We start from the raw sequence: 69,384 nt of genomic DNA, 5'->3' as shown, positions 1-69,384 counted from the left end.
GCACTGATTACACTTAGGAATTTCTTTCCATTGTAGATTCTCTGATGTTCAGCAAGACTCACTCTCTGCCTGAAAGCCTTTCTACAGTGACTACATTCACAAGATTTCCCTTCAGTGTGGATTCTTTGATGTAGTAAGACTGCCCCATTTGTATAAGTCTTTCCACATTGATTACATCCTAAGATGTCTCTCTAGTGAGTATTCTTTTAGGTAAAGCAAGATTATCCCTCTTTAGGAAAGATTTTCCACACTGATTTCATTCATAAGGTTGTTGCTGTAGTATGGATTCTCTGATGGTTAGCAAAATTGGAGCTGCTTCTAAAAGGTTTCCAGGCTGATTACATTCACAAGAAATTTTTTTTGTGGATTCTCTGATGGTTAGCAAGAGCTGCCTCTGAAAGACTTTCCATACTGATTACATTCATAAGGTTTCTCTCCAGTGTGGATTCTCTGATGTTTGGCAAAAGTGGAACTACATTTGAAAATCTTTCCACATTGATTATATTCATAATTTATCATTACATTGATAAGTTAACTCTCTAGTGTGGACTTTATAATATAGTCTAAGATGGTCTTCTGTATAAAAGCCTTTCCACATTGATCACATTGTAAATTCTCTGATATACAACAAATTTAGTTGTTCAGAGAAGTTCATCAGCATTGTATGTCAATTTCATAATGGCATGCTTGCCCTGGTTCTAGAAAATAGACAATGCTCTCATGCCTTCCCAGTCACCAATGGAGTGAAACAGGGCTGTGTGCTTGCTCCCATGCTTTTTAGTATGATGTTTTCAGCCATGTTGTCAAATGCTTTCAATGAGGATGAACATGGCATCAAGATCAGCTACTGCACTGATGGTAAATTCTTCAACTCAAAAAAGCTACAAGCCAAAACCAAAGTGGAGGGAGTTTGGGGGTATGATTTTCTGTTTACAGATGACTGTGCCCTCAGTGCATTCTCTGAAGCTGAGATGTAACAAAGTATGGATCAATTCTCTGCTGCACGTGCTAAATTTGGCCTAACAACACCAAAAAGAAAAAAAAGCCACAAGTGCTCCATCAACCACCACCATACTACTCATATCTGGAACTATCAGTTATGGCAAATGGAGAAGTTTTGAATGCTGTGGATAAGTTCACTTACCTTGGTAGTGTACTTTCCAGGGATATACACATTGATAATGAGGTTGTTACATGCATTGTGAGAGCTCACTCAGTGCTTGGGAGGCTCTGAAGGAAAGTATGGGAGAGAAGAGATATTAGACTGACTACCAAATTGAAGGTCTACAGAACTGTGGTGCTAACTTCATTGTTGTATGCCTGTGAAACCTGGACAGTGTACCAGTGCCATGCCAGGAAACTGAATTGTTTCCATTTGAACTGTCTTAGGAAGATTTTGAAGATCACCTAGCAGGATAAGGTACCAGACACTGAGGTCCTAACTTGAACCAAACTGCCAAGCATTCAAAATCTGCTTTAGAGAGTGCAACTTCAGTAGGCTGGCCACGTTGTTCAAGTGCAAAATGCATGCTTGCCAAAAAGACTATTTTATGGAGAATTCACACAGGGCAAGTGATCACGTGGTAGTCAGAAGAAGCTATACAAGGACACTCTCAAGGTCTCTCTCAAGAAGTTTGGAATTGATTGTGTGACATGGGAGACCCTGGCACAGTTCAGCATGGCATGCCCATACCAGAGAACATGCCGTGCTCTATGAGCAAGGCAGAATTGAAACAGCTCGAAGGAAACATGAGATAGGCAAACTTCGAGTATCCACCCCTAATGTTCACATGGACTATTTGTGCCTAACCTGTGGTAGAGCATTCTAAGTCCTTATTGGTCTGATCAGCCACAATAAGACACTTGACTCTAGCATAGTGATGTCATTTTGGTTCTCTTTAAGAATGAAGGACAACAACCAACCAAATTTTTTCATTTTTTTTATATTCTTGACTTTTTGTTTTTTCAGGAGAACTTTGTCAATTTATTTCATCATTCAATCAATTTTTCTTGGTAATTTAATTGGGCTGGGATTGAATATATGAATTAGTTTGGGTAAAGTTGTCATTGCTATTATATTGGCCCTGCCTACACATGAACAATTTGTTTCTTCAGTTATTTAAATCTGATGCTCTTTGTATAAGAAGTTTTTGTTTTTGATAATTTTGTTTGTTTTGGCAAGTATGTTCACAGTATTTTATACTGTTTAGAGTTATGTTAAATGGGGTGCTTTTTTTACCATTTCTGTAGCACAGATTGTTTTTTTATACCTACAGGAATGCTGATGATTTATGTGTGTTTATTTTATATTCTACTATTTGGCTAAATTTATTAATAATTGCAACATACTTTTTATCTGACTCTGGAATTTTCCAAGAATATCATCATCTTGTCTTCAAAAAAGAGATAGCTTTATTACCTCCTTCTCTATCCTGATTCCTTCTATTTCTTTCTCTTTTCAAATGCTATTGCTAGAATTTCCACTACGTTATTGAATAATATTGGTGACAGTTTTCATTCTTGTTTCACAACTGATCTTTCTGGGAAGGTTTCTAATTTCTTCGCATGACAAATAATGCTGACTAATGGCTTTAGATAAACACTTTATCAATTTGAGGAAAAATCCATTTATACCAATATTTCCAAGTGTTTTCAGCAAAAATGAGTGTCGAACTTTATCAAAGCCTTTTACTACATCTCTTGATATAATAATATGAACTTTAAAAAACCTTTCATTATTGATATAATCAATTATCTTAGTATTTTTCTTGCATTCCTGGTATAAATCCCAAGTGAATATAAGGTATAATCTTTGTAATCTTTTAGCTTTTTAGGATTCTTGCTTCCATCGTCACCAATGAAATTGGTCTATAATTTTTCCCGTTTTTGTTCTTCTTGGTTTAGTGGTCAGTATCATATTTATTTGATAGAAATAGCTTGGTAAGAACACTTTCTTTGACAACTATTGCAAATAATTTACTTAATAATGGAATTAGTTGATTTTTAAATGTTTGATAGAAATCACTTGTAAATCCTTTTGGTCCTGATGCTCATTTATGGTCTGTTCAATTTCTTTTTTCTGAAATATGCCTATTTCAATATTCAATTTTCTCTTCTGCTAAACTAAGAAATTTGTATTTTGGTAAACATTCTTCTTTAAGGGAATTGCCAACCCTCAGCTCTCTTGAACGGCGTACACCAATCACAGCTCAGGTAATCTGAGGGGAGATTGGTAAGGCATGAACAAGATGGTGCTGGGAGGAAGGGTCCTGCCCCTGTTCACCACCAGATACTTCCTGAAACGTGGCTGGAAAGCAGTAGCAAAACTTGCTTAAACTAGTTTAATCTTGTTTGTGCTGCTTATGTAACTAAGGTGTACATGATACTATATAAGTGCCTGAGCTAGTTTGAATAAACGGAGTTGCCTTACATCTTTGCCTCCCGCCTCAACCGTTACTCACAGCGAGCTCCTTCAGGATCGACAGGCCCTGCTGGTCAGATAAACCTGTCTGCTCAGGGTGAACAGCCCCCATAAATGCCATTCATTCTTCCATTTATCTTACATTATTGAATTTATTGGCATATAATTGGGAAAAATAATTCCTTATATTTGTTTTAATTTCATCTTTGTTAGTGGCATATTTACCCCTTTCACTTTTTATAGTAGAGACTTGATTTTCTTTTCCCTTTTGTTAATAAAATTAACCAGTTATTCACTTCTTTTTCATAAAGCCAACTGCTAGTTTTATTAACTCAATGTTTTGTTTACTCTCAATTTCATAAATCTTGCCTTTAATTTCATTTCAATTAGCTTTTAATCTGTTTCCTTAGTACCTTATTAAATACAATTTCATTGCATTATGACCTGAAAACAATATTTTTAATATTTCTGATTTTGTGCTTTTAACTGTAAAATGTGTATGTACTAATGTGTGGAAAGTCTTCATAAATGTACCATGAACCACTGAGAAAAAGGCATATTTCTTTCTATATTTGTTCAATTTTCTCTATATATGTATCACATCTAGCTTCTCTTAAATTCTATTCACTTCCTCATTTCTGATTTATTTTTTGGTCATATTTATTTATTTTTGAAAGAAGAAAATTAACATCCCCTACTATCACAGTCCTGCACTAAAGAGTCACCCCAGTTCAAAATACAAAGGAACAGATTAATTATGGCAGGATGAGTAATTGAGGTAAGTGTCCTCCTGGACACAGAAGGTGGAGGAAAGTCAGCAGCTACAGCAGGGGCCCCACTGCCAAGAGCCCTGGACCCTGCACACTGTGGGTACGGCTCACCAAGCCTGGAAGCATGATCCTTTAGTGCATCCTGCTCACTGAGCCTCCTTCCCTAGCAGCTGGGGGGAGAGAGGAAAGTAAGATGGATTAAAGCAGTGTGAGGTAAGAAGCCAGCCAGCCTCTGCACTTGCTAAGCCCACTCTTTTAAAGTTCTGGTTTTAACATGTTAATGATAAGATGCTGATTCTCTGTGTAATTTGGAAACACATTCAACAAAACTGAAGTCACCTGATTGGAAATGAATTTGTTATAAACTGGTAAACTTTTGTTTCAATTATGTCAAGCAACTTTACATAACTTGGATGTCATTGGAGTATGGAATGAGAGAAACTAAAGACAGTGGAAAAAATCTTTCCCTGTTAACCCTCTCTTATAAAGTTTTGTAACTGCCATGAGAAAACTGGGTATTTTTACCTTAGCCAAGATGAAGAGGAAGTTGGAGCTAAAACAGTTTGACTCTCACTTATGAAAATTCCAGAACTGTGAACTAAGATATTTGGGTGATTTTTAATGCTTAAACCTGGGGTGTAGGGTGTGTTCAGGGAGGACCAGTACTTTTGGTGTGATGGCTGCCAAACCCTTTCCAGAGCTCTTTGGTGTCCACCTGTTCCATCTAACTCTCACCTGTGGCTCCAAGAAGTTGCAGCATGAGCAGCGGCCACACCCCGCTAAATCATTTTAGCAGACGGGCCAAACGAGGTTGAGGGTAACCAAGGGTTCTCAAACCCATTGGTGAGTTACAGGGGGTGTCTGCCCCAAGCATGTGAAGACTTCCTCTAGTAGAATGGGCGGATGAGAACAATTTGTCCCAATGGCCATGAAGGCAGATGAAGCAGGCGATGTGGAGTGCTCAGAGCTTGGTTAGACGCTGAAGATGCCAAGGTCATCCACTGCATCCTGAGCCATCGCCAGTCGTCTTGACTCTATCCTGCCACTGGACTATGATGACTCTGGGGTACAGAGTGAGGATGACAACTTCGTGCAACTCTGCATCACTTAAATTCAATTTACACATGAATCAAGACGTCACCCTCACCATTTCATTATTATGCCTCAAAGCGCTGTGGCCACATGCAAGTGATGAAGCAGCAGGTGTGGATACACTGGGAGCTGTAGTCACAACCCTGCATACAGATGGCCCAGGCCATAGGGTCGTTTCTCACTGGAAGCAGCAGTGGGACGCAGTAGGCCCCTCGATGTCTGAGCAGCCTTTTAAGGATAGCATTGCTCACCTCCCGATGTGAGGAAGGGGGCTAGAAAATGTGCACTAAGCATTGTCTGCTTATCCAACCCTGGTCTGATTATTGTGGCAATCCCACTATGTGGTTGAAACACAAAAAAATATACAAAATGTAGAAAAACATCTGCAAAGATGACTCCACTCACCATCAGCAGATGGAACATGACACACTAGTAGACAAAACAAAATTCAGTAGACTTGAAAGAACTGCTCTTGTTGCAGGAGAACTCAACAGGTATCATGTCCAAATAGCAGCCCTGAGTGAAACAAGGTTGGTAAATGAAGGCCAGCTTACTGAAGTTGGAGCTGGATATGTCTTTTTCTGGAGTGGACACAGCGAAGGGGAGTGCTGTGAAGATGGTGTGGGTTTTGCAATCAAAACTAGTCTAATCACCAAGCTGATATGCCTGCCAAAAGGAGTGGATGACAGGCTCATGACAATGTGATTGCCACTGGCAGGAAAACACCATGCCACTATCATCAGTGCTTATGCTCCGACCATGACAAACCCTGATGAAGTCAAAGAAACATTTTATGAAGACCTACAGACCTTATCATCAATGTGCCAAAAAAGGACAAGATTATAATTCTGAGCGACTTTAATGCTAGAGTAGGGTCACACTACCAGACTTGACAGGGAGTCCTAGGGAGGAATGGAGTTGGAAACAGCAACAGCAATGGTGATTTACTGCTGAAGACTTGTGCATCGCATGACCTTCTCATCACCAACACTGTCTTCTGTTTACCTAAACGCAATAAAACTTCATGGATGCACCATTGCAGCAAACATTACCATCTAATAGACCATGTGATTGTAAGGAGAAGAGACAGACAAGATGTGAGAGTGACAAAGGCAATGTGTGGTGCAGAGTGCTGGACTGACCAGAGACTTATCCTTTCCAACCTAACTATTCGCATTCATCAAAAGTGGCACCCCCAAGGTTAAATGACCACCAGAGGAATTAATGTCAATGAATTAGAGCTCTTCTCTGAGCATGAACAGTTTGTTGCTAACTTGGAGGGAACGTTGAACCAACACACAATTGGCAACAGTGGAGCAGAAAAGGAGTAGGCAGCTTTCAGATATTTGGTGTACACTACTGCATCTGCTCATCTGGGTCAGAACACTCGCAAACGCCAAGACTGGTTTGATGGAAATGATGGGGAAATTCAGCAGCTGCTAAATGTACACTTGCCAAAAAGACTGTTTTACAGAGAAGTCGCACAGGGCAGGTGATCACATGCTGGTCAGAAGAAACGATACAAAGACACTCTCAAGGTCTCTCTCAAGAACTTGGGATTTGACTGTGCAACATGGGAGACACTGGCACAGGACTGCTCAGCATGGCGTGCCCACATCAGAAAGGGTACTGTGCTCTTTGAGCAAAGCAGAATTGAGACAGCATAAAGTAAACGCAGGATGCACACACTTGGGTTATCCACCCCAAATATTCACACGGACTATCTGTGCCCAACCTGTGGTAGACCATTCCAAGTTCATATTGGTCTGACCAGCCACAGTCGAACACACAGAAATTTCACTTTATCATGGTGATGTCATTTTGGTCCTCTCTGAAGACGAAGGACAATAACCAATGCTTAAATCTAAAACTGGTCATTGAATAGTGTGTATGTGTTTGTGGAAAGGAGGGGATGAAGCTTTATCTGTACTGGTTCTGCCCATTCACAGCAGAACTTAGGGCTAGTCAAAAGGGACTGCCCCCAGCAGTTCTAAGGAGTGGAGAGGTAGTCCTTTCTCAGGGTTTTTTGTGAATCCCCCTAATTGTGTAAACTGTCAAAAGAACATGTTTGGGTCAGGGAGATCCCACTAACTTGGCTTGCTGAGAATTTACAAGTTTATAGAAATAACATCTAAAGTTTATAAAAATAACATTTTTACCAGGACAAATTTTAAATCTGACATGTAGGTCCTGGTAAAATTTCCCCTAAGCTGTGATTAGTGAAACTTAATGTTTGCAAAGGCTCATAGGACCAGAACTGATTTGGAGTTGTCTAACAGATCATACTAATCCATGAATAAATAAAACAGTAGTCAATAATCCACCATCTGACAGAAATGCCACAAACTACTCAGAGATAATGTGACATAGTTGGAGGTCTGCATCTGGAAAAGCTGAGAGACCAGTTTTAGCCTCATTCTAAGATATGATCCTCCTGGCTCAGTTTCCCCACTATGTTCTTTGGAAAAGGAATGTTACCCACTTGGCTATGAGGTGCAATTGATACTACGTGGTTGGAAAACTGTGAGTTGCCTGAAATCAACAGAGCAAAGGATGTTTTATTCTGTCACACTTGATATAAACAAGTCACTGCTGTATCATTTTATACCAAATTTCTGTAATCAGAGCAAATGGTCAAAGATAGAAGTACAATGCAAGTAGTGAGATATTGCTGTTTTGACCTGAATGTATAGCCAAACAACAAATTTACTCCACCTTGGTAAATTAATACTCAGACCTGTCACTTGCCTGCCAGCAGTCATGTGAATTATTATCTCATAGACTAAAGCTGCAATAGAAAAAGGTGTTTCAGATTTGAGCTATTCGGGCTAAACTTATGTTCCTTTCTATATCCTAAACAACTTAATAATTAGATTATTCTATTAATTACTGAAACTCAGAAACCTCTTTGGTTTGGGGAAGAGAAATTCAGTGCAATCAATTTTGTTAGAGGGAGGTAATCTCATTACATAAGTATTCTCCTAAGTCTTTTGTTCTAGTTGGAATAAAAGTCAGTCTGTGGTAAATTCATTTGTGTAACTATTGAAGCCAGGGGTGGAAAACTTCTACCTGCCATAGTATTATTACTTCCCAATAGCATCTGGTCCTCTTGGAGGAGTTGGGATCAGAGTGGAAATTCTAATGGGGCACTTGCTGCCTTTACATTATTTTCCCTCATTCTGACATCACTTTTAATTCCCCCAGTATTTGAACCCTGCTTTTCAGATTTGTGTCTTCCAGACTACAGGCCATTGACCTATGATTTATAGCAATCAGTAGGTACCAGCACATGTCCCCCCATTGGCTCCTGCATGCAAGCTGTGCTTGGTTCCGGTCAACCTCCTCTCTGGGACCCCCTCAAGCCAAAGACAGCTGTATAGATCTTGCCAGCAGGAAGCAGTTTCAGAAGTTGAGATTTTGCCCCTTTCTCCAGAAGATAATGGATCCCATCTGCTTGAGGGGTGAGTAATGTGGTGTTAATGATGGACTCTAAATGACCATGTCTTTGAAAGCAACCCCTCTCTGCATTTTCTCATAAATTTCAGTGGCCCAGATCACTGGCATCAGGCACAACCCTACTTTAGGATGGAGACTTGAACTGACATTTTCTAATCCAGTGGCTACTTTGGAAGTTTCCAAATTTGTTTGCACATTGAGTGCAGCACTTTATTTTTTGTTGTAAAAAATTTCACTTTTCATTTTTTCCAACTACATGCAAAAACAATGTTTAAAACATTTTGAAAAAAGAATTGAGTCCCAAATTTTTTCTTCCCTCTTCCCTTTATTGAGATTTTGACATGAAAATGTGTATGTGCAACACAAGATGGACCTAGGCCCAATGCCAGCAAAAGGTTCCTTACAATCACCTTCAGACCAGTTGTTTGACCCCGTGACTGTCAAGGAGCTGAGGGCTCTCCAAGGTGCTGCTTTGATGAGGAGTGGCCTTCACTACATGGGTCTCCAGACCCAACCATTGTCACTTGTCCTGTGACCTCCTAAGTTGTCTTGGATTGGAAAATTGTTTTATCCTGAATTTTTGTTGGTACTTCCCCACCAGAATTGGATTCAAAGCATAATTTAAAGTTGTTTGAGGATTTGCGAGAGTTCAGGTTAAGTTTTTGCCCCTACAGGACCATCATGGTTCCACCTTCTTTATTAAAGTCATAAATTTAAACTTTAATGACACTATAAATTTCTGCGGAGTGGAGGAAAAAACAGTTGCCCTCTGGTGTGCCTTTTGTCAACCTAGCTGACTGGACCAGAGTTAGAAAAATAGAGGGAAAGACTCTCTTCTTGAAGGCTTTGCAAATCCTGCAGAAGTGTTCATTTTCACCCCATTTGCTTTGGCTGATCTGACCACAGGAAAGTCTATTTAGAATTATCAAGACACAAACCATCTCCTGTAGAGAAGTCCCAGGAGGTCCCTTGTACTGTTCAGAGCTCCGGATTTTATGTAACCATCACCTCAGATGGCTCTTACATTGTTGGGAGCTCCTTCCTATTCCCGTCAGGCTAGTAGAGCAGGAGCAAGCATGGGATGCTGGTTAGATAGATATGGCAGGGCCTCTTACAAACTATGAGCAACTGTTTTCTCACACGATGGTTCTACTCTGCCTGAAGTCCTTCAGGGGAATTCCTTCCTCATCATCATGGCTGTTGGTTCACAAAAATCAGTGAACGAAGAGTTTCTTGATTGTCATATGCAATTGCCTGAACATAGGCAAATATATATGTTGGGGGTGTAAGCTCAGTTCCATGTGGACAGTCTCGGGCGGGTAAAGGTGAGAACTTCTAAACCTTAGAGTTCTCATGAGGCCCCCCAGGGAACAGCAGGGAATTGAGGTGTGAGACCAAGCTATCTCGTGCATTTCCACCTCTTCCCGTGAGAAAAGTGCTGGGAGAGAGCATCCCCGCCCTCGAGATTGGCCCAGATCTGAGCACACCTATTGTTATCTAACAGGCACGGTATTCAGGTGCAAACTATGCAGCCGGAGAGCTTAAGTAGGGTCAGGAAAGCCTGAAGGCGCTCTTAGCGCTGAGGGACCCTTACAGGACAGAAGGCCCCTCTTCCTTCTCTCTTCGCTCTTCCCTCTCCCCTCTCTCCCCACTTCCACTTTTGCTTTCATTCTCTTACTGTAAGATCTTTGCCTCCTTGGGAGATTTCTCTCTCTCCTAAGGAAGAGCTCCCCCTGCACATGTAACCAAGACCCTGAATAAAGCCTAACCCTTGCTCGACTCTGGAAAGTCTCTTCTCTCATACGTTTATCCGGTTTGGCCAGCCGAAGACCTGCGATAGGTAAGGTAAGACCCGGGTAGCCCTCAGGCCTCTAGGCCTGGCATATATACATATAGTTGACCTGTAGATCGCAAGATTTCCCAAAATTATCCTTTTATATTCCCTTGATCAAAGACCTCTCATTTCTTCTCTTCACCAAACATTTCCCCCCAGTTGACATAATACTGATGTGAGCTCATTTCCTAATTCTGGGGACATTCTGTTTATGAGAACATCCAGATGTTTTCCTCCACTCAGTCCTACAATCTATGAGCCTATTTCCACACTTTTGGTTTACAACCCGGTGGGATGGCATGATTTATTTCCCCTTATTTCACGATTCTGTTATAATCAGACACAAAATTTAGCCTTCATTAGTGACCTGCATGTTCCAGAGAAAAGCATGTCCCTTGGAGCACATTGATCAGTTTCTTCCTAGTAAGTAGAGAAAGGAACTCATAATTTTCATATTAATCGACATGATCTTTGTAATGAATATACTAACAATTAAATTTTTTTTCAAGAGTTGGCTCTCTAGCTTGGGAGTCACAATTATCAAAATTATGACAAGGGTGACAACCATTGGACCTTAAGTGAAGGGAATCTGGAGAACCTGTTCCCCTCACAGAACTCTGGTTCTCTACTTTAGCAGAGGTGGTCACGAGCCCCAAAGATGCGACTCCAGAATTGTTGTTTTTTTGGGACTTGTGGGTTTCTCATGGAAAACCACTAAAAGACTGTTTGTAATCCACCTTCCCCTCTGCTTCTCCAGTGGTGACATAAGTATAAAACATATGCTTTCACTTCAGGTAAGGGAACATTCCTCGATTAATTAAACAACTTAATTACTGGCACCCCTGGTTTCTAGGCCTGCTTTGTGTGGTTCCAAGCATTCTCATGTTATAAACTGGCTCAGTAAAAATCTTGTTCACAGAATCCTCTGATGAAAGGATAAGACATGATTTCTGGCTGAAAGCTTTCTTCACATAGAGGCCATAAATGGCTTGTATGCAGATTTTTCTGCTGTCTACAAAGCTCTATAATTCAGTTACATGCCTCTCCTCCATCATGTCACTGATGAGATTTATAACTTATATGAATTCTCTGATGTGAAAAAAGGACTGACTTTTGCCTGAAGGCTCTACCACATGGCTTGTATTTTCTCCAGTGTGGATTCTCTGATGTTTGACCAGACTCGAGCTGACTCTAAATGCCTTTCCACATTGATTATATTCATAAGGTTTCTCTCCAGTGTGGATTCTCTGATGTTTAACTAGACCTGACTTGTTTCTAAAAGCCTTTCCACATTGGTTACATTCAAAATGTTTCTGTCCAGTGTGGATTTTCTGATGTTCTCTAAGGTTGGCCCTCTTTGCAAAAGTTTTACCACACTGATTACATTCAAAAAGTTTCTCCCCAGTGTGGATTCTCTGATGTTCAGCAAGACTGGAGGTGACTCTGAAAGTCTTTCCACACTGAATACATTCATAAGGTTTCTCTCCAGTATGGACTCTCTGATATTCAGCAAGCCTGGAACTAACTCTGAAAGTCTTTCCACACTGAATACATTCATAAGGTTTCTCTCCAGTATGGACTCTCTGATGTTCAGCAAGCCTGGAACTAACTCTGAAAGTCTTTCCACACTGATTACATCCATAAGGTTTCTCTCCAGTGTGGACTCTCTGATGTTCAGCAAGCCTGGAGCTGCCTCTGAAGGCCTTTCCACACTGATTACATTCATAAGGTTTCTCCCCAGTGTGGATTCTCTGATGTTCAGCAAGACTAGAGCTGACTCTGAAGGCCTTTCCACACTGATTACACTCATAAGGTTTCTCTCCAGTGTGGACTCTCTGATGTTCTGCAAGCCTGGAGCTGCCTCTGAGGACCTTTCCACACTGATTACATTCATAAGGTTTCTGTTCCGTGTGGATTTTCTGATGTCTTCTACGGTTGGCCCACTTTGAAAAAGTTTTACCACACTGATTACATTCAAAAGGTTTTTCCCCAGTGTGGATTCTCTGATGTTCAGCAAGACTGGAGCTGACTCTGAAAGCCTTTCCACACTGATTACATTCATAAGGTTTCTCCCCAGTGTGGATTTTCTGATGTTCTCTATGGTGGTCCCTCCGTGTAAAAGCTTTACCACAATGATTACATTGATAAGGTTTCTCCTCAGTGCGAATTCTCTGCTGTAGAGCAGAGAGTTTTCTCCAAGTGAAGTCACAAGGACCATCACCCATGAATCTTTGCTCCTGAGTTTTTTCCACAGAAAAGCTTAGGTCTGCTCAAGTTTCCTTCATTTCCAGTCTGATCTCTCCTTCTGAAAGAAACAAGCAGGAAAACATATACACACAGACACATTTATTATATCCCCTTCCCTTCATTGGCAGAACATAAACCCCTTTTCTCTTTCCCCAGACAAAGCAAAAGACTTCAAACTTCCAAAGTCTTCAAATGGGCAGAACCAATTATTTCAAATTGTCATTAGCTCACATTCTAAGGATGATTTAGTTTACAAAGAGCTTCACGCACAATTACATTGGGTAACCACAACCAACCTATGACAGAGGTAGAGTGTTATCCCATTTGAAACTCAAGCCTTGAGCTCAGAATGGCTGAGTGATTTGACTCAAAATTCCAATTTTGAGATCTGAACTCAAACCCATGACTTATAATGCTCTGTACACAGTACTAGAAAGGGTGCTTCCACTCTCTTTGCTTTTCACTTTCGTGGTTTTCATTTTCAATCTTTTCTTCACTGATATTATGCCATTTGGCACATGCATAATATTCAAATTATTTCATGATCTCTCATACTTGTAAGTAGAGTGCAATTTCCCTAGTAGCAATTTTAAATCTTATTTCTTTCTGTGGCAGTATTTGAGGTCACTTGAAGCATAGCAGTGCTGGTTTTTGTAGTTACCTAAAACATAAAAGTTTTGTTCTGGCCTATTAATATATTTTGTTTTGGTTTTTGGTGAGGCAATCAGGGTGAAAGGACTTGTCCAGAGTCATGCAGCTAGTAAGAGTGTCATTGGCTATACTTGAACTCAGGTCCTCCTGATTCCAGGGCTGGTACTCTATCAACTGCACCAACTACTTGCCACCTTGGCCAATTAACTTCCAATGTCTGAACATATGCCTCTCATACATGAATTTGGGTGTATCATCCTTTTGTAAGGAAGTTGGAAAGCAGGCTTCACTGTTAGTCTTCTTGAAGCTTTTTCGCATTTCCAGTTTCCCAAACTCTTTAAAGGTTCTAGACACTAGTCCAAATGATTTGAACTAAGAATTTGTCATTGGCACCTTAAGTAGTAAAGAATCACTCAATTCTGTTATTAACATATTTAGACTCTGGAACAGCCTCGTGGATACTTCCACCATAACAGGATTTTTTTCTGCAGCGATTCAAAATCACTAGTCAGGCATAAAATCCTTTTGGAGGGACTATGTGCAACACATTCTTTCCATTTCTCAACTTGACATCAAATTGTTTCCAAACTTGAAGGAAGGTTGGACATTCATGTGCAAATTCTCACAAGCATGCACAGACCTTCACTGGCTCATTGTTACTGCGCCAGAATGTCTTTCATTCCTGGGTTGCCTTGTAATATCTTATCAAAGCTGTAATTACCAGATCAAGATGTTACTGGGTTGGCATTCTTGCAGCAGAGTTAGCAGGCTCTCTGGACTGATGATTGCTATGCATGCACAGCAGAGGCCACAATGAAACCATCCTGAACTCCCCACAACCTTTTTACAAAAACAAACCTTAAAGTGCCCCTCATTACAATGCTAAAGTTGTTTTCCAATCTGAACCTTTATTATTCACCTCCCCTGTCAGCTTCTCAAAGGAACTGTTCAGTAACACAGATTAGTCATTCAATAGAATTTCAATGAAAGTGCAGTAATGTTTCCACTGGTAGAAAAAAGAAAGTTATGTCTGAAGAAATTCTATCCTTACAAAGGTTTTAAACATAAACATTTTTTTTTTAAAAATCTGTGCAATTGACCTTCAAGTACATTTATCATTTAATACACTACTTGTCATGAGTAATTAGAAAGATAAATCTTTAAAAGTGTAATCATGAATTCACTTTATTGACCAGTTAGGGAACTAAAAAAAAATGAATTTCCATCATTTGAGAAGTCTTTCATCAAACAATATTACTGTTGCTATGTACAACGTTCTGGTTCTGTTCACTTCACTATGCATCAGTTCATATAAGTTTTTCAGATATCATCCTGCTTGTCATTCCTTATGGCACAAAAATATTCCATTACAATCATATGCCACAGCTTCTTTAGCCATTCCCCAATTAATGAATATCCCTGCAATTTCTAATTCTATTCTCCACAAAAAGAGGTGCTATAAACATTTTTGCGCAAATAAGCCCTTGTCTCCTTTTTGTGGATGCAGACTTAGCAGTGGTATTGTGGATCAACGAGTATGCAGTGTTGTAGTCCTTTGAGCTTATTCTGTTCTCCAGAATGTTTGCATCCCTTCACAACTCCACCAACAGTGCATTAGTGTGCCAGTTTTCCCACATACCTTCCAATATCCACCATTTTCCTCTTTTGTGATATCAGCTACACTGATCAGTGAGGCGTTACCTCAGTGTTGTTTTTAATTTGCATTTCTCTGATCAATACAGATTTAGAGTAGTATTTCATATTAATACAGATGCTACCTATTACTTTTATCACTGTGATTTTGATTTACACTATTTCCCCCCAATTCTCTTCTCCTCAGACTGTTATTATCCTCACTCCTTATATTCTCTCATTTCCCTGTTGAACTAAATGTATTTCCATTCCAAAACAGTCTCTTTTCAAGTCAATCCACTAAAAGTGAGGTTCATTTCCTGTTCCTTCTCCACTATCTTCATGTTTATGTACTGGATTGGGAGCTCCCTGACATTAGAGACTTCCTGTTGCCTTTCTTTGGACCTGCAGAGCTCAGCATGGTGCCTAAAACACAAGGTGCTTAATCTTTACTGATTGGCTGAATGGGCCCAGGGTTGACAGCAGGCCCCAACCTCTACCTCAACCCCTGCATTCTGTTCTCTCTCCTAGGTGTCAAATGCATGTTCTCACTTCCATCATGGTTCCGTAACTTTCTTGCACCCATTCACCTCTAAGGCTCTAAACCTGGTGAAATCTGACCAGACCCAACAATGAAAATCACAGAGGCTTCTCTGTACAGTCCTGAAGGGTCTCATACCAGGGGACACCTTCAAGGCTCTACCTCCCAGCTCTGCAAACTGAAGTTGTCATCACCTACAGATAGCTGATCAATGATTCTCCAAGAATGGGACAAAGATTGAGCCAAAAAGTTGAGGAAAGGGACTTGGGTGATGATTTATGCAAAGCTTAGCCTTGGATTACTTCCAAGTAAGACAGCAGCCTTCACTGCGACTGATGCTGTGGGATGATGGAGAAAACCATGAAAGCAGGTTGCCTGGGATCACTACAAATTTAGGCTGCACCACTTCAGCTGGACCTTCATTGAGGCAAGGCAATACTCTGACATCTCCCAAACTAAATTCTCATCCACCCACCACAGCAGCTTTTCCAAATCTTCTCATTCATCCTCAACCCTCCCATATCACTTGATGTCTTTCACCCCCCCACCCCCACCCAACCCATCTACACCTTCTTAAGATCTTGGCCTCCTATTTCATTGAAAAAAATGACACCTTTATCAAGAGCCATCTTATTGTACTTATCTCACATTAATCAGAAGTCTTCTTTACCTTTGTGGACTCAGTATCAGATAAAAAGGTCATCCTCTTGCTCACTAAAGCTAATCCCTTTATGTGTGCAAATAATCCCATTCCATCCCTCATCTACCTTGGAATATTCTTGCACTAGTATCTCCATTTTCTCCACTAATTTTTACTCTCTCCCACAGTAATGACTCCTTTCCTATTGTCAAAAATGAAGCCATTTGTCTCAAGATACCCTCAATGAACCATGCATCTCCCTGAGATATTGTCCAATATCTGCTCCATTTCATGGCTAAGCAGCTAAAGATGGCCATTTACAGCAGGGCTTTCCAATTTCTTTCCTCTGCTTTCTTTGAAACTCTCTGCAGCCTGCCTCCCAAATTCATTGTTTTATTGAGATATATTTCTCTAAAATTAGCAATAATCCTGAAATTGCTAAATTCGATGGCCTTTTCCTGATGCTAGCTTTTCGTGGCTTCTCCGCAGGCTTTGCCGCTGTCAAGTCACCCCTTTTTTCTTCATACTCTCCTCTCTAAGTTTTGGTGACACTGTTCTCTCCTGGTCCTCCTTTTACCTTACACAGAATGAAACCCATTCTCTTTCCCCCAATCCTCTCATCTGCTTACATCCCTTGTGTTATTGGAGGCAAGTTCCTATAGTCCAGGTTCAGAAATGAAGTACTCCTCATCAACTCTCACACATTCATACCCCAGAGCCCATATTCACTTTGGGGCAAAGTCTTCGGATTCCACATCTCTCCCATACACCCCCTTCTTTCCCAATAATATAACTGTCTTGGCTCTGCCCCAATCACCTGAAGTATTTCAGAAGCTGCTGGTTGCTCCAGAGCTGCCTCACCTCCCCCCACTCCAGTTAATCTTCCACCCATGTGTCAAGTTCATCTTCCTAAAGATCTCACTTGCCCATGTTACCCCCACTCAACAACCTGCTCTGACTCCCCATTAAAAGGATCCAATATAAAATCCTTCCTTGGACTGTTAATCACTTCATGACCTCCCCCTCCTATTCTTCCAATCTTCTTTCACCTTATTCCCCTCTTTCCCGTCCATACGCAATAATCCAGTGGTGTGGGCCTCCTTTCTGTTCTATGAACAGGATACTCCACCTCCTGACTCCCTGGGATCTTCTCACTATCCCTTGTGCCTAGAATGTCATGGTGGCTTCCCTGAAGCCCCAGCTGAAGCCCACCTTCTGCCATAAGTCTTGCCCAGTCTTCCTTCACTTTAGGACCTTCCCTGTCTTGCCAGCTGGAATTTACCCTCTCCATAGCAGTTTTCTACATAGGGGTTGGAGTGTTGTCAGCTCCACCAGACTGTGAAATGCTGGAAAGCTGGGGACTTCTGTTCATCTCCTTATGGTCCCAGTGCTTACCCCAAGGGGCTGGCACACAGCAGACACTTAACAAATGTTTGTTGACTTGAAGGTCTAAGAAAGAGCCCCTGTTGGATGGCCTAACCCCTTTCGGCACTTTCAGAGATTTCATTCCCCAAATTCCAAGTAGCAACTTCTTATAAAATGACAAATTTAGCTCTGGAAGGAAGCTGAAAGGGCATGAAGTCTTAACACCCTCATTTTACATATGGGGAAACTGAGGCTCCATGGTACAGTGAATGGCCCAAGAAGCCACTGCTAATAACAAATCTGAAAAAGAATTCCAAGGCAGGCTTTCTGTCCCCAAATCTAGCACCAGCTTCACCACACCACATAGCAACCTCTCATACTCACAGCTCTCATATACCTGCTTTCATCTCACTTACCAGGACAGTGACTCCACAGGACTTCTTGTTCCAACATCCATGGTACTTTCCTTTGCACAAAATAAGAGATCACATCTTCTCTGGGAACTGGAAGACCTGAGCATGGGGAATCAGTTAAGGATGAGCGTGGAGAGAGACTTGTAATTCAGTTCTCTTTAGGAAAGGTATATGGATACAGAGCTGCTCCCCTTTGAAGGTAACTCCATTCCAGACATACACAGGTGTCTGTACTGACCGATGCAAATAACTGAAAATGGGGTGTGTTGTACAATCTGTTCTAAGAACCACACAAATTCTCTGTCCTCAATCTCTTATGTTTCATTGTGGCAGAAACTCCTAGATCTAACACAGGGTAAAATGGTAATTGTGTCAGATCAGCCTCAAGTCCAAGCAAAAGGGATCTTTGTGCTCTCCCTCTACCAGGCTCCTTACTCCCTGACCTCTATATAAAGGGGTAATGAGTTGTAATGTTCATTCACTCTCTTGGTGAGAGTCTCCTGCTGGCAAACTGAAACTAGTTATTCCAAACTCTATTTCTCAGTCAGTCTATTATTTCTGGTATCCACAGGGGCATGCAATCCAGGACTCAGGGTGGTTCCCAGGAATCCTGAAGGACAGATTCCATAGCATTCATTTTGGTGAGTTCTGGGGAGAGATGAGGGAGAAAATTATGAAATGAATTTGAAGTCAGAGAATTTGACCTTGTGCACCTTCTTCATAAAAGGATGTATAGTTTTCATTGTCTAGAAATCAGAGGCAGCGGATAGTGCAGTGGAGAGAGCCCTGAGCTTGGAGTCAGGAATACCTGAATTTAAATCCAGCTTCATATACTTGCCAGGTGAGTTCCCCTGGGTAAGTCACTCTACCTCAGTTTCTCAAATGGGCATAATATCACCTAACCTGGAAGGTTAATGTGAGGATGCAGTGACATAATATTGTACAGAAAGCCCTTGGCCCAGCACATGGCAAACAGCAGGTGAACATAAATGCTTATTCCCTTCCCTTCCTTTCCCACCATCTGTGTTGGAAGTTTAGGGTGACAAACCTGCTACACCAGCCACAAGTGAGAGCTGTGAGCTACCAATGTGGGCTTGTTAGCCAGAAGAATATTCCAAATACTAGGGATGTCCCAAAGAGGAAGGGGTTGTCAGGAAAAGCTTTCTGAGCCATTTTCAGAGATTTGGCAGCAAAACTCATGTCCAGGGAGAGGTCAGACTCAATAACCCCTGAGGTTGGTTCCATGTTCAAGATTGTTCCACAATGATTGGAGCTTTGACCTGAAGCTGCCTAGAACTGGTAAGAGACTGCCTCAGGGGCAACAAAGGAAACCCTCAGCTTTCTCTCACACAAGGCAAAGACTCTCTTTGAGAAAACCAGGTGGCCTGAGGAGCTTATCTCTTGGACACAGGAGACATACACTTCTCCCTAATAACTGATAGTGGCTCCAAAGCCTGCATACCAGGGAATGAAGATGTTCCCTCTGACTGCAGACTCAAGAGTGAGCAGGGGAAGTGTCCTTACCCAGGGAGAGCAGGTTCCAGGCATCCTCCAGCATGACCTCCCCGTATAACTCCTTCTGAGGATGGTCCAAGAAGCCCCACTCCTCCTGGGTGAAGTCCACGGCCACATCCTTAAACGTCACTGCCTCCTAAATCATCAAAGGTCACATGACACAGAGTGAAAGATGCTTCAGAGTTAAATATTCCAATCCTCTTCACTTTATAGGAGGAAATGTCAGAAACACCTCTTGATATCACACTCGGTAAGAATCCAATGGAATTTGAGAAAATTCATATTCATACTGAAATTTGAAAAAACATCCTAACATTAATAAAGCTGGAAAATGCCTTATTATGGAATGTGTCTCATTGTGGAATCAGGGAGAAAGTGTGTGTCTCTGTGAGGCAGGTGCATCTATGGAGGAGAAAGAGAGAGGGTCCTGTGAAATTTCTTCCTTGTCAGACCTGATATGATATAGTCTAAAGAAAATGACAAGCTGGCAGGTACTGCTGGGGGAAGAAAATAAACAGTTAATATAATCACTGAAAAGAGAATAAGGGTAAAGGAAGACCTAGTTTGCTCCCAGAATGGCTGGAATAAAGTCTTATCTACACATAGTTCCCAGCTGAGCCTGTGTTCTCCTGGGAATACTGAATGCTGCTTCCCCGAGAATCTGAAGGACAGCTCAGACTGGGACCTGCTGACGTTCAGGGCTCCTCAAGGGGTCTGATCTGTGGCAAAGCTGAAGGGAGCTTCCCTTGCCCACAATGGGATCCTAGTTCTGCAAGTGCTTAATCTGGTTTTCAGCCTTCTTGGCAACAGCAAATCTAGTGAACTTGGCCAGTACCAGCCAGCTGGCAAGCTCTGCAGGTCCCGTCTGTGATTCCTGCCCTGGTGATTCCTGTGCATGCTTCAGGCTGGCCTAGGAGCTGGGACTAAGAACCACATCTTGGGATATGAGCCAGGTCTACAATGAATTCTGAACCTCCTTGTCTCTAGGTATTCTAACTAGAGTCTCCAACTCCTCCTGACCCCCAATGCTGCCTCAAGGCCCAGGTCCTCACCTGTCCAATCCAGGATCTGGTACTGGGCAACGAAGAAATCAGGTAGCACTGGGTCCAAATCACTTGGGTCCACAAGTCAGGTTCCTCTCTCTCTCCCACATCCCATCAGTTGTCCAGCTTTTCTGATTTCACCTCTGTAACATCTCTCAAACGGCATCACTCCTCCCCCACCTAAGGGTGGCCACGTGCAGGCCCAAACCCTCATCATTTCACACCTAGGCTATTACTATAGCCTGCTCAAGCTTCTCCCCACTCCAATCTGTCCTCTATTCAGCCACTGAAGTGAGTTTTCTAAAGGGAGGCTCTGACCATGTCACCATCTTGCCCCTCCATTTGATATCCACCACTGAATAATACAAATGCAGAAGTGATGCAAAGCCCTTTATGACTTAGTCCCTACCTGTATGTGCTCCTCTGTCGAGGGACCCTGGCCTTCTGGCTGTTCCCTAAACAAGACCGTCCATCTCCAGGCTTCACACATTTTCAGTGCCCAGTCTCCTTTCGGTGGACATCCCTTCATACTGTACCTTCCCTAATGATTCCTCGTTGTTCACTCACGCCTACCTCTGCATGATTTGGGGATTTCCTTGGCAAACATGCTAGAGTAGTTAGCCAGTTCTTTCTCCAGTTCATGTTACAGAGGAGGAAACTGAGGCAAATGGAGTCAAGTGATTTGCCCAGGGCCACACAGCTTGTGAGAGTCTGAGGCCAGATCTGAACTCAGCTTTCCTGACTCTAGGCCTGGCAGCCTATCCACTGCACCACCTAGCTGCCCTACTGGCTGCACTAACTTTCTGATGTCCCAACTTCAGTCTCGTCTATGGGAAGCCTGTCACAAATCCTCTTAACTCTAGAGCTTTCTCTCTTTTCATTAGCTTCTACTTTGCACAATTCTGCAGTAGACAGCAAGGTCCAGTGTTGTCTCTTTATGTGTCCCAAACACTTAATGAATATTTGTTGATCAATTATCTCAGTGCCAGATTTCTTCCAGGACCTTTTCTTCTTCACCCTCTGCTGAGAGCACTGGTGAAGGAGTCAGGAAGACTGAACTTGGGGAAGGCCTGGGCTCACATCAAGCCTCAGACACCAAGAGCGATGTGATGGTGGCATATCCCTTAACATCTGGGTCAGTAATCTCAACTTAGGTAAACTGAGGATAGTGGGCCTGGCAGAGTCAAGATGGCAGAGTGAGGAAGCAAAGCAGTGCTAAGAGATCTGGGCAATGTACCAGACCAAATGCTGATGGGGAAAACCACAAACACCTGTGAGGCCTTGGCCCAGGTTGGCACAGAGGGGAAAAAAGGAGGTCCATGGACCTTTGAAATAAGTCTAGAGAGGAAGACACTGCACAAGCAGCATTTCTGCAGTGAGATTCTGTGTAATAGGGAAAGATGATTCAGACCCACCTCAGAGAACTGCAACAGGATGGCTGCCACTGGCAGCTCTCTTACCCTCTACCCAAGCCCAGCTCACATAAGCAGGGTCAAGGAATCTGTGTCAAGCAGTGGAATTCCTGGATAGGGAGACCCTGGAGAATGAAGCAAAGAAGAACAGAAGCCTGTAGAAGCAGGGGTGTGACTCGGGCCTGGGAGGCCAAGCAGGGTCTGCCATCCAATGTCCAGGTCAGCCTGCAGTGGAAAAACAAGGCAGGAATCCCAAAATAAAGAGAAACTTACAATTCTGCCCCCTGAGCCAGTCAGCAGAGCTTAGTAGTTGGCCAATAGGGGTAGAGACTGGGTCCACTGTTGTAGAGACTCAAACCAAGGTCAGAAACTTGGAGATCTCAGAGCAGGAGGACAACAATACTATTTTGTTCTGGAACAGACCACTTTGGGAACACTGAGAGCTCATAGGTCTCTATTCTGCCCCTGACATCCTGAAATTAGATAACACTCAGGACCCCAAAGAAGCACCCACAAGAGCAGCCCTGAACTTCCATCCCTAACCCTAACCCTAACCCTGCAGGGTGCTGCAGAGGAAGGAAGCTGAAAGAATGAGCCAACAGAAAAAGAAGAATCTCACCGTAATGAATGGTCATGGCAACAGAGGAACTGGAGACACAGATATAGAAGAGTGACTCACCTCTACAAGCACAGCCTCCGAGAAACAAGTCTTGGGCACAAACTCAACCAGAATTTCTGGAAGCGTTGAAGGAAGAGTTAAACATGTTGGTAAGTGGAATGAGAATGCTCAGGGAGAAAGAACTGGAAAAGAGATGAGTGGTGAGGAAGAGTCAAGGAGCTAACAGCTTGGCAGAAGAGCCACAAAACCACGGCCAAGCAACCAACTCCCTCAAACTTGGAATGAAACAAACAGAAGCCACAAGGCAATAAGAAATGTTAAAACAAATTCAAAAGGTTGAAAAAAACAGAAGAAAATGTCAGTTATGCCATAGTGAAAAACAACTCAGAAAAGAGAACAAGGGAAAATTTAAATAACTGTGGACCATCTGAACGCCATTAAACAAAGAAGCCTCAATAGATTTCAAGAAATCTTCCAAGTGCCCAGACGTCTTACAACTAGATCAGAAAGCCAACGTAAACAACAGATCACTTCCTGAAAGAAATCTCTAAATGAAAACTCCCAGGAACACCACCGCCAAAAACACAGAGCTAACAGGTGAAGGAAAAAATACAGGAAGCGGTGAGGAAAAACTCAAGTACCAAGGAACCCCAGGATCACACACAATTTGGCAATTTCCTTCATTTACAAAGCCCAGAGCTTGGAAGACGATAGCCTAGAAGGTAAAGGGTATGCTAGTTATTTCCCAACAAAACTGAGTATAATGATACAGGTGAAAATGAGTTCTCATTAAAAGACTTCCAAGCACTCTTGATGCAAGGACCATTACTCCAGAGAACTTTTAAAGTTCAAACACAAGTGAAGAGGAACTCAAGAACCTAAAGAAGGATGAACTGGCCTAGGGGAATAAGAAAACAAAAGGATAAACTGCTTTTATTCAAAGATGGGGAGATGGTATGTATCCTCTCCAATTTCTCAGGCTTCATGGTGGAAATCTAATTAGAAAAGTCCTGGGAGGGGTTCCGTAAAGTCTTGATCTTAAGGAACATATGGAAAGAGAGAAAGACGAATACACTAAGGTGCATGGATGGGAAGGATGGTTAGGAAATATTGTCTCACACAGTGATGGGGCAGAAGTAGAAATCTATACCAAGGAGATGGGAGTGGGTGAAAACAGCTGATGCCTGAGCCCGAGAATCGTCAGAGTCGTCTAGTCAAAGGAAGGAAGAACACAGCACAGAGTTACACGTACAAATACATTGTACTCAGCAGTGAAAAGGACAGAAAGGAGGGAAAGGAGAGGGGGAAGCAGGACGATCGATGAAGGCAGAGAATAGGCCTGAACAAAACAAATTCCATCTTTATAACCTTCTCTGAGGTGGCAAAGAAGAAGAAGAGTCACAGGGTCTGTGGAGAAGCTAGTCCTGGTGCCCAGGCCCAACAGAGGCAAGGGTGAGAATCCCGGGAGCTGTCCATCATTCAGTCACTGAGCCAGGGTAGGTGTTAGAATCACAGAAGCAGCAGGATGGCCCCAGAGCTGTCTGCACAGCACGTTGTGGCCTGGCCTAGGCACTGTCTCTCTAAATGCTCGTTAACCTGACCCCAGAATGCTAAAGGGGAGGGCATCGGAGGGCCCTGGGAAGGCTTGTGGGAGCTGGGGCGGGAGGACATGGGCAGCACCCGGGGCACCAGGTCTGCTCTGGTGACCCCAAGGCAAAGGACAGGAACCGAGGAGGCTCCAGGGCTCTGTCCAGGGCTGCCCAGACAACGCTCAGGGGCAGGGACTCCTGGCCTTCAGGTGGTACAAGGGAAAGCACGGCCACTAGGAGGGTGAGGAGCCGTTTGTAAGGGGAGGGGGTGGATGCAGTGGTCCACCAAAGACTGGCCATATTGTCAACAGGACCTGGGTTCAAATGCAGCCTGGGGCACTTGAGACTTCCAGCTGTGTGACCCTGGGTAAGTCACTTCACCCTGACCGTGTCACCAAAAGGACCTGTGAGGGCAGCTTGGGGGGCGGGCCCGTGAATCGGGTTCAAAGGCAGAGGAGGCAGCGGGGCAGCGCTGCGGCCGCTCCTCCTGTACAGGACCGCTCCCTAAGGCGGGCATCCCCGGCTCCGGGGCCGCGGGCACGGCCGGACGGCACTCACAGGCGCGGGGGCTAGGCCGCTCCCAGGGGCCATTCCCTCGGGGTCCAGGCTCCCTGTGTAGGGACCAAAGTGACTCCTCCGTCTCACCCCAGGCCCTGATCTGCCCTAACCGTCCTGCCCGCGTCCGAGTCCCGATCTCCAGCCTGGGGGCGGGGGGGGCCCGTCCTTCCGCTCTCCTCGCCCTCCAGCCCCGCGGAAGGCGGGCAGGGCACGCCGTGCCGGGGCCGCACGTGCCGGTCACGGTCTCCCTGGGCCAGGGCGAGGGAGGAGGGGGTGTCTCGGGAACAGCCGGCCACAGCGTGCTCTTCCGGGCCTGCGGGGCGAGGCAGCGCGCTCCTGGCTCCAGGGAACCGGCACGCACCTGACTCGCTTGAGGATCCCCTTCGGGAAGGCCACGAGCTCCGGCTCTGGGAGAGCCTGGACTCCTATGGGATGTCCCGCCCCCTGTCCGCCGGGGCCGCCTGCCCATTGGTCCGAGACGAGCACACTTCCAGACTCCAATTCCCAGCAGCGCCTGCACCCACTGGATCCGCCCGTTACTTGGTCCCTAGGCCTCCGCAGCCGGACTCCGTTTCCCAGAATCCCTCATTGGATAGTCCTTCCAGCGCGAGGGGCGGAACTTCCTATCCCCCTCCAGTTCCTGATTCGTGGGTTTCCCGGAACCCGTGGAAAATGGCAGATTCCCCTGGAGGAGTGATTGGCATGTTCATCCTCCAATGACTGATCTCACCCGGGTTAAGGACAAGCAGGGGCAGTTTCTCTGAGAATCCCACGAAGTTTGTGGAGGGCTTCAGTTTGTATTGTCCTGGGGAGACGTGAATGTCCTTCCCTCCCCGTGTTGCGCCAGGGTCCGGGAACTGCCCAGAAGGGTGGGGACGATGTGGCCCGGCCTGAGCCCAGCAGGGACCCCCGGAGGACGCGGACTGGGAGAAGAGGGAGCGCGGCTGGTGGTGCCGAATGAGGGGATGAATGGCGACGGCCTCAGGGACATCCGCCCCTTGTCCAGGCCGAGCCTCCCCGGGACTCACCTGCTGGAGGCGCCTTCGGAGTCTGGAAGGAGGAGACCCGGCTGTGGCGGAGGGAGGAGAGCGCGGGGCCGGGGCCTGAAACAGAGGCCAGGCCCAGCCCAGGCCCGGCTCCTGGCCCGGGAGGGGTCCTTGGGCTGCGTGCCCGCGTCTGCGAACCAATGAGGCATCGGGGGAGGGGTGGCCCCAGGAGTCCGGGGCAAGCAGCCGCTCCGGAATGGGAGGGACGGCCTGGCGGCTGGGCTCCCACCTTCTCCATCTCCATGGCCGGGGGCACAAGGAACTTCTTGAGTTAGTTTTTGCCTCGTGACTTTTGTGACCCAAGAAGCTAAAGAACGAGAACAAATGGCAGACACTCGTTGGATTCAGAAGAAGCGCTCCTTGTACTGGGTCGTCATGGCTCCCCCTCCCTTCTTAAAGTCGTAAATTTAATCTTTACGTAATGACACCATATATTTCTGCACACCGGAAAACACAATGTTGGCCTCTTGCGTACCTTTTATCTGCCTACTCGACTTGACCAGTTAGTCTTTTTGGAGGCTTTGCAAGTTCTGCAAAAGTGTTCATTTTCACCCCATTTGCTCTGGTTGATCTGGCCACAGGAAACAGTCCAGTTAGATTTATGAAGACAGAAATCATTTCCTGTAGAGGAATCCTAGCCTTTGACTCTCCAGAGCCCCAGATCATAGGTGGTCGTCAGCTTGGAAGGCTCCCAGGTGGTTGCTGGCTCCTTTCAATTCCCTGGCTGAACTGGTGAAGCAGGAACAAGTATGGGAGGCTGGACAAAGAGAATGGCAGGCCCTCTTATTGCCTAGGAGCAACTGCTTTTTCACACAATGGTTCTGCTCTGCCTGAAGTCCATCACGGGAATCCCTTCCTCATCCCATGATTGATGGTCACAAAAATCTGTGCATGAGAAGTTTCTTGATTGTCATAAGCAGTCGCCTAAATACAGGCTAATACATACAAATAGGCCAGTTACCCCAGTTTTTATACCCTTGATCAAACACCTCTGATTTCTTCCCTTCACCAAAACTTTCCCCCCAGTTGAAATATTGATATGAGTTCATTTCCTAATTGCGGAGACATTCTGTTTTTGAGAACATTCAGATGTCTTCCTTCACATTTTATGAGCCTATTTCCTCCTTCTTTTGGTTTTACAACCTGGTGGGACAGCATGATTTCCCCTTATTTCACCATTCTGTTATAATCAGGCATTATAGGGGTGGCCAGGTGGTGCAGTGGATATAGCACCAGTCCAGGATTCAGGAGGACTTTTGTTCAAATCTCACCTCAGACACTTGACACTCACCAGCTGTGTGACCTTGGGCAAGTCACTTAACCCCAATTGCCTCATCCTGGGTCATCTCCAGTCATCCTGAGGAATTTCTGGTCACTGGATTCAGACGGTTCTGGAGAAGTGAGGCTGGTGACCTGCACAGCCCTCCCTCACTCAAAACAAAGTCAAGCGCAAGTCATGTCATCATTTCTCTGGTGGCATGGTCTTCGGCAACAAAGGATGAACACACATAATCAGGCACAAAATTCATCCTTCATCAATCACCTCCATGTCCCAGAGAAAGTCCTGTACCTGTGGAGTACATTCATAAGGTTTCTTCCTAGTATGTGTTGAGAAAGGAATTTATAACTTTCCTATGAAAATAATATGTGAATGATAAATATGCTAATAATTTATTTTTTTCAAAGGCTGGCTCTGTCTTGGGAGTCAGAGCTCATAATGCAGCTTAAACTGACTAATCAAGACTGACGAGTTTACAATCACTGGACCTTCAGTGAAGCCAATCAGATTACAGGAGCAGTTCTGGTTTTGGATTTTTAGGAAGGTGGTCATGACTCCTAAAAACATAACTCCAGAACTGTGTTGAAGGCTTTTGTGGATTTCTCATGGGAAACCAATAACAATTGTTTCTAATCCACCTCCCCCTTGGCTCCCCAGTTGTGACTTAAAAATAAACCTATGCTTTTACTTCAGCTAAGGGAACATTTCTCACTGACACTGATTAAACAACTTGATGACTGGCACTCCTGGTTCTAGGCCTGCTCTGTGTGGCTCCAAGCATTCTTGGGTTAGAGACTGGCTCAGTAAAAATCCTGTTAACAGAATCCTTGAGAGGATGAGATGATTTCTGACTGAAGGTCTTCACACTGAGTCAAAAAATGGCTTGTATGCAGGATTTTCTGCCTCTAAAAAGTTCAATATTCCATTAAATCACCAATGAGATACCCACAGCAGGTGTTATGAATATGGATATGTACTTCCAGGTTTGAACGGGAAAATATAGCACACTCTCTTCCTCAAAGATGAAACTAAGATATTTATTCAGATGGTAGAAAGTGAAATCCACCATGGTAAAAAGGAAGTTTGTACACATTACAAATTTAGGGAGCATCACCATCCCCAAGTCTTCCCTCTATCAGGTCTCTCCACAAACAAGCTCCCTTAGGGAAAAAGCCTCCCTCACTCACTCTACCTACTCTGCCTATTCTTTCCTAAGCTCTGCCTGCTCCACCCATTCGGCAAGCTCCTCCCACCACAGGCTCCATGTGACTCAGACTCAAAGCAAGTCACAGAGGCCTATTAATGGACAGAAAGATCTTCCCATTCCATTAACACTGCATCCATTTACATGCCTCTCCTTTGTCATCTCAGTGATATCTTATATCAGCTCTATGATTTGAAAAAAGGGCTGATTTTTGCCTGAAGGCTTAACCACATGATTTGTATCTTCTCCAGTGTGGATTCTCTGATGTTTAATTAGACTGGAGCTGATTCTGAAGGCCTTTCCACACTGATTACATTTATAAGGTTTCTCTCCAGTGTGGATTCTCTGATGTACAGTAAGATGGGCCTTCTGTGTAAAAGCTTTACCACACTGATGACATTCATAAGGTTTCTCTCCAGTGTGGATTCTCTGATGATTAACTAGACTGGAGCTCAGTCTGAAGCCCTTTCCACACTGATTACATTCATAAGGTTTTTCTCCAGTGTGGATTCTCTGATGTAATCTAAGGTTGGCCCTCTTTGTAAAAGACTTTCCACACTGATTACATTCATAAGGTTTTTCTCCAGTGTGGATTTTCTGATGTACGGTAAGATGGGCCCTCTGTGTAAAAGCTTTACCACATTGATTACATTCATAAGGTTTCCCTCCAGTGTGGCTTCTCCGATGTTGGGCAAGACTGGAGCTGCGACTGAAAGACTTTCCACACTGATTACATTCATAAGGTCTCTCTCCAGTATGGATTCTCTGATGTAACCGAAGGTTGGCCCTCTTTGTAAAATCCTTTCCACACTGATTACATTCATAAGGTTTCTCTCCAGTATGGACTCTCTGATGTAACCTAAGGTTGGCCTTCTTTGTAAAAGCCTTTCCACACTGATTACATTCATAAGGTTTCTCTCCAGTGTGGATTTTCTGATGTAATCCAAGGTTGGCCCTCTTTGTAAAAGCTTTACCACACTGACCACATTGATAAGGTTTCTCCTCAATGTGGATTCTCTGATGTTCAGCAAGACTGGAGCTGCCTCTGAAGGCCTTCCCACACTGATTGCATTTATAAGGTTTCTCTCCAGTGTGAATTCTCTGATGTATGGTAAGACTGATCCTCTGTGTAAAAGCTTTACCACACTGATGACATTCACAAGGTTTCTCTCCAGTGTGGATTCTCTGATGATTAACTAGACTGGAACCTCCTCTGAAAGCCTTTCCACACTGACTGCATTTATAAGGTTTCTCTCCCGTGTGGATTTTCTGATGTAATCTAAGGTTGGCCCTCTTTGTAAAAGCTTTACCACACTGATTACATTCATAAGGCTTCTCCTCACTGTGGATTCTCTGATGTTCAGCAAGACTAGAGCTGCCCCTGAAGGCCTTTCCACACTGATTACATTTGTAAGGTTTCTCTCCAGTGTGGATTCTCTGATGTACTGTAAGATGGGCCTTCTGTGTAAAAGCTTTACCACAATGATTACATTCATAAGGTTTCTCTCCAGTGTGGATTCTCTGATGATTAATTAAACTAGAGCTGACTCTAAAAGCCTTTCCACATTGATTACACTGATAAGGTTTCTCTCCAGTGTGGATTCTCTGATGTTCATTAAGATGAGTCTTCTGTGTAAAAGCCTTTCCACATTGATTACATTCATAAGGTTTCTCTCCAGTGTGGATTCCCTGAATAAAAGCACAAATTTCCCTCCAAGTGAAGTCACAGGGACCATCACCCATGAATCTTTGCTCTCGAGTTTCTTCCACAGAAAGACTTAGCTCTGCAGGAGTCTTCTTCACTTTAAGTCCGATCTCTCCTTCTGAAAGAAACATGCAAGAAAACATATACACACAGACACATATATAATTATATCCCCTCCCCTCCATTGGCAGAATAAAATCCCCTTTACATTGTCTTTCCCCAGGCAAAGAGAAAGGTCTTCAAACTTCAAAAGTCTTCAAATGGGCAGAACCAATTATTTCAAAGTGCCTTTAGCTCACATCCCCAGCGTGAATTAGGTTACAAAGAGCTTCCCAGACAATTACATTGGATCCTCCTAACAACCTGTGACAGAGGGAAAGGGTTCTTATCACAATTGAAACTACCACAACGAAATCATCACAGACCCCCCACAACCTTTCTACAGAAACCAAGGCCTTGGGCTCAGAATGGCTCAATGACTTGACTCAAAATCCCAAATCGGAGACCTGAACTCAAACCTACAACTTAGCATGCTCTGTCCATGGTAATACAGAGGTCGCTTCCACTCAGGCTTTCCTTTTCTCTTTCATTATTTGCACTTTCACTCCTTCCTTCACAGATATTATGCCACTTGGTGTACACATACTAAAACATTCAAATTATTTCATGATTTCTCATATTTGTAAATATAATGAAATGTCCCTAGTAACAACTTTTAATCATTTTTTTCTTTTGCAGTATCTGAGGTTGCATGATGAATAGTCAAACACAAAAGATTTTGTTCTGGACTAATGAAAATTTTTCCAAAAAAAATTTTTTTTTAATTATTTTGCAAGGCAATGAGAATCAAGGTATATGTTCTGGGTCACACAGCTAGCAAATTTCAAGTGTCTCTGCCAGGATTTGAACTCAGGTCCTCCTGACTCCAGTACTACAGCTGCCCCTTTACCTATTAATTTATTTTGATAGTGATTGTTTATTTCCTTTTTAAACAAAGAAATATCTCTATATGCTTCTGCTCACTAGAATAAAACATAAAATCTTTGTAATAAAGGTTTTACACGTATAACACATGTAAGATTGCTTACCGTCTCCTGGAAGGCAGAGGGGGAAGGATTGAAGGAATGTGTAATTTTAAATTTAATCAATATGTTTAAAAATAGTTTTAATATCTAATAGAGGAAAATAAAGTATATTAAAAAATAAAACATTTGTACTAAAATAAATCCACCCAATAAACACACCTTTAAGAACGCATTACATTTCCTATGTCTGAAAACGTCTCATACATGAATTTGGGTCTATCGTCCTTTTGTAAGGAAGTGGACAGCAAGCTTCAGGGTAAGTTCTCTTGAAGATATTTCCCATTTTGGGGTTCACAAACCTCTTAGAGGTTCTAAAGAATAATCCAAAGGATTTGAACTAAAAATCTGTCATTGGCATCTTTAGCACTAAATAATCAACCAATTTTGTGTCTAATGGGACAATGAGCATGTGCATATTTCAACCACAACAGGATTCTTTCTTCAGTAATTGCAAATTGTTACAGTCAGGATAGAATCCTTTTAGAGTTGATGCCATGAGAACATCACACTCTAACTGCTTCTAGGTGCAACATATTCTTTCCATTTCTCAACTAGACGTCTTGCAGGAAAGGTAGACATTCATGAGCAAGTGGTCCCGGGCATGCTCCAACCGTCACTGGCTGGCTGTCACTGCACCAGGCTAGTCCTCTGTCATTCCAATCACATCTCATCAAAGCTGTAGTTACCAGATCAAGATGTTACACAGGTTGGCATTCTTGCAGCAGAGATAACAGGCTTTCTGGACCCATGACTGCTCCACTTACACAGCAGAGGCAACAATGAAACCATCCTGGATCCCCCAAAGCATTTGTACAGAAAGCAGCCTTAAAGTGCCCTCATTGCAAGGCTAACGTTTTCTGATTTTTCACCTCCCAGTTAGCTTTGCAAAGGAACCGTCAGGCACCACAGATCAGTCATTCAGTAGCGTTTCAATGAAAATATCGTCAGTTTTTCATTAGCAGAAAAAAAGAAAGTTATGTCTGAAGACATCTGATCCTTACAAAAGAGGTTCTAAATATACACATAAAAAAAATCAGCATAAATGACCTCCAAGTGCATTTGTCATTTAATGCACTACTTATCAGGAGTAATTAGAGAAAATCTTTGAAAGAGTAAGCATCAATTCATTTTACTGATGAGTGGGGGAACTAAAAAAATGAATTTCTATCATTTGGGATTGTCTTGGATCATGGCATTGCTGAGAAAAGTTAAGTCATTTATAGTTCTTCGAACAATACTGCTGCCGCTACGTACAGTGTTTCCTGGTTCTGTTCACTTCACTATGCATCAGTTCATGTAAGTTTTTCCAGTTTTTTCACGTATCATCCTGCTTGTCAATCCTTATGGCACAATAATATTCCATTACAATCATATGCCACAGCTTGTTTAGACATTCCCCAATTGATGAGAATCCCCTCAATTTCTAATTCTTTTCTCCATAAAAAGAGGGGTTATAAAAAATTTTGTGCCAATAGGCCCGTGTTCCTTTTTGTTTTTCGATATAGACCTAGCATTAGTATTGCTGTACCATGGAGCATGCAGAGTGAGCCCACTGAGCAAAGTTCCAAATTGCTTTCCAGAATGGCTGGCCCACTTCAAAACTCCATCCACAGTGTACTGGCGACCTAGCTTTCCCATATCCACTCCAATACCCAACATTTTCCTATTAAGTGATACTAGCCAATCATGAGGTAATAGCTCAGTGTTGTTTTAATCTGCATTTCTCTGATCAATGCAGATTTAGATTATTTTTTCATGACCATATATGCTGGCTATTATTTTTATCACTATGATTTTGATTTGGACTACGTCCCCCCTAATTCTGTTCTCCTCAGATTGTTAACCTCACTCCTTGTATTCTCTCATTTCCCTGTTGAACTAAATGTATTATTTCCATTCCAAAACTATCTCTTTTCAAGTAGGTCAACTAAGAGTCAGGTTCATTTTCTGTTTCTTCTTCTCCAACTATCTCCATGTTTTTATATTAGATTGGGAGCTCCCTAAATGCAAAGACTTTCTTTTCACTTTCTTAGTATCCTGAGAGCCTAGCACAGTGCCTAGAACATAAGGTATTTAACCAATCTTTACTGATTGCTTGACCGGGCCCAGGGCTGATAGCATGCCCCAGCCTCTAACTCAGTCTCTACATTCTAGTATCTCTCACAGATGTCAAATGTATGTTTTGGCTTAAACCACGGTTCTCTCTCTTTCCTGCATCCACTCACCTCTAAGTAATCACCTTTGTTATTAGGTTCTAATCCTGATGGAACTTCAAGACCCAACACCGAAGACTAGAGAGACTTCTCTGTAGGCTCCTGATGGGTCTTATACCAGGGGACATCTTCAAGTCTCTACCTCCCAGCTACCGAAAAGGAAGTGGTCACTGTCTACACGAACCTGGTCAATAATTCTTCAAGAACAGGACAGAGATTGAGCCACAGAGATCAGAAAAGGAACTTGGGTGATGATTTATGCAAAGCTTTCCCTTGGATTACTCCCAAGTAAGGCAGCAGCTTTCACTCCTACTTATGTGCTGCTGGATGAGAAAGAAAATCATGAAACCAGGTTGCCTGGGTCCACTACAAATTCAGGCTGCTCGATCTCAGCTGCACCTTCATTATGGCAAGGCAATCCTTTGACATCTTCCTATATCATTCCCCATGCCACTCACCACAGCAGCTTTTCCAAATGTTTTCATTCACCCCCAACCCTCCCTTACGGCTTGTTTTCTTCCCCCTACCCTACCCATCCACACCTTTTTGCTTAGGAACTTGGCCTCCTATTTCATTGAAAAAATTGGACACGTAACAAGAGTTACCTTTTTCTCCTCATCTCATATTACTGAGATGCCTTCTTTGCCTTTCTGGCCTCAGTATCACATAAAAAGGTCATTCCTTTGCTTGCTAAAGCAAATCTCTGTATGTGTGCAAATAATCCCATTCCATCCTACATCTACCTTGGTACATTCTTCCCCTAGTATCTGTATTTTTCACTAATTTCTACTCTTTCCCACACTAAAGACTCCTTTCCTGTTGTCACAAATAAAACCATTTCTCTCAAAACATCCTTAATGATCCATGCAGCCCCATGAGATATTGTCCAATATCTTCACTCCACTTCATGGCCAAATATCTAGAGACAGCCATTTACAACTGGGGTGTTCAACTCATTTCCTTTGTTTTCTCTGACACTCTCTGCAGTCTGGCCCCCAACTTTATTGTTCTACTGAAACGTATTTCTCTAACATTAGCAATATTCCTGAAATGGATCAATTCAATGACCCTTTCTTCATCCTCATTCTTCCTGAATTCTCTGCAGGCTTTGGCACTGTCAGTCACCCCCTGACACTTTTCTCTCCTGGTCCCCCATCACCATATGCAAAATGAGACACATTCTTTCCCCCAACCCTGCCATCTGCCTACATGCCTAATGTTATCTGAGGCATCCTCAGTAGTCCAGGCTCAGAGATGCTTTCCTCATTTATTCTCACACATGCACAGTCCTGACCCCCATATTCATTTTGGAGCAGAGTCCTGGGATTCCACTTGTGTGACATCTCTTCCCTACACTCCTTCTGTCCCAGCACTGTCACTGTCTTGGTTCAGGCCCCAATCACCTCACACCAGAGGTATTTCACAGCCTGCTGGTTGTTCTGGCTGCCCCATCTCCCCTGAGTCGAGTCAATGATGAACCCACCTGTCAAGTTTATTTTCCTAAAGCTCTCATCTGACCATGTCACTACCCACTCAACAACCTCCTCTGGCTCCCCGGCTATAGGATTCAATATAAAATCCTCCCTAGGGTTGCTAAAACACTTCATGACCTCCCTTTCTCCTAGTCTTCCAGGCTTTATTTACCCTATTTCCCTCCAATATATGGTATAATCCAGTAGTATAGGCCTCGTTTCAGGAGATCTCATTCCCCAAAATCCGAATAGTAACTTCTTATAAGATGATAAAGTTACCCCTAGAAGGGAGCTGAAAAGCCACAGAGTCTAACCCCCTCGATTTACAGAGGGTGAAACTGAGGCTCCATAATTCAGTGAATGGCCCAGAAAGCCACTACTAATAAAAAAATCTGAAAAAGAATTCCAAGACAGAACTGCCCCAAAATCTAGTACTTCCTTAACCACAAAACATAAAAACCTCTCCTGCTCACAGCTCCCATATACCTGCTTTCACCCCACTCACCTGGACAGAGGCTCCTCATGCCTTCTTGCTCCAGCATCCACTGTGCTTCCCTTTGCTCAAAACAAGAGATCACATCATCTCTGGGAACAGGAAGCCCTAGGCATGGGAATCAGTTTAGGATGAGGATGGAGAAAACACTAATTTAGTTCCATGGCATTTATTTTACGGAGTTCTGGGGAGAGGTAGAGGAGAAAATCACAGAACCAGTCTGGAGCCAGAATTTGATCTTCCGCACCTTCTCCAGAGAAGGATGGACTCACTGCATAGTTTCCATTATGTACAAAACAGAGGCAGCTGGTCGTTCAGTGGCTTGAACTCAGGAATGCCTGGGTTTAAATCCAGCCTCAGACACTTACCAGCTGAGTGCCCCTGGACAAGTCACTTAACCTATGTTTGCCTCAGTTTTTCAAGTGAAAAAAGGGCATAATTATATCATCTAAGCAGAACTGTTATTATGATGATGAAGTGACATAACATTGTACAGACAGCCCTTGGTCCAGCATGGCAAACAGCAGGTGAACATAAATGCTTATTCCCTTCCCTTCCCACCCTTAGTACTGGGAGTTTAGGGAAACATAAAGATTAAGGACAAACCTGCTACATGAGCCACAATTAAGAGTTCTGAACTACCAATGTGGGCTTATCAAATAGAAGAATATTCCAGACATCAGGCACCTCCATAAGAGGAAGATGTTGTCAGGAAAAGCTGCCTGAGCCCTTTTCAGAGATTTGGCAGCAAAACTCATGCCCAGGGAGAGGTCAGACCCAATGACCCCCGAGATTGGTTCCATGTCTGAGATCCTTCCACACTGATGCACCTTGACCTGAAACTGCCTAGAATTGGTAAGAGACTGCATCAGGGGCAACAAAGGAAACCCTCAGCTTCCTCTCATGCAAGGCAAAGACTTTCTTTGGGAAAACCAGGTGGCCTGAGGAGCCTGCCTCTTGGACACAGGAGATATAACTTTTCTATAATAACTGACAGCAGCTCCAAAGCCTGCATACCAGGGAATGAAGACATTTCCTCTGATTGCAGACTAAGAGTTACAAGAAGAATTATCCTTACCCAGGGAGAGCAGGTTCCACGCATTTTCCAACATGACCTCCTGGTACAACTCCTTCTGAGGATGGTCCAAAAGGTTCCATTCCTCCTGCGTGAAGTCCACAGCCACATCCTTAAATGTCACTGTCTCCTAAATCATAAGAAGTCACAGGACATGGAGTGAAAGACACTTAAGAGTTAAATATCCCAAGCTTCATCAACTTATATAAGGAAATTATATAAGGAAATTTCAGTCAATTCAAAACTACTGTCAGCAAGAACCCAATGGAATTTTGAGAAAATTCATATTCATATTGAAATTTCAGAAAACATAATAAATTGTAAAAAAACTGAAAAAGGTCTTATGGAACGTGTCTCACTGTAGAATTAGGGAGAAAGTATGTGTTCTGTGGGGCAGGTTCATCTATGAAAGAGAAAGACAGAAGGTGATGTGAAATTTCTTCCCTATCAGAACTGACGTGATGTAGTCTTAAGAAAAGTCCATGACAAGCTGGCAGGTACTGCTAGGGGAAAAAAATAAACATTTAATATAATCACTGAAAAGACAATAAGGATAAAGAAAAGATCTAGTTTGCTTCCTAGATGGCTGAAAGAAAGTCTTATCTACATGAAAACATGAAGATGATTCTAGAAAGATAGCCATCAGAATCTGGATTGACTGGGATGAGACAGTTCCCAGCTAAGCCTGTGTACGCCTGGGTCCCCCTGTGCTCTCTTAGGGATACTGAATGCTGCCTCCCCCAGAATCTCAAGGAGAGCTCTGGCTGGTTTTCAGGGCTCCTCAAGTGGTCTGATCTGTGGCAACGTTGATGGAGGCTTCCCGTGCCCACAATGGGATCCTAGTTCTGCAAGCGCTTAATCTGTTTTTCAGCCTTTATGGCAACAGCAAATCTACTGAACTTGACCACTATCAGCCAGCTGGCAAGTCTATGCAAGTCCCATGTTAGTCTGTGATTCCTGCCCCGGTGATCCTTGCGCATGCTTCAGGCAGGGCTAGGAGCCAGAACTGAGCCCCTGGTCCCATCCTGGGATCTGAGCCAGACCAATGATGGATTCTGAATCTGCATCTCTCCAGGTATGCTACCTAGAGTCTCCAACTGCTCCTGACCCCAAGGCTGCCTCGAGGTCCAAGTCGTCACCTGTCCAACCCAGGACTTGGGAGTGGGCATCTGGTCCAAATCACTTGAGTCCACAAGCCAGGTTCCACCTTCTGCTCCTCATACTCTCTCTCCCCCACATCCCATCTATTGTCCAGCTCTGCTGATTTCACCTTTCCACTTCTCTCACATGGGATTACTTCTCCCACATCAAATACTGCCACCATGTAGGCCCAAGCCCTCATCACTTCACACCTAGTCTACTGCTACACTCTGCAGGTGGGGTTACCTGCCTCAAGCTTCTCCCCACTCCAATCTGTCCTCTACTCAGGCACTAAAGTCAGTTTTCCTAAAGGGAGGCTCTGACCATGTCACCACCTCACCTGTTCACTCAATAACCTCCAGTACAAAATACAAATACAAAACTCATGCTAAGCCCTTGATGACTTAGTCCCTACCTATATGTGCTCCTCTCTCCAGGGACCCTGGCCTCCTGGCTGTTCCCAAAGAAGACACTCCATCTCTAGGCTCCATACATTTTCAGTGCCCAGCCCCGTTTTACTGGACAGTCCCACTGTCACACTGTTCCTCCTTAGCTCTGCCTACTACCTTCCCTAATGATTTTCTGTTTTTCAGTCAGGTACACCTCTGCATGTTTGGGGGTTTCCTTGGCAAAGACCCTGGAGTGGTTGGCCAGTTCCTTCTCCAGCTCATCTGACAGAGGAGCAAACAGGGTCAAGTGACTTTCCCAGGGTCACACAGCTTGTAAGTGTCTGAGGCTGGATTTGAACTCAGCTTTCCTGACTCCAGGCCTGGCAGTCTATCCACTGCACCACCTAGCTGCCCTACTGGCTGCACTGACTTTCTGATATCACACCTTCAGTCTCATCTATGGGAAGCCTTTCCCAAACCCTCTTAATTTTGGTGATTCTCTCTTTCATTAGTTCCTATGTTGCACCACTCCCCAATAAAATATGAGGTTTTTGAGAAACTGTATTGTCTCTTGTCTCTTTCTGTGTCCCATGCACAACTTGTCTGTTGATCAATTATCTTAGTGTCAGATTTCTTCCAGGACCTCTTCATCTTCATCCTCTGGTGACAGCACTGGTGCACAAGTCAGGAAAACTGATCTCGGGGAAGGTCTAGGCTCATATCAAGCCTCAGACACTAAGAGCTATGTGACAGTGGGCACACTACTTAACATCTGGGTCAATTTTCTCAACTTATGTAAACTGAGGATAATGTCTCTGGGCTTGGCAAAGTCAAGATGGCAGAGTGAAGAATCATGGCAATGAACTCCTCTCCAGAAATAGCTTGGTTGGTTGGTTGTTGTCCTTCGTCTTCGAAGAGGACAAAAATGACATCACCATGATAAAGTAAAATTTTGGTGTGTCCAACTGTGGCTGATCAGGCCAATACGAGCTCGGAATGTTCTACCACCACTCGGGCACAGACAGTTCCTGTGAACATTTGGTGTGCATACCCCAAATTTGTGCATCCTGCATTTACTTTGTGCTGTCTCAGTTCTGCTTTGCTCAGAGCACAGTATTCTTTCTGATGTGGGCACACCATGCTGAGCAGTCCTGTACCAGTGTCTCCCATGTTGCATAGTCAAATCCAAAATTCCTGAGAGAGATTTTGAGAGTGTCCTTGTAGCATTTCTTCTGATCACCAGGTGATCACCTGCCCCATGCAAGTTCTCTATAAAATAGTCTTTTTGGCAAGCATACATTTTTCATTTGAACAATGTGGCCAGCCCATCGGAGTTGTGCTCTCTGAAGCATAGTTTGAATATTTGGCAGTTCAGCTTGAGGAAGGACCTCAGTGTCTGGTACCTTATCCTGCCAGGTGATCCTCAGAATCTTCCTAAGACAGTTCAAATGGAAACGATTCAGGTTCCTGGCATGGTGCTGGTAGACTGTCCATGTTTCACAAGCATATAACAATGAGGTCAGCACAAAGGCTCTGTAGACTTTCAGTTTGGTAGTCAGTCTAATACGTCTTCTTTCCCAAACCTTTCTTCAGAGCTTCCCACGCGCTGAGCTAGCTCTGGCAATGCATGCATTAACCTCACTATCAATGTGTACATCCCTGGAAAGTACACTACCACGGTAAATGAACTTATCCACAGCATTCCAAACTTCCCCATTTGTTGTAACTGATGGTTCCACATGTGGATGGTGTGGTGGTGGCTGATGGAGCACCTGTGTTTTTTTGGTGTTAATTATTAGGCCAAAATTAGCACAGGCAGCAGAGAACTGATCCATACTTTGCTGCACCTCTGCTTTGCTGCATCCAAATAGTAGCCCTGAAGGTTGGCAAATAAAGGCCAGCTTACTGAATTTGGAGCTGGATACACCTTTTTTCTGGAATGGGTACAGTGAAGGGGAGTGCCGTGAAGCTGGCATGGGTTTTGCAATCAAAACTAATCTAATCAGTAAGCTGGTATGTCTGCCAAAAGGAGTGAATGATAGGCTCATGACAATGCGATTGCCACTTTCAGGAAAACGTCATGCCACCATCATCAGTGCCTATGCTCCCACTATGACAAACCCTGATGACATAAACAGCTAAGAGATCTGGGCAATGTACCAGACCAAATCCTGATGGGGAAAACTACAAACACCTGTGAGACCTTGGCACAGGGAGGAAAAAGGGGGGTCCATGAACCCTTGAAACAAATCTAGAGAGGGAGACACTGCACAAGCAGCACTTCTGCAATGAGATTCTGTGTAACAGGGAAAGAAGATTCAGACCCACATCAGGGAACTGCAACAGGATGGCTGCCACTGGCAGCTCTCTCACCCTCTACCCAGGCCCAGCTCACATAACCAGGGTCAAGGAAATCTGTGTCAAGCAGTGGAATTCCTGGGTAGGGAGACCCTGGGCAATGAAGCAAAGAAGGACAGAAGCCTGCAGGACCAGGGTGTAGCTCAGGCCTGGGACACCAAGTAGGGTCTGCCTTCCAATGTCCAGCTTGCAGTGGAATAACAAGGGCAGGAATCCCCAAATAAAGAGAAACTTACAATTCTGCCCCTCTGAGCCAGTCAGCAGAGCTTAGTAGTTGGCCAATAGGGGCAGAGCCTGGCAGCACTCCAGTCTTGTAGAGACTCAAACCCAGGTCAGAAACAGAGAGCTCAGAGAAGGAGGGCAATAATCCTATTTTGCTCTGGATCAGACGATTTTGGGAACACTGACAGCTAGTAAGCCTTTATCCTGCCCCTGAGATCCTGAAATAAGACCACACTCAGGACCCTAAGGAAGCAGCCACAAGAACAGCCCAGACATTCCCTCCTGGGTGCTGCAGAGGAAACAGCTGAAAGAATAAACCAACAGAAAAAGAAGAACCTCCAATAATGAAAGGCTATGGTGGCAGAGGAACTAGAGACACAAATAAGGAAGAGTGACTCCTATCTACAAGCCCAGACTCTGAGAAACACAGCTTGGGCACAAATTCACCTGAAATTTCAGGAAGCACTGAAGCAAGAGTTAAACATGTCTCTGAGAGTTTTTGAGGAGAAAAGAAATGGAAAAGAATGAGTGGTAAGGGATCAAGAATCAAGGAGGTAATGGCTGGGCAGAAGAGCCACGAAACAATGGCCAAGCCACAAACTCTCTAAAACCTGGAATAGAACAGAAACCATAAGGTAATAACAAATGTTAAAACAAATTCCAAAAGGTGAAAAAAAACGATGAAAATATCAGTTATTTCACAGTTAAAAAAAAACCCAACTCACATAGAAAAGAGAAGGGAAAATTTAAATAATGCTGGATTATCTAAGGGCCATTAAACAAAGGCGCCTCAATAGGAGATTTCAAGAAATCTTCACAGTGCCCAAATATCTTCCAACCAGAGTAGAAAGTCAAAATAAACCACAGATCACTTCCTGAAAATAGTCTCTAAATAAAAACTCCCAGGTACACCACTGCCAAGAACACAGAGCTAACAGCTAAATGAGAAAAACAGGAAGCAGTCAGGAAAAAAATACAACAACACACACTTCAAGTACCAAGGAGCCCCAGGATCACAATTTGGCAATAACCATCATTTAAAGAGCAGGGAGCTTGGAACAGGATATGCTAGAAGGTAAAGTATATGGTCTTGTAACCAAGAGGAATTTCCCAACAAAACTAAGTATAATGATATTAGGGGGAAAATGACCCTTGAGCTATGGATTTACAAGCATTCTTGATGAAAAGCCCATTACTGCAGAGAGTTTTTGTTGTTCAAACACAAGTGAACAGAAGCATAAAATATAGAAGGATGAACCAGCACAGAGTAATTAAAAAAAGAGGATATACAACTCATCCAAATATGGGGAAGTGATATGTATCCTCTGTGGACGCTCTCAGGGCTCACAGATGACCAGGGAGGGATTCTGTTATGCCTTGATCTTAAGGAAAAGATGGAAAGGAAGGTGGGTGGATGGAAAGCAAGGTTAGGAAATATTATCTCACATAATGATGGGGCACAAGAAGGCATCTTTACATACAAACAAGGAGGTGGGAGTGGGCAGGAACATCTGATGCCTGTACCTTAACGGATTATTCATAAATGGGGTATGGAAGAGTACGTTTAACAAGTGTAATGGGACACATTTGAACCTGACTTAGCACGAATATACTGAATTTGAATTAGCACAGTGACCAAACAAGACTCCAGAGGGCCAATGATGAAGAAACATGGTGGCTACCACCTAGAGGGGAAGGACTCAGGCAAAGAAGGAGAACTATTTTTAGGGCACAGGTACCGTGGAAATATTTCACACTGACTACCCATTGTGTATAACGGGTTGTTTTTCTTGTGTTCTCGAGGTGGGGGAGGGAGTAGGTGGGAAGGTAATTAGGTGGAGCTTAATGGATACAAATGTATCCTAACCCTAACCCTAAATGCCTACACGTGTGTACACGCTCACTGGAAGTCTGACCAGTGCACTGATCAGTCAGTTTCGGAGGAGTCACGGTGACGTCACGGTGACTGGGGCTTCACTCTTGGTAGTGTTGAGGCTCCAAGTATTAACTGACACCATTTCATTAAGCTAAACTGAGGAATTTCATTTCGTTTGACCACATACGTTCTGGTTCTAAGGGCTCGGTTTTCTCGCTTTCTCAGTGGGGGAAAGGGAGTGTGGCAGATAGGGAAGGGAGAGACTGAATTTAAAAATGAGATCAAGAACGTTTTCCTCAAAATATCCAGACCCACATAAGAAAACATAAGAAGGGGACAATAACGTGTATCTTCCAAGGCTGGTCACTAAAGTACTGCGGGGGCTGGCACTGGGCGGGGGGTTGATCACAGATGCTGGTTTGCTTCCTTCGGCCGGTCGCACCTGATGGCTGTCCACGGGAGCCACTAAATCGGCCTAAAAGGGGCAGCGCTGTGGCCGCTCCTCCTGAACAGCACCGCTCCCTAAGGAGGGCATCCCCGGCTCTGGGGCCACGGGCACGGCCGGACGGCACTCACCTGCGCGGGGGCTGGGCCGCTCCCAGGGGCCATTCCCTCGGGGTCCAGGCTCCCTGTGTAGGGACCAAAGGAACCGAAGTGACTCCTCCGTCTCACCCCAGGCCATGATCTGCCCTAACCGTCCTGCCCGGGTCCGAGTACCGATCTCCAGCCTGGGGGGAGGGGGGCCCCGTCCTTTCGCTCTCCTAGCCCTCCAGCCCCTCGGAAGGCGGGCAGCGGACGCCGTGTTGGGCAGCACGTGCCGGTCACGGTTTCCCTGGGCCAGGGCGCGGGAGGAGGCGGGGGTGTCTCGGTCTTCCGGCCCTGCGGGACGAGGCAGCGCGTTCCTGGCTCCAGGGAACCGACACGTACCTGACTCGTGGAGGATCCCGTTGGGCAGGCCGCGAGCTTCGGCTCCGGGAGCGCCTCTGCTGCCCCTCCGACTGCCCCTGCTCCTCGGGAGGCAAGGACTAGACTCCGACGGGATGTCCCGCCCCCTGCCCCCCGGTGCCGCCTGCCCATTGGTCCGGGGAGCGTACACTTCCGGACTCCAATTCCCAGCAGCGCCTGCACCCACTGGATCCGCCTGCTCCTTGGTCCCGAGACCTCCGCAGCCGGACTCGGTTTCCCAGAATCCCTCATTCAATTCCTGCGCGAATAGCGGAACTTGTATCCCCCTCCAGTTCCTGATTCGTAGGTTTCCCAGAACCCCTTTCTTGGTGGGAAATGGCAGATTCCTTTGGAGGCGTGACTGGCGCGCTCCTCCTTCAATGACTGATCTCACCCGGGTTAAGGACAAGCAGGGGCAGTTCCAGAGAATCCCACGAAGTTTGTGGAGGGCTTCGGTTAGAACTGGCCTGGGCTTCTCTGGCCAAGGTCCGCCTGGCTTGTCTCGGTATTAAATGTCTTGGCCTCGAATTAAGCCCCTTGTCCCACCTTAACACGGGAGAGGAAATGGGCCATCCTGTGCATTCCTGTGCTGGCACCTTTCTGGGCATGGCTGGGATCGCCAGCTGTGGGCTCAGTGCCAAGCCTTTCTTTGATTGGAGGCAAGGCCTGGTGCCTTTCCTGTAGAATGGGAGCCAGACCAGGCTGGGGGGGGGGGGGTGTCTCTGTGTGTGTGTGTGTGTGTGTGTGTGTGTGTGTGTGTGTGTGTGTGTGTGTGTCTGTGTGTGTGTGTCTGTGTGTGTCTGTGTCTGTGTTGGAGACGCCTCCTTCTGGCCCAGGCCTCCATTGTCTGATACCTCCTGCTTCCTGTTTCCTACCCTTGACCAGTCACCCCCTCCTTGGACTTCTCCTCAAGACCCTCCCTAAACCCCTCCTCCCATCACCCCAGACTACCACGCCACCCCCAGATCCCTCCTATACTCTTTTCTGTATTTACTTCCATCTCGCCTCCATGAAGGCGCTCAGATTCAATCCAGCTCAGGCTCTGTCTGGCTGAGATTCTGTCTGGCCTGCTTGTGAATATGAGCATTACAAAGGCTTAGGCTCCTTAAAAGCCAACCCAATTTGGAGAATCTTTAATAAACTTTGTTTTTCCTTGGCTTTAAGAAGGCTTGAGTCAAATTCATTCGAGAAGGACCCGGTGTGTCAGTATTTTGGGGTCCCCAGCACCCCTAAACCTCATCAAAAAGAAGAGTTAAGCTCTAAGAGTTTTCACTCAGTCCCTAGGACCTGGCCCCAAGCCAGTTGCTTCTTTTTCTAAATTACTTGTGTGTGTGGGATGGTGAGACCCTTACTCAAACTGGCTACTTGGAGTCATCTCAAGGTACAAACAGGAAGTCCTTCATTCAGTTCTCGAGGTTCTCAAGCATTGTTGAGGTCAAAGTAAAGTTTCATTACACTTTCCAGCAGACAAGAGTTCTTAGTGAATCTGCAACCTTAGAGGGGTACAGGGAAAGTTTATATAGGAGATTCTATAGTATCACTTGTGCCAAATATGCTAACTAGGTGTTTTGGGGTGCATTTAGGGAGTGGTTAAGGAGGGGTCAGTTCTTAAAGGAGCCTGCACTTTTGATATCTACTGCCCAGGTATTTTACCCAAAATTCATTGGGAAATAGCCCAAGGTGTGATTTTAGGCCTGAAACATCACTAATTCAACCAATGGTCAGGGCTGACCATGAAAAACCAGGCTACTCTCGTCAGTGTCTTGTTAGACAAGATTAATGTAAGGGAGTATAGGTATGTCTAAGTCTAGAATACGTGTGATTGGTCAGTGAGCAGTAAATGTCATTTTGACCCAGCACACAGCCCTTTAAACCAGTATGCCGCTGGCTAAGCCTAATGAGTTCTATAGGTGTATCTGATTACTATAGCAGGAAGGGAGATAATGGTTGTTGCTAGAACAGGTTGTGTACATGGGCTGGGGAGAAACTGCCTGAGGTAGTCTTTTGAGGCTAGGGAGAAATGTGATTTTAGAATTGGGGTCCAGGTACATGTAGTCAAGCACCCCAACAACTTGACTCTTACTGTGTGCCATAGTTTCAACTTGGCAATTCTCCTCCCAGACACTGCCGACTCAGATGGCCTTCTCCATGATTGTGAGAGATTATTCAAGTCAACCTGATCTTAAAAGTGTCTCCCTTCCTAACTCTGATGAGCAAAGGTACACTGATAGATCCCCTTTGTGGAACAAGGGGTGAGGAGGGCAGGGTATGCAGTAATTAGCTTACACTGCACCACACAAGCTAAGTCTCTACCTCCTGGGACTTCTGTCCAAAAGGCAGAATTAGTAACACTCACCAGAGCCTCAGAGCTGGGAAAAAATAAAAGGGTGGATGTTTTACTGATTCTAAATATGCCTTCCATGTGTTACATGTTCTTGGGGCAATAGGGAAGGATAAAAGTCTCAAGTCTAAAAAGCATTCTTGGAAGAGCTCAAGGAGAATTTTAAAAGTCAAATGAGAAAGGCAGAAGAAAAACTGACCAAATCTTTTAAAAAAATAAAATGGAAAAAAATTAACTGAAAAAAACAAAACTTTGAAAAGTAAAATTGATCAAATTCATAAGGAAGTACAAAATCTAACTGGAGAAAAGAATTCTTTGAAAAGTAAAATTGGTCAAGTGGATAAAGAGACACAAAATATAACTGAATAATTAATTAAAAATTAGAAATGGACAAGTAGAAGCTAACGACAAGGCATCAAGTGTCAGTCAAATAAAATTTAAAGAATGAAAAAAATAGAAGAAAGGTAAAATATCTCATTGGAATAACAACTGACCTGGAAAATAGATCCAGGACACATATTCTAAGAGTTATTGGTCTACCAGAAAGCCATGATGAAAAAAAAAAGCAGCCTAGACCCTATCTTCCAAGAAATCATCCAGAAAAATTGCCCTGAGGTCCTAAAACAAAAGGGTAAAATAATTATCCAAAGAATCCACTAATCTCCTCCTGGAAGAGATATCAAATTGAAAACTCCAGGGAATACTGTAGCCATATTCCAGAATTATCAGGTCAAGGAGAAAATACTGCAAGCAGTCAGAAACAATTCAGATATCACAGAACTATAGTCAGGATCACACAAGACTTTGCAACTTCTACCTCAAAAAATCAGAAGAATTGGAATATGATATTCCACAAGGCAAAGGAGGTTGGGCAATAACCAAGGATCGACTACCCAGCAAAACTGAGCATAATCTCTCAAGCAAGGAGATGGACATTCATTGAAATAAGGGATTTTCAGACCTTCCTGATGAAAGGCCAGAGCACAGTGGAAAATTTAATCTTCAAATACAAGATTCAAGAGAGGTGTAAAAAGGCACACAGGAAAAAAAATCTTGTTATTCAATAAGGCAAACTGTTTACATCTCTATATCGGAGGCTGATACTTGTTAATCTTGAGAATGGTATATTTATTATGATATCTAAAAGGGATGTACATAGACAGGAAGGCTGAGTACAAATTAACAGATGTGATGATAGAAAAGCTAATTACTGGGTGCAAAAGGATTGTAATGGGAAAAGAGGAAAGGAGGCAGAAAGGGTAAATTACAATGCATGAAGAGGAACAAAAACATGGCAGAGGGGAAGAAGGGAGGTAGATGAGCATTGTTTGAGCTTTACTCATTGGATTTCGTTCGAGGTGGGAATAACACAGTCTGTTAAGTATAGAAATGTAACTTGCCCTATGGCAGTAGAAGGGGAAAGGGGAAAGGAAAGGGGGGGGGTGCTGATAGAAGGGAGGGAAAATTGAGGAGGCAGTGGTCAAAAGCAAAGCTCTTTTGAGGAAGGGAAGGAAGAAGGAAGAAATAGAAGCATAAACAAGGGGACAAATAGAATGGAGAGAAAGACAGAGATAATCATAACTGTGAATGTAAATTGGATGAACTCTCCCATAAAACAAGCAGATAACAGAATGATTAAAAACCATAATCCAACAATATGTTGTCTATAAGAAATATTTGAAACAGGGGGATACATATAGGTAAAGGTAAAAGGCTGGAGCAGATTATATTATGCTTCAACTGAAGTAAAAAAGAAAAGAAGGGGCAGCAGTTCTAATCTCAGACAAAACAAAAGCAAAAACAGGTCTAATCAAAAGAGATAAGGAAGGAAGCCATACTTCTATGGTGCTAAAAGGCACCATAGACAATGAAGTAATATCATTACTAAACATATATGCATCAATTGGTATAACATCCAAATTCTTAAAGGAGAGGTTAAGGGAATTACAGGAACAAATAGACAGAAAACTATCCTAGTGGGGGACCTCAACCTCCCCCTCTCTGAACCTGATAAATCCAGCTTCAAAGAAGAAAGCAGTTATGGAAGTGAATGGAATTTTAGAAAAGGCAGATATGATAGACCTCTGGAAAAAATTGAATGAAGAGAGAAAGGCATACACCTTTTCCTCAGTGGTACATAGTGCATACACAAAATTGATCATGGCCTAGGGTATAAAAGCCTCTCAATCCAGTAGAGAAAGGCAGAAAAAGTAAATGCATCCTTTTCAGATCATGATTCAATAAAAAAATCATATGTAATAAAAGGTCATGGAAAGATAGGCTAAAAATTGTTGGGAAACTAATCTACTCCTAAGGAATGATTGGGTCAAACAACAAAACATAGGAAAAAAAATAACTTCAAGAGAATGACAATAATGAGAAGACATATCATTTATGGGATGAAGAAAAAGTAGTTCTTGGGGGAATTTTATATTTCTGAAATGCTCACATGATTAAAATAGAGAAACAGGACATCAATAAATTGGACATGCAACTGAAAAAGCTAGAAAAAGAACAAATTGAAAATCCCCAATTAAATATCAGTTAGAAACACTGAAAACCAAAGGAGAGATTAATAAAACTGAAATTAAAAAAAACTATTGAACTAAATGGAGGTGATCTTCACCTACATGAATCTGATCAATGATTCTCCTAGAATGGGAAAGAGATTAAGCCATAGAGAACAGGAAAGGGCTGTGGTTGAAGATTTATGCAAAGCTCAACCTCACAGTATTTCCAAGTAAGGTAGCATCCTTCACTGCTACTCCTGGTCGTGAATGAGAGTAAGAAAACATGAAACCAGGCTGCAAGGGTCCTCTACAAATTTAGACTTCATAATCTCTCCTGCCTCATAATAGTGGCAAGGTAATCCTTTGACATCTCCCTAATTGTGTCAGCACTTCACTCACCACAGCAGCTTTTCCAACTCTTTTTCTTCATCCCCAACCTTTCTTTATGGCTTGTTCTCTACCCACCTCACCCCAGCCCTAGCTATCCATAACAAGTAAGAACTTGGGCTTTTATGTCATTGAAAAACTGGACATATATCAAGACCCATCTCATTCTCCTTATCTCCCATTAATCAGATTCCTTCTTTTCCTTTTTGGCCCCAGTAACAGATGAAAAGGTCATCCTTTTGTTTGCTAAAGCAAATCTCCTTATGTGTGCTCCTAATCCCACTCCATCCTTCATCTACTTTGGGATATTCTTCTTCTAGTATTTCCATTTTTTCACTAATTTTCACTCTTTCCCACTAAAGACTCCTTTCCTGTTTTCACAAATAAACCCATTTATCTCAAAATACCTTCAATGATCCAGGTATCCTGCTGAGATATTTTCCAATATTTTTGCTCCATTTCATGGCCAAATAGCTAGATGTGTCCATTTACAGCTGGGGTCTCCATCTCCTTTCCTTTCATTCTCACAAACTCTCTGCAGTCTGTCTCCTACCTCCTTTGTTCGAGTGAAACTTCTTTCTGTAAATTACCAATAATCTTGAAATTGCTGAATTCTATGGCCATTTCTTCATCTCATTCTTCCTGACTTCTCTGCAGGCTTTGGCACTGTCAGTCACCCTTTTTTCTTGATACTCTCCTGTCCTGGCCTAATTGCCGTGGGCTGCCCAAGTCTTCTCACCTTAGTCCAGGTCTTCGGTGGCCAGCTGGATAAACGTATCGAGAGAAGAGACTTTCCAGAGTCAAACAGGGGTTAGGCTTTATTCAAGGTCTTGGTTACATGTCCATATGCAGGCTAGTTCTTCCCCAGGAGAAAAGGACTCCCCTCCTCCTTAAGGAACAAGGATCACACAGCAAGAGGACAGAGGCAGAAGAGGAAAGGGACCACCCTCAGGCTTTCCTGCCCCTACTTAAGCTCTCCCAGCCGTTTGCACATGGATACCATGAATGCTCTCAGCCCCTAGCTAATCAACAAAAAGGTGTGCTCAGACCACGGACCAATCTCAAGGGTGGGATGCTCTCCCCAGCAAGTTTCCACTGAGAAGAGATGGAAAAACAAGAAAGCTCGAGTCTCACTCCTCAATTCCCAGCTGTTCCCTGGGGGGCCTCATGAGAGCTCCCAATCAAGAAGCCCTCATTTTAACCTGCCTGAAACCATTCATGTGAGAACTGAGCTTACACCCCAACACTCTCCTCTAGAAACTTTTAAAACCGTACTTTCTTCTGGTCCCCTTTTGACCATACGCAAAATGAAATTTATCCTCTTTTCCCCAATCCTCCATCTGCCTACATTCTTAATTCTATCTGAGGCAACTTCACTAGTCCAGGCTCAGAGATGAAATGTCATGCTCTCCTCAATGACTCTCACACTGACCACCATGTTCAATATGCTGCAAAGTACCATGATTCCAGCTGTGTGACATCTCTCTCATACACCCCTTTCTCTCCCAACACTGTCACCTTCTTAGTTCAGACACCATCACCTCACATCTCAGATATTTCAGGGACTGCTGGTTGATCTGGCTGCCTTATCTTCCCCCAGTCCAGCCAGTCCTCCATCCCATGATCAAGTTCATTTTCCTAAAGTTGTCACCTGACCATGTCACCACCCACTCAACAATCTACAATGGCTCCCCAGCAAAAGGATGCTATGTCAAATCCTCCCTAAGGCTGCTAAAACACTTGATTACCTCCCCCTCTCCTACTCCTCCAGTCTTTTTTTACCCCATCTACCCCTATATATGCTGTAATGCAGTGGTATGGGCATCCTTTCTGTTATGTGGACAGGACACTCCACTTCCTAACTCCCTGGGGTTTGTTCACTATTCCTTTGGTCCAGAATACTCATCCTTGTTTCCCTGAAGCCTTACCTGCAACCCACCTTCCACAATAAGCCTTTCCCAGTCCTCCTTCATGTTAGGGCCTTCCTGCCCCCAAAACTAGCATATGCTTCACCACAATAAATTGCAGACTGTCTTAATCACAGCTCTCATAAACCTGCTTTCACCTCACTGACCTGGATAGCAGCTCCTCAGGCCCTCTTTCTAGCATCCATGGTGCTTCCCTTGATCAAAGTAAGAGACTGCATCTTCTCTGGGAACTGGAATCCCTGCACATGGGGAATCAGTTAGGGATGAGCATGGAGAGAAATATGTAATTTAGTTCTCCTTAGGGAAAAGTGTAGATACAGAGCTGCTCCGTCTTGAGAATCACTCCACATAGGAGGTCACACATAGAAGTCTATACTGACCCATTAGTGCTTTTGATGCAAATAACCTGAAATAGGATGTGTTGTATGACCTGTTCTGGGAAATAGTCAAACCCTCTGCCCTCTATCCTGTTGTGCTCCATCCTGGCAGAAACTCCCAGACCCAAAACTGGGTAAAGGGTAATTGTTCCAGATCAGCCTCAAGCCTCAGCAGCAGGAACCTTGATGAATCAGTTTTTGCTGTCTCCCCTTATCTGGCTCCTCTCTCCCTGACCCCTACATAAACCATTCAAGGGGTGTTTGACTCCCTGGGTGAGAGTCTCCTGCTGGCAAACTCAAGAAAAGCTCATTGGTCCAAATTCTATTTCTTGGCCAGTCTAGTATCCCTGCCATCCACAGGGGCATGTCAGCAAGGACCCAAGGGCGGTTTGCAGGAATCCTGAAGGATAGTTTCCACAGCATCTCCTTTGGGGCTTTCTGGGGAGAAGTGGAGGACAAAATCATGGAAACAGTTTGGTGTCAAGAATTTGACCTTGTGCGACTTCCTCATAGAAGGATGGACTCATTGCATAATTTCCATTGTCTGGAAATCAGCTGGTCAGTGCAGTGGACAGAGCCTGGGACGAAGTCCGCAGCCACACCCTTAAATGTCACTGTCTCCTAAATCATCAAAGTTATAGACTGTAGAGTTGAAAGACATTTCAGGATTACACAGTACAATTCCCATTAATTTATGGGAGGAAACTGAAGCCCAGAGAAGGAATCTGCCCCAAATCATGCCCTTTAGGACTGTTAGAGCCACCTTTTGAAAACGCAGCCAGTAAGATCCTGATGAAGTTTTGAGAAAAACATTTTATATCATATTTGGAATAAAGCTGAGAAGTGTCTTGCTATGGAATGTGTCTCCCCATGGAATTAAGGAGAAAGTGTGTGTTCTCTCTGTGAGGTACGTTTATCAGTGCAGGAAAAAGAGAGAGGGGGTGAAGCGAAATTTCTTCCTTATCAGAACTGGTGTAAGTGATATATTCTGAAGAAAAGTCTGTGAGAAGGTGGCAACAGTCCGTTCTGGGGGAAGATGAATATTTCACATGATCACTGAAAAGAGAATAAAATTAAAGAGGAGATCTAGTTTTTTCCTGAATGGATGAAAAAAGTCCTACCAAGAAGAAAATATGAGGAGGATTCTAAAAATATACTCTTCAGAATCTGGACTACCCTGAGTGGTATGAGATGGATCCCAGAATTTGAAAGAAGCTTACTAGTTATTACATTGAGTGTTTGAGGTCACTCTTTGTAAGAGGTGGTCATAGCCTAAGCAGCTTATGCCTTTGCTTTAGGATTGCTTTCCTTTCTCCATAGCATATATTCCTTAACTGCATAATTAATGAAGTACTTCATAATTCATATTTTCTTGGAGGTTTTGGATGTAGGAGCTTTGTCTCTGTTGTTTTCTGGCTATATGTTTGATCGTCCTTGTCACCAAAGTAAGATTCCATAGTCTGACTTTCTTCCCCATGTTTGCTCATTTTCCCAGCCAAATACTTGATTTTCTAACTCTGTCAAGGTAGGACTCTGCTTCCAGTGGGGATGGGGGTTGGTGTGCTGTCCCAGGTGTCAGAGGTTTTGTATAAGCTCCTTGATCCTCCACAATCTGTGGGCCCAGAGCTCCCAGAAGCTGCTCCTGCTGCTGCCCCAATTGCCAGTGCTGCCTCCTCCTCCACCCCAGAGTTGGGGCCTGACCCTAGCCAGACAATGCCTCTCCCCCACTCAGGTCCAACAGAGTTTTCCCACTGACCTTCTATGCTGTTTTTGGCATTTGTTGGCTGAGAAGTCTGGAAACTGCCACAGTTGTCAGCAATTTAGTCCCCTGAAGCCTGCTCCACCTGATCTGTACTTGTGTGGCTCACACTGGACTGCCCTCTGCTCCACTCCCAGCCTGCTGCAACTGATGCTTCCTGTTGACCTTACAGGCTGTCCTGGGCTCGAGATTTGCCTCACTCCATCACTTTGTGGATTCTGCGGCTCTAAAACTGGATTCGTCATTTTTTACAGGTATTTGCCGAGGTTTGAGGGAAGAGTTCAAGCACGTCCCTGCTTTTACTTTGCCATCTTGGCTCTGCCACTTCCTCTCTGAAATTTTTTCAAATAAATTTTAAGAACTAGAGGAAAAAACCTGGCATGTGGCAAATACTGTAGAAATGAACTCTCTCTTTGACTGTGCTTACTCCATACTAAATAACTCTGTACTGGGTTTTTTATGTTATTAGATGTGATTACTAAAAAGTCAAGAGAGATAAGATTACTGAATTTGCCTGCAACATTTTTCGAAAATGTATTCTATTGAACTATTTTTTTCTTGTCTTGTAACTTTAAAACAAAGCTGGTAAGGCAGGTTACTTTTGATCTGAATGTGGTTAAATCATAAATATAACCATTTTTATAGAATATGATAAAATGTTTGAAAATTTAATAATGGGGTACATTTTGTTTTAATTAAGAAACCAATGATAATGATAAATGACTTGGGAGAAAAGCATAACGAAATCCTCTGAAGATCCATGTCTGTGAGGTTCCTTTGGACTTCTGACTTAACCTGTGAAAAGATCTCCCCCGTCCTGCTAACAGCGTTCAGAGACTCTGCACTGCAGCCATTGAAGACACTAGGACCTCTCCCAGCCAAAGTAAGGATACCTATAGGTTAGGTTTTAAATAATCAGGGAGTTTCATCTGTCATTACTTAGAAAATCATGAAATTCTATCTGTTAATAATTAGCATATAGTAAAGTTACATTTCTGAGCCAACTATTCACTGAGTGTAAACTAGTGCTCACTGTGTGCATGGAAGACTCCAGAATGAACCATGTGTGCTGATTCTCCTCCAACCAGGTTACCTCCCCATCGTTTCCTGTGGTGGCTGCTCCCTCACTCACTCAATGGATTATAGAGTATTAGCTCCTATTGGCAAGCCGCCCTCTGAAGCCCACCTGCAGTGGCCAAGTGTACTCCCCCTTCCTCTGTCCTACTTACTCACCAAGCCAAGTGGGGAGTTTTAAAACCCATCTTCTAATTATTTAGATATAATTTAGAACATATGTGCATGTGATGAATTTTGCCTACAATGAATACATTGAATGTATGAACACGTTGATGAATATTCCATGAATTTGAATCAATACTGTTAAGCATTATTGTCACATGAACACAATAACTATATCCTGCCCTAACATGTGATGAATCAGGTTCCTAGAGTTTCTCCCCAGTGTGAATTCTCTTATGCAAAAGGAAGGATGGAGCTGAATCTGAAAACCTTTCCACGTTGATAACATCCATAAGACTTCTCTGCACTCTGGATTTTCTGATGTGGCAAGGTTGCCCCTATGTATGAAACCCTTTCCACATTGATTGTATTCAAAAGGTCTCTCCTTAGGGTGAATTTTCTGATGTGCAGCAAGATGGGAGTTCTGTGTGAAAGCTTTTCCACACTGATTACATTCAAAAGATCTCTCTCCAGTGTGAATTCTACAATGTAAAACAAGAGTGTATTTCTTTCTGCAAGCCTTCCCACACTGATTACATTCATAAGGTTTCTCCCTGGTGTGGATTATGTTATGGCTAATAAGAAGAAATCTGGAGCAGACGATCTTCCCACATTCATTGTGTTCACAAAACTTCTAAAGGCCTATCAGTAGGTTACTTCATCCATCTCTAAGAAGGCTTCATTTAACTCCATCAAGAGTTAAATGCAAGGAAGGCTTAGAGACATTCAGGAGTCTTGGCTCAGTAAGAAGGCAGGTGAAATTCAGTTTTGTGCTGATAGCAACAATCCGAAGGACTTTTAGGATGCCCTGAGAAGGCTTTGCACAGGCCAAAGACTGATGGTACATCTCAGGTACTCAGTGCTGATGAAGCCACATTGATTAGTGATAAGGACATGATCCCCGAGAGCTGGGCTCAACATTTCCCTAGAATTCTCAAGAGACCATCTTCAAACACTGCTGAAGCCACTGACCATTTAGCTCAAGTTGTACTTGGTCCCTCTGAAGCCTTTGCATAACTGAAGTGAATCCCCACAGCTTACAATTCTTGCCACCAAAAAGAGAGCTGCCACAAGTATTTTAAAACATATATATTTTTTCTGTTTTCCTTAATCATCTTGGAAAACAGACCTAAGAGTAGGATTACTGGATCAAAGGGTAGGGTACATACAGTTTAATAACTCTTTGAGCATAATTACAGATTGTTCTGTCAAACGATTGATCACTTCACAATTCCACCAACAATGAATTAATGTCCCAAATTTTCCACATCCCCTCAAACATTTGTCCCTTTTCCCTTCTATCATTGTAGCTTATCTTATAGGTATAAGATGGCATCTGAAGGTTGTTTTAATTAGCATTTCTGTAATAAAAAATGATTTAGAGCATTTTTCATATGATTATATATAGTTTTTATTTTTTTCCATTAGAAATTACCTGTTCCTAATATTTGATTCATTACGATAGGGGAATGACTTATTTTCCTTTAGATTTGACCAAGTTCTTTATATATTTGAGATATGATACCTTTATCTGAGAAACTGTCTATAAATTTTCCCCCTGAATTTCCTGCTTTCCTTCTGGTGTTGGCTACATTGGTTTTATTGGTACAAAATCTTTTTAATGTAATTTAGTAAAAAATTATAAACTTTGCACCACACTATGCTATCTCTTGTTTATCCACATGGGAGCAGCTAGGTGGTGCAGTGGATAGAGCACCAGGAGAGGAGTCAGGAGGACCTGAGACTCAGACACTTGACACTCCCTATGTGTGTGACCTTGGGCAAGTCACTTAACGCCAATTGCGTCATCCTGAGTCATCTCCTGTCATTCTGATGAATATCTGGTCACTGGATTCACATGGCTCTGGAGGAGAAATGAGGCTGGTGACCTGCACAGCCCTCCCTCACTCAAAACACAGTCAAGTGCAAGTCATGTCATTGTTTCTCTGATGTCATGGTCTTCTTTGGGAACAAAGGACAAACACAGACACACTTCATAATAAGAGTCACTATGCTAGAGAAACCCAAGCTAGGTGGCAGAGTGGAGAGAGCACTGGAATTAGGAATTAGGAAGACTCAATGTTATGAGTTTAAAAATGGCCACAGAAGTGTACTGACTGTGTTACCTTGGCCCAGTCACTTTATTTTGCTTGCCTCAGTTTCCTCATTTGTAAAATGAACTGGAGAAGAAAATGAGAAATTACCCCAGTATCTTTCCCAAGAAAAGTCCTGATGGGATTCCTAAGTGTTGAATGTGAATGAAATGACTGAACAACAACAATGATGAAAAAGGAGGATTCTTTTATTCCTTAAAAATAAATCAATATTTCATCAATTTAGGTTTTGTTTGAGCTAATTTATCAGAAAAAAATAGCCATTTTACAAGAAATAAATGATCTAAACATACCCCTAGAACTCTAAAAACTTGGGTGAACAAGATTCAAGAGAATTTGTCAGGGGGCCAACTGATGGGCTGTATACATGTATATGTATATATACATGTGTGTGTATGTATGTATGTATATAGGTGAGTTTGGCCTGATCTGAGAATATTCTGATACTTCAGAAAGGTCATCTACATTTCCAGCCTGAAACATTCACAACATACGTTTGGCTGATGAGCTTGTAATCGAATGGTCTTCTGTTTCATTTTCTTACATTTGAGTCATAAGATTAGGATTCACTTTTTCAGAGATTCTGATGTTTGGGAACAATCCTCCCTTCTGGGAACAAAATGACCAGTTTCTTTTTTTTATCATAAGTATTTAAAAAAAAAATCTGATTTAGCATCTATTTGTAATCTACGTTTCACATTTTACTTTTTTAGTCTTTTATTTTCCTTTGTTAACAACTGAGGAATGTATTGTTCATTTAAACTTCATGAGATTGCCATGAATTTCTAAATATTTTCTTTTCTCTAGGTTTCCTTGAGTCACTTGTTTTTCACATAACAGTCACACAAGGCAAGAATTCTAGGGAGATGGCAGGGTAGGTCACAACAGTTCAAGCTCTCAAGATTTTTCTCCACAAAAGAGATAAAAGATCGCCTCAGGGTGACCATACAGCAGTGAAAATAAATAAGAGTAGGGGCAGAACAAGAGTCCTCCTGGGGCAATTGGAGCAGAATGGGAGGAAAATACCAGGACAAGGTTTTGAGGTTTCAATTCTGTGAAGAGTCAACACCTCCATACTTGGTCAGCTGAAACAACAAACCACACTCCCTGGCATCAGCTGGGTTGGGAGGCTGCCTCTGCCCCAGGCCCAGGAACTTCTACCCCTGGGACAGTGACAGGAGTTGGGTATATGAACCAGGGAAGATTGTGGGGACCTCTGCTGACAAAGAAAGCCAGACCCAGCTCTGCTGCAGAGAACCCACAAGGATGAGAAGGAACCAGCACAAACCAGGTGCTGCCACACAAAAGCAGTGTGGTAGGGATGCTGCTGTCTGTGAACACTTGCAGGAGCCTGGAGGTTTGGGTTTGGGTTCAAGGTTGGAGGAGAAAGCTGAAGGAGAATCTGAGGCCAGAGGCTCCCTACCCGATACCCCAGTACTAGAGGTGATTACCAAAAAAAAAAAAAGAAAGTTAACAGCCAAAGGGGAAAGAATCCAACCATAGAAAAGTATTATAGGAATAGAGAATACTGGGGTTCTTATTCAGAGGAGGATATTGATGCGAAAAAGTCCTTTTCTACCCCAAAGAATAATGTCAAGTGGTCACATGCCAAAGAACTTAAAAAAGATTTTAAAAATCAAAAGACCCAGACTGAGGAAAAAGTGAAAAGAAAAATAAGAACAATCCAAGAAAAACAAGATTTTGGGGGCGGAGCCAATATGGCAGAGTAGAAAGACGCAAATACACATAGCTCCGAACCCACAACCCATACAACATCGGTATAAAGTAACTCACGGCGAATTCTGGAGCAGTGAGGCCACAGAACAGTGGAGCGAAGGAGATTTCTGTTCCAGAGGGACCTGCAAACCTCTCGCAAAAGGTCCGTTGCACTGCAGACGCAGAGCCCAGCCCAGCCCAGACCTGCTGCGGCCACGGCACTGAGAGGAACAAATCCGAGCAGGCTTCAGGGACGGGATCCCCAGCAGCCGCACAAGTCCCTTCACCCACAGGTGACGGGGGTCGGTGAGAGAGTCTCTTTGGCTGGTCGAGAGGGGAATGGGGTGTCCCCGTGGCTTGGGCCCCCTCGGGAGGCAGAAGCTGAGGGGCGGCGGCAGACCGGGGCTCCCTGGGCGAGCAGGAGCCTGGATCCATTGTTGAAGGTCTGTGCATAAACCCCCTGAGGGAACTGAGCCTGAGAGGTGGCCCTGCCCCTGACCTGACCACCTGAACTTAATCTCACACTAAATAGCAGCCCTGCCCCCGCCAAAAGCCCTAAGGCTGGAAGCAGCATTTGAATCTCAGACCCCAGACGCTGGCTGGGAGGATCAGGAGGTGAGGTGGGTGTGAGGAAAATATTCAGAGGTCAAGTCACTGGCTGGGAAAATGCCCAGAAAAGGGAAAAGAAATAAGGCTATAGAAGGTTACTTTCTAGGTGAACAGGCATTTCCTCCCTGCCTTTCTGATGAGGAAGAATAATGCTTACCATCAGGCAAAGACACAGAAGGCAAGGCTTCTGTGTCCCAGCCCACCCAATGGGCTCAGGCCATGGAAGAGCTCAAAAAGAATTTTGAAAATCAAGTTAGAGAGGTGGAGGAAAAGCTGGGAAGAGAAATGAGAGACATGCAGTCAAAGCATGAACAGCAAGTCAGCACCCTGCTAAAGGAGACCCAAAAAAATGTTGAAGAAAATAAGACCTTGAAAAATAGGCTAACTCAATTGGCAAAAGAGGTTCAAGAAGCCAATGAGGAGAAGAATGCTTTCAAAAGCAGAATTAGCCAGATGGAAAAGGAGATTCAAAAGCTCACTGAAGAAAATAGTTCTTTCAAAATTAGAATGGCACAGATGGAGGCTAATGACTTTATGAGAAACCAAGAAATCACAAAACAAAACCAAAAGAATGAAAAAATGGAAGATCATGTGAAATATCTCATTGGAAAAACAACTGACCTGGAAAATAGATCCAGGAGAGACAATTTAAAAATTATGGGACTACCTAAAAGCCATGATCAAAAAAAGAGCCTAGACAACCCATAGAACAACTACAAAGAAGTAACTCACGGCGAATTCTGCACCCAGAGGCCACAGAACATTGGAGCGAGGGAGATTTCTGTTCTGGAGAGACCTGCAAACCTCTCGTAAAAGGTCCTTCGTGCTGCGGACTGGGCGCCGGGACTGGGAGCTGAGTACAGCCCTGCCGTGGCCGCGGCACCGAGAGGAACAGATCCGAGCGGGCTTCAGGGACGGGATCTCCAGCGGCCGCACAAGTACCTCCACCCACAGGTGACGGGGGTCTGTGAGAGAGTTCCTTTGGCGGGTCGATGGGGGAGTGGGGTGCCCCCATGGCTCGGGCCCCCTCGGGAGACAGAAGCTGAGGGGCAGCAGCAGACCAGGGCTCCCCAAGCAGGCAGGAGCCTGGATCCATTGTTGAAGGTCTGTGCATAAACTCCCTGAGGGAACTGAGCCTGAGAGGCAGCCCTGCCCTCACCTGAGCATCTGAATTTAATCTCACACTGAATAGCAGCCCTGCCCCCGCCCAAAGCCCTGAGGCTGGAAGCAGCATTTGAATCTCAGACCCCAAACACTGGCTGGGAGGATCAGGAGGTGAGGTGGGTGTGAGGAAAATATTCAGAGGTCAAGTCACTGGCTGGGAAAATGCCCAGAAAAGGGAAAAGAAATAAGACTATAGAAGGTTACTTTCTTGGTGAACAGGCATTTCCTCCCTTCCTTTCTGATGAGGAAGAACAATGCTTACCATCAGGCAAAGACACAGAAATCAAGGCTTCTGTGTCCCAGCCCACTCAATGGGCACAGGCCATGGAAGAGCTCAAAAAGAATTTTGAAAATCAAATTAGAGAGGTGGAGGAAAAGCTGGGAAGAGAAATGAGAGACATGAAGTCAAAGCATGAACAGCAAATCAGCTCCCTGCTAAAGGAGACCCAAAAAAATGTTGAAGAAAATAACACCTTGAAAACTAGCCTAACTCAATTGGCAAAAGAGGTTCAAAAAGCCAATGAGGAGAAGAATGCTTTCAAAAGCAGAATTAGCCAAATGGAAAAGGAGATTCAAAAGCTCACTGAAGAAAATAGTTCTTTCAAAATTAGAATGGAACAGATGGAGGCTAATGACTTTATGAGAAACCAAGAAATCACAAAACAAAACCAAAAGAATGAAAAAATGGAAGATCATGTGAAATATCTCATTGGAAAAACAACTGACCTGGAAAATAGAGCCAGGAGAGACAATTTAAAAATTATGGGCCTACCTGAAAGCCATGATCAGAAAAAGAGCCTAGACATCATCTTTCATGAAATTATCAAGGAAAACTGCCCTGAGATTCTAGAACCAGAGGGCAAAATAAATATTCAAGGAATCCACAGAACACCGCCTGAAAGAGATCCAAAAAGAGAAACTCCTAGGAACATTGTGGCCAAATTCCAGAACTCCCAGGTGAAAGAGAAAATATTGCAAGCAGCTAGAAAGAAACAATTCAAGTATTGTGGAAATACAATCAGGATAACACAAGATCTAGCAGCTTCTACATTAAGGGATCACAGGGCATGGAATAGGATATTCCAGAAGTCAAAGGAACTAGGACTAAAACCAAGAATCACCTACCCAGCAAAACTGAGTATAATACTTCAGGGGAAAAATTGGTCTTTCAATGAAATAGAGGATTTTCAAGCATTCTTGATGAAAAGACCAGAGCTGAAAAGAAAATTTGACTTCCAAACACAAGAATGAAGAGAACCATGAAAAGGTGAACAGCAAAGAGAAGTCATAAGGGACTTACTAAAGTTGAACTGTTTACATTCCTACATGGAAAGACAATATTTATAACTCTTGAAACATTTCAGTATCTGGGTACTGGGTGGGATTACGCACACACACATGCACACACGCACACACACATAGAGACAGAGTGCACAGAGTGAATTGAAGAGGATGGGATCATATCTTAAAAAAAATGAAATCAAGCAGTGAGAGAGAAAGATATTGGGAGGAGAAAGGGAGAATTGAATGGGGCAAATTATCTCTCATAAAAGAGGCAAGCAAAAGACTCATTAGTGGAGGGATAAAGAGGGGAGGTGAGAGAAAAACATGAAGTCTACTCTCATCACATTCCACTAAAGGAAAGAATAAAATGCCTACTCATTTTGGTATGAAAACCTATCTTACAATACAGGAAAGTGGAGGATAAGGGGATAAGCAGAGTGGGGGGGGATGATAGAAGGGAGGGCATGGGGAGGAGAGTGCAATTTGAGGTCAACACTCATGGGGAGGGATAGGATCAAAAGAGAATAGAAGTAATGGGGGACAGGATAGGATGGAGGGAAATATAGTTAGTCCTATACAACACAACTATTATGGAAGTCATTTGCAAAACTACACAGATTTGGCCTATATTGAATTGCTTGCCTTCCAAAGGGAAGGGGTGGAGAGGGAGGGAGGTAAAGAAGTTGGAACTCAAAGTGTTAGGATCAACTGTAATGTCCTTACCACTAGGAAATAAGAAATACAGGTAAAGGGGTATAGAAAGCTATCTGGCCCTACCGGACAAAAGAGAAGACAGAGACAAGGGCAGAGAGGGTTGATAGAAGAGAGAGCAGATTGGTCATAGGGGCAATTAGAATGCTTGGCGTTTGGGGGGGGAGGGGAGAAAAGGGGAAAAATTTGTAACCCAAAATTTTGTGAAAATGAATGTTAAAAGCTAAATAAAAAAAAAAAAAGAAAAGAAAAATGCTATCCACCGCCAAAAAAAACAAAAAAACAAAAAAAAACAAAAAAAAAGAGCCTAGACATCATCTTTCATGAAATTATTAAGGAAAACTGCCCTGAGATTCTAGAACCAGAGGGCAAAATAAATATTCAAGGAATCCACAGAACACCGCCTGAAAGAGATCCAAAAAGAGAAACTCCTAAGAACATTGTGGCCAAATTCCAGAGTTCCCAGGTCAAGGAGAAAATATCGCAAGCAGCTAGAAAGAAACAATTCAAGTATTGTGGAAATACAATCAGGATAACACAATATCTAGCAGCTTCAACATTAAGGGAGCGAAGGGCATGGAATATGATATTCCGGAAGTCAAAGGAACTAGGACTAAAATCAAGAATCACCTACCCAGCAAAACTGAGTATAATACTTCAGGGGAAAAATTGGTCTTTCAATGAAATAGAGGACTTTCAAGCATTCTTGATGAAAAGACCAGAGCTGAAAAGAAAATTTGACTTTCAAATACAAGAATGAAGAGAAGCATGAAAAGGTAAACAGCAAAGAGAAGTCATAAGGGACTTTACTAAAGTTGAACTGTTTACATTCCTACATGGAAAGACAATATTAGTAACTCTTGAAACTTTTCAGTGTCTGGGTAGTGGGTGGGATTACATACATACATACGTGCACACACACACGCAGACAGAGAGCACAGAGTGAATTGAATAGGATGGGATCATATCTTTAAAAAAATGAAATTAAGCAGTGAGAGAGAAATATGTTGGGAGGAGAAAGGGAGAAATTAAATGGGGCAAATTATCTCTCATAAAAGAGGCAAGCAAAAGACTCATTAGTGGAGGGATAAAGAGGGGCGGTGAGAGAAAAACATGAAGTCTACTCTCATCACATTCCACTAAAGGAAAGAATAAAATGCACACTCATTTTGGTATGAAAACCTATCTTACAATACAGGAAAGTGGGGGATAAGGGGATAAGCAGGGTGGGGGGGATGATAGAAGGGAGGGCATGGGGAGGAGGGTGCAATTTGAGGTCAACACTCATGGGGAGGGATAGGATCAAAAGAGAATAGAAGTAATGGGGGACAGGATAGGATGGAGGGAAATATAGTTAGTCTTATACAACACAACTATTATGGAAGTCATTTGCAAAACTACACAGATTTGGCCTATATTGAATTGCTTGCCTTCCAAAGGGAAGGGGTGGAGAGGGAGGGAGGTAAAGAAGTTGGAACTCAAAGTGTTAGGATCAACTGTCGAGTAATGTTCTTGCCACTAGGAAATAAGAAATACAGGTAAAGGGGTATAGAAAGCTATCTGGCCCTACAGGACAAAAGAGAAGACGGAGATAAGGGCAGAGAGGGATGATAGAAGAGAGAGCAGGTTGGTCATAGGGGCAATTAGAATGCTTGGTGTTTGGGGGGGGAGGGGAGAAAAGGGGAGAAAATTTGTAACCCAAAATATTGTGAAAATGAATGTTAAAAGTTATATAAATAAATTTAAATTAAAAAAAAAAACCAAGATTTTGAGGGGAAAAAAAGCCAACTAATTAGCAAAGGAGATCCAGAATCTTAAGGAAGAAAAGCATTCTTTGAAAATCAAAATTGGACAAGGGGTAGCCAGAGATGTTATAAGAGATCAAGAAATAATAAAATGAAATATAAAGCATGAAAAGATAGAGGAGAATGTGAAATATCTCAAGAGAAACAACTGATCTGGAGAACAGATCAAGAAGTAAATAGATAATAGTTAGACTACCTGAAAGTTATGACCAGAAAAAGAATCTTGATACAATAATACAAGAAATAATTGAAGAAAATTGTCCTAAAGTATTAGAAGAGGGGAAAGTAGAAATAGAAAAAATCCACTGATCACCACATGAGTGAGATCCTATGATGAAACCCCACAGGAATATTATAGTCAAATTCTGAATCCCTAGCTTAAGGAGAAAATACTATCAGCATCCAGAAAAACAAAAACAAAAATAATTTTCATATGGCAGTGCCACAATTAGAATCACACAAGATCTAGTAGTGGTGACACTAAAAGATCACAAGTCTTGGAACATTACATATCAAAGAGCAAAAGAACTGAGGTTCAGCTAAAAATATCATACCCAGCAAAGCTAAGCCTAATTCTGAATGATAAAAATGAGTATTTATTGAATTTTCAGACTTTCAGGACTTACTTTTAAAAAAGACAACCATGAAGTTAATGAAAGATTTGACATACAAGAGCCAAGAGAAACATAAGGTACATACCAAAGCCCAATTACAAGGGACTCAATAAGGACAGACATTACCTTTTAAGTATATAAAATGTAAAATGTATGTCTAAGATTGTTGTTTGTAATTGGGTAGTTCATAAGAAAGATTGGGGTAGACATGAGCTTGATATGACTTCAGGAACAGCTACGAAGAATAATTATCTCATTCAAATGAGGTGCCAGAGAAAGAGCTAACATATATATATATGTATATATATATGTATATATATATGTATGTATGTATATATGTATGTATGTATGTATAAAAGTCTTCTAAATTGAGAAAGAAATAAAAAGGTAAGGGACAGGGGAGAGGTGAGGATTAAGGAGTAGTCTTTATAGGGGAGGGTGAGGGAATATGTTGAAGTGGGGTATAAAAGGGTGTTTAGATTGATGAAAATGGTAAGATAAGGGAAGGATTGTTGGGGGAGGAGGTCAAGAAAGAGGAAATGGGTATCAAAGTCAGAAGGAATAGGAAATAAGAGATACACACACACAAACAGAGATTAGGATTAAATTCTGTTACGGAAAGTACATGTTTATATATGTAAGTATGGATGTATATACATCTATATGTGGACAATTGTATAATTATTTATATATCTGGATCTATATATAAATATATCCACCCTTAATTTTTATCCTCTGTGAGGGGGAGGAAGTGGAGAAGAGGGAAAAAAGAAAAAAGTAAAAAGTGCACCGCAGAAAACAAAAAAAAAGTTTCAAGGAAGTGAAAAAAAAATGGACAGTTTTCAACACAATGTACAGAATTTATTATACAGGCTTTTTGAAACAGAAACATTGCTATATATGTCAAATCCTCACATGTTCTGCTGTGCGCATGATATGTTTTTTCCTTTTCCTTATTTTGTCTTTAAGTTCACAAAATGTTTCTTTTTCTTTATTGTGTAAGTTTTAGTAAATGAAAATTTAAAAAAAAAAGTCAGACATGACTGAAGCCACTGAACTTCTATTTTTTTAAATTTATTTATTTAACTTTTAGCATTCATTTTCACAAAATTTTGGGTTCCAAATTTTCTCCCCATTTGTCCCCTCCCCCCACCCCAAAACACTGAGCATTCTGATTGCCCCTATCACCAATCTACCCTCTCTTCTATCATCCCTCCCTTCCCTTGTCCCCATCTTCTCTTTTGTCCTGTAGGGCCAGATAACTTTCTGTACCCCTTTACCTATATTTCTTATTTCCTAGTAGCAAGAACAGTGCTCGACAGTTGTTCCTAAAACTTTGAGTTCCAACATCTCTTTATCCCTCCCTCCCCATCCATTCTCTTTGGGAAGGCAAGCAATTCAATATAGGCCATATCTGTGTAGTTTTGCAAATGATTTCCATAATAGTCATGTTGTGTAAGACTAACTATATTTCCCTCCATCCTATCCTGCCCCCCATTGCTTCTATTCTCTCTTTTAATCCTGTCCCTGCCCAAGAGTGTTGACTTCAGATTGCTCCCTCATCCCATTGCCCTCCCTTCCATCATCCCCCCCACCCTGCTTATCCCCTTCTCCGCCACTTTCCTGTATTGTAAGACAGGTTTTAATACCAAAGTGAGTGTGCATTTTATTCCTTCCATTACTGGAATGTGATGAGAGTAAACTTCATGTTTTTTTCTCACCTGTCTTCTTTTCCCCTCCACTAAAAAGTCTTTTGCCTGCCTCTTTTATGAGAGATAATTTGCCCCATTCCATTTCTCCCTTTCTCCTCCCAATATATTTCTCTCTCACTGCTTAATTTCATTTTTTTAAAGATATGATCCCATCCTATTCAATTCACTCTGTGCTCTCTGTCTGCGTGTGTGTGTGCACGTATGTATGTATGTAATCCCACCCACTACCCAGACACTGAAAAGTTTCAAGAGTTACTAATATTGTCTTTCCATGTAGGAATGTAAACAGTTCAACTTTAGTAAAGTCCCTTATGACTTCTCTTTGCTGTTTACCTTTTCATGCTTCTCTTCATTCTTGTATTTGAAAGTCAAATTTTCTTTTCAGCTCTGGTCTTTTCATCAAGAATGCTTGAAAGTCCTCTATTTCATTGAAAGACCAATTTTTCCCCTGAAGTATTATACTCAGTTTTGCTGGGTAGGTGATTCTTGATTTTAGTCCTAGTTCCTTTGACTTCCGGAATATCATATTCCATGCCCTTCGCTCCCTTAATGTTGAAGCTGCTAGATATTGTGTTATCCTGATTGTATTTCCACAATACTTGAATTGTTTCTTTCTAGCTGTTTGCGATATTTTCTCCTTGACCAGGGAACTCTGGAATTTGGCCACAATGTTCCTAGGAGTTTCTCTTTTTGGATCTCTTTCGGGTGGTGATCAGTGGATTCCTTGAATACTTATTTTGCCAGTGAGCTTTTGAACCCTTTTCCATTTGGCTAATTCTGCTTTTGAAAGCATTCTTCTCCTCATTGGCTTTCTGAACCTTTTGCCAATTGAGTTAGCCTATTTTTCAAGGTATTATTTTCTTCAGCATTTTTTGGGTCTCCTTTAGCAAGGTGTTGACCTGCTGTTGATGCTTTTCTTGCATCTCTTTCATTTCTCTTCCCAGTTTTTCCTCCACCTGTCTAACTTGATTTTCAAAATCCTTTTTGAGCTCTTCCATGCCTTGAGCCCATGGAATATTTATTCTGGATGTTTGGGATATAGAAGCCTTGACTTCTGTGTCTTTCCCTGATGGTAAACATTGTTCTTCCTCATCCGAAAGGAAGGGAGGAGATACCTGTTCACCAAGAAAGTAGCCTTCTATGGTCTTATGTTTTTTCCCTTTTCTGGGCATTTTCCCAGCCAGTGACTTGACTTCTGAATATTCTCTTCACACCCACCTCGCCTCCTGATCCTCCCAGCCAGCGCTTGGGGTCTGAGATTCAAATGCTGCTTCCCAGCCTCAGGACTTTGGGTGGGGGCAGGGCTGCTATTCAGTGTGAGATTAAGTTCAGGTGCTCAGGTGGGGGCAGGGCTGTCACTTGGTGCTCAGTTCCCTCAGGGGGTTTATGCAGAGACCTTCAACAATGGATCTGAGCTCCTGTCTGCTTTGGGAGCCCCTGTCTGCTGCTGCCTCTACTGCTGCCTCCTGAGGGGGCCTGAGTTATGGGGACGCCCCTATCCCCTCTCAACCAGCCAAAGAGACCCTCTCATAGACCTTCGGCACCTGTAGGTGGAGGGACCTGCGCAGCCACTGGAGATTCTGTCCCTGAAGCCTGTTGGGATCTGCTCCTCTCTGTGCCTCAAGGCCAAGGCAAGGCTGGGCTCTGCTCTGGGTCTGGTGTGTGATGGCCCTTTCACATTGGTTTTTCAGGGCTCTCTGGAACAGAAATCTCCTCCACTCCATTGTTCTGTGGCTTCTGCTGCTCCCGAATTTGTTGGGAGTTCTTCTTTACAGGTATTTTATGGGCTGTGGGTTTCGGGGGTAGCATATGTGTATCTTTCTATTCCTCCATCTTGGCTCCTCCACTGAACAACTTCTTAAAACATCCTATAAGCTCATTATCTGGATCTTTGTTTAACTCATCTTCCACATCCCACACTCTATGCCCCCCCCCTCCCCATATCATCACTGCTACCAAAGTAACAAGAGATTTTTGGGGTTTTTTTGTTTTTTAGGAAAAAATCCTTTTCTGTGCCACTGGAGATATCCCAAATATCTCCAGGAAGGAGTTAACTCGCTCCCAAAGGACAAATCACAAGGTTTGAGACTTCCTTATATATCTACATCCTTCCTTCTTCAGGTCCCTGTCACTTCCTAACGGGTACCAGCTTCCAAGGTCCTCAGTTGGGCACACTGGATGCCATCTTCCACTCCTCTGTACTTCACCCCCACTCCTCATATCACTGTCAAATTCACCCTTTCACCACCTTGAGAATATACCCCAACCCTTGGGCAGGCCCTCATCACCTCACACCTGGACTATGGCTATAAGTGTCTGAGGAGTCTAGGGAGTCTGCCTCAGCTCTCCAGACCATTCCCCTGTTAGCTGTAAAACTGATCTCAGTGGGTAAGGGGAGGTCTGACCATGTTATACTCTCATTGCATAAACTACAGCTGTTTCCTATTACCCTCCAGAATCAAATAGAAAGTCCTTTGTAGCATTCAGAGCCCTTCATAAACTGGTCTCCACCCACCCTTTCCATTTGTCCTGTAGCTTATCTCCTTGAATACAGAGGCACCACCATTTTTGTGAGGTCCTCACACAAGAAACTCTGTACTGAGTCTGGCTGTCTCCATGCCTGTCATGCCCTCCCACATCTCCATCTCCTGCCTTCCATCAGGTTCTAACTGAAATTCTACCTCCTAGAAGACACCTCTCTACTAGCTGTATGACCCTGGGCAAGTCACATAATGCCTATTGCCTGGGGGTGGGGTGGGGTGGAAATAAGACTTGCCCTATCCTCTGTTCTAATGCCATTTCTCTGATCATGACCTATTAGTTCCATATATAGTGTTTTTGGCCATGGTTGTTATAGAGAGCCAGTATCGATGGAGTCCAGAATGTGAGGTACTATTCATGTTTTACTTGAGACTTGTACTCCTGATATGCAAGGATGAGAACATCCTGACCCTGCCTGTGTACCCCAAGGTTGTCTTGCTGGAGGAACTAGATTAGGAAGTATTAGAAGTAAACTAAAAATGTTCTCATGGGAATAACCCTGCTTGCTTACCTGTAGAAAATCTACATAAACCCCTGCCCTCAGATTAATAAACGGGAGCTGTTCTTTATGCTCCTCACCTGAGCTGTGTTTATTCTTTGTCCCTGCTCCACTGGCCATCCCCCCCGCCACAGTTGCCTTCTCCCTTGCTAGACTAGGGGCTTTTGCCTTCTTTTGCATCCTTACTGATTAGCTTCCGTAGGGTCTCCATCACACCCTATGGATTTTCAGCAAGGACTGTAGATTCATCTTAAAGCAGTCAGGAAAGGGACTTGACTGGCCAGCTGACCTCTTTGGGGTATTGCTGACCTCTTGGATAAGAAGACCAGTGTGACCTTCAGCATTTGACTGGGCATTCGTGGCCATAGCTGGAGAAAATCAACTCCAGCTAAGCATTATACAAAAAAATCGACAGGCCAAGGTCAGCAACTTCGATAAAAAGGCAGCTACCCCACCCAGGTTAGAGAGAGAACAGGACCTAACAAAATTTTCTCAACCAATCCAAGAGAGTAAACTGGAGCTGACTGGCTCAATCTAAGTCTGAGAAAGAAGGATAGGTTAGCTATCTAGGTAAACAGAAGAAAAGACTACATACAATGAACTAATAAAATGGGGCAAAAAGTCCAAGAGAGTAAACCCAGACCAGAAGAACCCCATGAAAAGTCAAGATTTGGACAGAAAAGTCTTAGTCCCCAAGATTAAACTTCTCCTACCCCTGGATCTTCAATGCCAATCCCTTAGCCACTGTCCAGCTTTCATGCAACCTCATAGCTA

General features: G+C 43.3%; 2 protein-coding genes across 6 annotated transcripts; both read right to left on the bottom strand.

Moving 5' to 3' along the window:
* Positions 1-9,044: 9,044 nt before the first annotated feature.
* LOC140496680 (zinc finger protein 74-like) lies at positions 9,045-28,503 on the bottom strand. 5 transcript variants are annotated; one of them, XM_072596962.1, is made up of 4 exons: positions 25,160-28,503; positions 19,587-19,713; positions 18,066-18,161; positions 9,045-12,878 (listed from the first exon to the last, which is right to left on the bottom strand). In XM_072596962.1, exons 1-4 carry the CDS (start codon positions 25,265-25,267, stop codon positions 12,844-12,846), a joined length of 366 nt encoding a protein of 121 aa, XP_072453063.1. In that variant the 5' UTR covers positions 25,268-28,503; the 3' UTR covers positions 9,045-12,843. The 5 variants fall into 5 exon arrangements, with proteins under 5 accessions (XP_072453063.1, XP_072452902.1, XP_072453156.1 ...); XM_072596801.1 differs by lacking the exon at positions 25,160-28,503 and adding an exon at positions 21,030-24,792 and having other exon boundaries at positions 12,733-12,878; XM_072597055.1 differs by lacking the exon at positions 9,045-12,878 and adding an exon at positions 12,905-14,182.
* Positions 9,045-43,375, bottom strand: LOC140496882 (uncharacterized). The gene is given in 7 exon segments (XM_072597261.1): positions 9,045-11,718; positions 11,721-12,766; positions 27,854-27,881; positions 28,642-30,150; positions 35,308-35,403; positions 36,374-36,500; positions 42,932-43,375. Coding segments are annotated over 7 exon segments (2,928 nt in total). The 5' UTR covers positions 42,965-43,375; the 3' UTR covers positions 9,045-11,629.
* Between the last annotated feature and the right edge of the window lie 26,009 nt (positions 43,376-69,384).

The sequence above is a fragment of the Notamacropus eugenii genome, chromosome 1 (assembly GCF_028372415.1).
Source record: "Notamacropus eugenii isolate mMacEug1 chromosome 1, mMacEug1.pri_v2, whole genome shotgun sequence".
In the NCBI taxonomy this organism is placed as follows: domain Eukaryota; kingdom Metazoa; phylum Chordata; class Mammalia; order Diprotodontia; family Macropodidae; genus Notamacropus; species Notamacropus eugenii.
This window is presented reverse-complemented; position numbering and strand designations above follow the sequence as displayed.

What these genes read in the sequence shown, in the direction of transcription:
- LOC140496680 (XM_072596801.1), bottom strand. Translation starts at nt 21,149, where the DNA reads ATGAAGGGATGTCCACCGAAAGGAGACTGGGCACTGAAAATGTGTGAA. An exon ending in CGACAGAGGAGCACATACAG is followed by an intron (nt 19,714 to 21,029) that starts GTAGGGACTAAG and finishes TTGATGATTTAG; the next exon opens with GAGGCAGTGACGTTTAAGGA. An exon ending in CCTGTGGAGTCACTGTCCTG is followed by an intron (nt 12,879 to 18,065) that starts GTAAGTGAGATG and finishes TGTTTCTTTCAG; the next exon opens with AAGGAGAGATCAGACTGGAA.